This window comes from Hermetia illucens, chromosome 4 (genome assembly GCF_905115235.1).
Source record: "Hermetia illucens chromosome 4, iHerIll2.2.curated.20191125, whole genome shotgun sequence".
Lineage (NCBI taxonomy): Eukaryota > Metazoa > Arthropoda > Insecta > Diptera > Stratiomyidae > Hermetia > Hermetia illucens.
The window spans coordinates 136,622,975-136,695,063 of record NC_051852.1 but is presented as its reverse complement, the minus strand read 5'-3'; the positions used below and the strand labels follow the sequence as shown (position 1 = coordinate 136,695,063).

The 72,089-nt window shown below is 45.4% G+C and overlaps 2 protein-coding genes across 2 annotated transcripts; one reads left to right on the top strand and one right to left on the bottom strand.

Moving 5' to 3' along the window:
- The first annotated feature begins 12,872 nt into the window (after nucleotides 1-12,872).
- On the top strand, nucleotides 12,873-22,082 carry LOC119655422 (cathepsin L-like). Its single transcript, XM_038061311.1, has 4 exons — nucleotides 12,873-12,959; nucleotides 21,046-21,257; nucleotides 21,317-21,414; nucleotides 21,476-22,082. The coding sequence occupies exons 1-4, from the start codon at nucleotides 12,918-12,920 to the stop codon at nucleotides 22,075-22,077; spliced, it is 954 nt and encodes a 317-aa protein (XP_037917239.1). The 5' UTR covers nucleotides 12,873-12,917; the 3' UTR covers nucleotides 22,078-22,082.
- A 6,238-nt stretch (nucleotides 22,083-28,320) lies between these two features.
- Nucleotides 28,321-50,373, bottom strand: LOC119656079 (cathepsin L-like). Its single transcript, XM_038062366.1, has 5 exons — nucleotides 50,244-50,373; nucleotides 36,342-36,441; nucleotides 29,327-29,538; nucleotides 29,162-29,268; nucleotides 28,321-29,053 (listed from the first exon to the last, which is right to left on the bottom strand). Exons 2-5 carry the CDS (start codon nucleotides 36,432-36,434, stop codon nucleotides 28,452-28,454), a joined length of 1,014 nt encoding a protein of 337 aa, XP_037918294.1. The 5' UTR covers nucleotides 36,435-36,441; nucleotides 50,244-50,373; the 3' UTR covers nucleotides 28,321-28,451.
- Between the last annotated feature and the right edge of the window lie 21,716 nt (nucleotides 50,374-72,089).

The following is a 72,089-nucleotide window of genomic DNA, read 5'->3' as shown; positions in this document are numbered from 1 at the left end:
TTCACTTGAGTACGAAAGTCATCAGTTTTGCCCACACTGGATCTTTTCAGCTCGAACATGAGATCCCCTTTCTGGGTTCTTCCGATTCGGTCTACATTTCCGCTCAGATCTTTTAGGTTGGGATCCGCTTTGACCTTTTTGAGTATTTCCGCGTAGGACAGATTGCCCTTACTGGAGATAATAATTACATCTGGACGAGTTCGCACTTTTGCTTTTCGTTTCGCTTTTTTGTTGGTAACTTTAGTCCATCCATCGTATTCGCTGGTCTTGGGCTTCGCAACGCTGGTCGAGTTTCCTAGATTCGCTGTACGGTTTCCTCCTTCTGACCTGTTGGTGTTGGTTTTCAGGATGTCTAGTCCGCCTTTTTTTCTCTTAGGCGCCTGCTGAATATTTACAGGATTCCCCTCTTTTTCACGTACTCGCTTATTTCGCTGGAATTCGATGGTAGTACGGTTAGGCGTCACTTGGGTCGCTTGTGATACTGTTGGCACAGCGGGGTTCGGCGTGTCCTTATTATTCTTTTCCTCCATCTGTGATCTATTGTAGAGCACTCTAATAGCCCTCACCATATTCTTTATGGCTTGGTGCACGTTGTGCTTGTCCTTGATAAACTCGGACAGCTCAACTATTTTTGCCCCAAGCTGGGTGAAAGGTAATTCCTCCAGATGGGGACTCTGTTCCCTATAAGTCCCGGCTGGGTTACCCCTTTTACACGGTCCTTCACTTTTGGCGTTTATTGACCTTGCCTGTACTTTGTCCTTCATCGTCTTTGGCATTGGTGGAGATCTCAAAGTTGATGAACTTCTTCTGAATGGGTCTCTTCCTTGTTCCTGGAGCACCTCCTGCTGTCGAGCATCTTGAACATGTGCGCTGGGTGTTGTCATGGTTTTTGTTGTCCAAAAAGCTGCTTTTAGTTCATCTTTGTTTGGTCTTGTTATTGGTGTTCTCGGTAAAGTCGTACTTCGCTTGAATACCTCTTTCTCCAGATCCAAATCACTTGTAGCATTATATGCCAAGGTGGCCAAGTTGTCCACCACCCAGGCACTGTGGTCGAGGGATATCGACGACCGGGAGCCCGCTTGCTCACTCCCAAAAGCCGCCGGTACTGGGGTTCCGAGCCCCTGCACCGTAAGTTTCCTCCTTCTCTCGTCTTCCATGGTGGTTTTATGTTCTGGGTATCCTTCTCATAGCCATTTTGGTCCGTGCACCAGAGATAAGCAAACATTAGCCCATGCACAGTCAGAAAAGAAAAGTGCATGAACACATATTTACACATCAATAGGTATGCCCTAATCCGCCAGCTGGGGTCGCGCCTGATGGGAGATCTGGCCACTCCTCACAGGTCGGTCTGTCTGTCTGTCCGTCTGTCTGTCTGTCTGTCTGTCACACCCGATTTATTCGGAAACGGCTGGACCGATTGTCACGAAAATTGGTAAGGGTATGTGATCTGCCGTTCCCTTTACATGCAGCAACTGGCGCCATTTTGTGTTAAGTTTAAGAGGGGGCTCCCCATACAGGTGAAAGGAGGCTGCAAAATTTTTTTTCACAGAGTGTAGCCATGTGGGGTATCAAATGAAAGGTCTAAATTAGTACTTTTAGAGACTGGTTCAATATTTGATATTGGGGGAAACATAGGGGAGTGACGGCTCAAAATATGACCATCAAAAAGTGTAACAGGTCTCGTTCTCAGAACCTATCCAACCGAAACATCCGAAAAAAATCACAGTGGTGCATCTCTATGAAATCTAGGCCTCAAAATATATCCGGTTCCGATATCTGCACAAATAAATTTAATAATAGTATATTTCCACATTTTAGAAATTTACCCGGCACCCCCCTTATGTTCATCGTAGAAGTACAAAACTTAGCATAAGTGTAACGAAGAACATGGTGCACAATTCGGTCAAGTTTGAAGAAAATCCAACTATTATTAACAAAGTTATAGGGGCTAAAACAAAACAATTTTTTGTGAATTTCGTGCGCTCAACAACCTGCATGACGTCATCATCAGATATCAATTCGTCAATACCACAATGAAATGAGTTCTTATGAATTGGGTGGAAAAAGATTATTTTGTTTTAGTTTTTTAGACATTTGTATATGAATATTAATTATTCCAACGAGACATGTGTGTATGTAGGTATATAGTATATGCGTGCTAATGGACTTTGCCGGGTAGTGCCTAATTCAGATAGATATAAGAAGTAAATCGGAAATATGGGTACGATGTGTACAGTATTCGGAAATAGGCAGTGTGTTTGTTTAGGGTGAGGGTGAATAACTAATATGTAATATGTATGTATGTCCCGTAGTTTGGAAAAATATGAAGGATTATGTTGGATTTGTAGCTATATACGGATAGAAAAATGTCGGTTGAAATTTCTTAGATAAGATGAATACAAAACCTTTATACCCGAAGCGCGAGCTTCCGGTATTCCGACTTGTTTACCGTTTAGGTTTGAGGTCAAGGCGGTGAATTGTGATAAACTCAGAAAATGTTGCGAATCCGTTAGTTGTACCGAGGAGTTTGTTTGGGAGAATGTCACTAACTTATTTGAATGCCTAGAGACAGAGTCGGCGATAGTTGTTTCAACCATCGACATTATTGCCGGGTTACTTTGAGGCGGAGGGGTATTGAGCTGAGACTCAAATGATTCCGCAAGGACTTGCGCTTTTCTGGCGTCTCCGCAGATTGGTTCCTTGTTCCAGGTAAGAACGAAATTGTGGGACTTATTTTTCCCCGCTAGCCTATTTATATGTTGAAACATATCTGGCCCGGGCTTAATATCTGCGAGTTTACGGGTTAACTCTTTATTGCGGAATTGCGCCACCATTTCCCGGATATACAAACTCACCGACTTTGATCAGCCTGGTATTTCTGCGTGCAGCAGTATTGATGGCGTCCGTAGCCAAAATGATTGCTTCGTCGATTTCTTTCTCCGACAGATTGCGATCTGTAGCGAGTTTCTTCAAGTTCAGCCTTGGTGCTAAATCTGACTTGAATTTGTCCCAATCAGTGTGGCGAATGAACTGATGGTTACCTTAACTCGCTTCTGCAGTTGTGAAGTTGAGGCCATTTTGAGTTCAACTGCAAAATGGTCGGACATGCCTGGCAAGGTTTTACAGGAAGTTACCTGAAAACTTTGCTTGGTTTCATCAGACAGCAGGAAAAAGTCAATGATGGATTGACTAGCGGGTCTTGTCGGCGAATCCGACGAGACCATCTCAAGGTTGGCTGGCGTGAAAGGGTCGTGGATCCAGTTATACAGGGTTTTCCCATTTAAATTTTCTGCCTTATTGCCCCAGGATTTGTGCCGTGAGTTAAAGTCGCCACCGAAGATAAGATATTTTGATTTTAACTGGAGATCACCCAAGACCTTTAAGTCATGGCCCAGTTGCTCACTTGGGGAATTGTATTTGAAATAAACGGAAACTACCAAAATCCGTTTATTATCGATAGTTTTAACTATTGCCGCTGCAGCGGAACAGACTACTAAACCCTCGATGACGACTTCCTCAAAATGGTAGTCTTTTTTAACTAGAAGGGCAGCGCCCGTGTTGCTATTATGCCGAATAGTGGTATATCCGGTGAAATTGACATTATGTCTGTGGTTTAGGTGAGTCTCCGAAACGCAAAATATGTCTGCTTTCAGAGTGTCAACCAACGCTTGGGCAGTGGCACGTTGGGCGTGTGACCCCAGGGATGCGGAGTTAAATGTGACTATATTTAACTCCACAAATTCATTAGTAGTTGGATTGCGGCAATCTGCCGCTGTTCATTCGTCTGAGCGGAAGCAAGGCTTTCGACCAAGTTCCTGAAGGCCAGTTTGTTGCCTTGTGGAGCTTGAGGTGTAGCTCTAGGAAGAGCATTCCTAGCACTTCTTGAATTGGCTTGACTTTCTCAAGCGAAATCTTTCGGTGAAGTATATATTTAATTTTCAGTGCTTCACTGAGCTCTTGGGAGGGCTCGAAAGTGGCTATGAATAGTCCCGATTGTGACCTCATCGGGAGCGCCGGGTTCTGGCTGTGCAGAAGCTTGTCTGATCGCGTGACTAAGTTGGCCACAGTTTTCTATTTCAATTGCGGGTAATCCTCGTTGAGCTCCCGCAATATGTCCGCTGGATACTTTGTGGGCAGACTTCCGGCCATTTTATACTCCGCGGAACATTCCAGAAAGGCATGCAAACTACTTGGCGCATTTGGCGAGATCTCTTACTGGCACTAGAGTCATCATACTTAAATATTCGCCCTTGTGTTATACAATTTGGGTGTCCTGGCCAATTGTCAATACTATGATTTACATTGATTTTCGTCACAGTATCTTATCAATTAAGATTGGAGTTAAATTTTTAAAAAATCTTCACTCACATTGAAATAATCCCCATAATTTAAATCTGACTTTAAAGAAACTGGATTCCGTCGAACGATTGCGATCCATTTCTTCCCAAAATCTCTTTTCGAAGCACCCAAAAAAGCTATCTGTGGGGTTTTATGAAGTTATTTGTGCATTTCACATGGGAAATTAATATTGATACATAATAATGACAAATGCTATTAATGGAAGGGTTGTTACCGCGAGTATATTGAAGTTATTATTTCAGTTCAGTTATATCTATAAATGTATGTATATATAATATAACATACGCTCTTAATATGCTTTAAAAAATGGTTCATACAAGTTATTTGTTTACTGATTGTGGTTTTTAAAACTGAATATTTACTAAATGAAGAAATAAGAGTAATTAGATTGTAATAAGATATTTTTAGAATTTATACTTAAATAGGGTTCTCGATTCATTAAAAAATGTTTTTAAATGCCTTTCTTTAATATTCGTTAGCAAAATTTGTATAATTGGATCTTGTCTGTTTGACTAGAGTATATTCTCGTGGTTTTTAATTAACATGCACTTGTCGTGAGTTAATAAATCTGATCTCGCGAATTATAGTAAAACACCTTTTTAAGGTTTTCTTGAAAACAAAATCTTAAAATGATAACTTGGTTTACTGTTGTCTTTAATTTTAAAAACCATACGGTTATTTGAGGCTTTTACCTCCAAACTACTAAACCACCTTCTCCTTCGCACGGGACTGCCATTTCGGTATTACGTCGTTATGTGGAGGCACATCGGAGGCATGAACCCTACATTACCGCGGTGAATTCGTCTCCATTGGCGCACTGTACTGACGCCGCTCCGACTGGCGGGCTGTCACGAGGTCGAAAAGCAAAATGATAGTTTCGAAATATCTGGCGTACCAGGTTAATCCCGACCTGAGTTGCAAACGCAGAGTTGCAGGCGCGTGTCATGAGTTGCGGGTAATGACATGACCCACCGACTCAGCTACGAATATCGCAAGTAGCCGCAGACAAGCAAAACGTTTCCATTTATGTTTGGCTTGCTTAACCAATTCTTCCCTTTCTGGGGGAGTAAACCTACTTTAAAAATCCGTAATCCGGGGTGAAGGAGTCGACGGGCCTACCGGATGAATTGCAGTGCCGTTACACTATATTTCAGCGGCTCTCTTCGTTTGGAGGTAACCATGGACACTGTAGCATTGAGGTTCTGCTGCAGGGTTGACTCGTTCCCCATTACTGGTGGGAATAAAATTGGGGACTTTCGCATCCGTAGGTATCAAAAAAGCTTTCAGAGAAGGACTGACAACACCAATGAGGATTCTATAAAAAATTCACCAACTCAGGTAGGGAAAGTAAACTCGATCAGGATCAAGCAGAAGACTTCTGGAGAAGTATTTGGAGCGAATCCAGCTGTTGCAATTTAGAAGAGGCGTGGCTCCCACACCTTATGCGTTCAGGTGAGCCCCCCCCCCTGAAATGACCATGCCTGACGTAACTGAAGTCGACGTGGAAACAGCCGTTGAAAAGACAGACAATTGGAAGACGCCAGGAGTTGATAAGAACTTCTGGCTGTGGTTCAAGAGCACTCATAGGATATTGGCAAATCACTTTAATCAGATGATTGCCGATCCTAAATTAATTCCAGAATTTTTTCACCAAGGGGTAACTTCCCTCATCTCCGAGGAACAGGGCCCTTCAAAATGTCGACCAATTACTTGTCTTCCTACCATCGGCAATGTCTCCACTTCAGTTCTGTGCGCGAACATCTCAAAACATTTTCATCATCATCATCATCAACGGCGCAACAACCGGTATCCGGTCTAGGCCTGCCTTAATAAGGAACTCCAGACATTCCGGTTTTGCGCCGAGGTCCACCAATTCGATATCCCTAAAAGCTGTCTCGCGTCCTGACCCACGCCATCGCTCCATCTTAGGCAGGGTCTGCCTCGTCTTCTTTTTCTACCATAGATATTGCCCTTATAGACTTTCCGGGTGGGATCATCCTCATCCATACGGATGAGGTGACCCGCCCACCGTAACCTATTGAGCCGGATTTTATTCACAACCGGACAGTCCCTTTGCCCCACGGGACCACCATTTAGGTATTACTTCGTGGAGCGGATTTGCCTTCTACCTCTTTGCCTGCTTCAGCAGCTCAATTCTGCCTTTAGGGTACCGCCTCTCCATTTCTTTGCGGTCTTCTTGCGTGTGCTTCTCTTAGGAAGGAGGTATCCGCACAATTGTGTGGATCACCGAAGTCCGGTTTGCCTCCGAGTTGAGCATTTCCGCGATTAAGTTTTGAAGGCTCAGGCCGACTACTAGGGCCTCGCTCAGGATTCTTCTTTCCTCCACTCAAACAGCACAACCGGGTCCTTCGGGATTCCACGACATCTGTAACAATTCGGGGAATCATCCATACTGTTGTGATGCAAATACGTTCGGTAGTAACCACTGTGTCTACTGAGGAATTGCGTGAGGTGATAGTTCACCTTCCTGTATCGTCGATTAAGCCATTCCCTAATATCAAGAATAAGCTTGTACCGACCATTCGACGACTTATCCACCGTCGTTGCCAGAGTCTATGCGACTCCTCTCTTGCCGTTCGCCGATGATCTGCTTCTGTCCCTGATGGACCGGCCTGTCTCCGTCCTTAGGAGCATCGCATCAATCTCGTTAATAGGTCAATAGGGATCATCCCTGCAATTACGAACACCGCATCATCCGAACTAGTTCGGAATGCGCTGCATACTCTTAGCGCAATCAAACGATAGGCAAAATTCATCTTCCTCCAGTTCCTCCTTCTGCGAATATAGTCGCCCCTTAGAACAATATGGACCTCACGAGTGATGAGCAGCCTGTTACACTCTTTTGGCCCACCTACGTCCGGCATCAACCTGGCAAGGGCCGTGATTAAATTTTCAGTCGCGGTGTATTACTTTCCATTTATCACTCGATAATACTTCGCCATATTTTCCCCAAAACGTAATCTGGTCCCCGATGGACGACCCAGAAATTCGATGAGTTATATTTACAATACCCCAGCGAAATTCTACTTTTAGATTGCACTAGTCTCAACTATAAATCATATCAGAAACTGACGTCATTTGGGGAATCCCCGAAAAAACATCTACCGGAAAAATGAGAATGCGCTGCTGGTATAGCATTACGTGGTCGAAGGTCTCGCCACCCATCTACCGACGATACAAGAGATTCTGATGCAAAATTGATGTCAGGAATGCTTCCTTCACAGCCGCTAATTAGCACTAGATCAGCATTTACTTCTGCAGCGAACTGTACTAGAAAGTGGTGAGCGGTTGCACTCCGGTGCATGATAATTTGTAAAAGGCGGATGATGCCATTCGCATCCAAGCACTTTCCAGTTCCGCACTGAAGGTTGGAAATCGTCCCAAGCCCGCGGTGTGTGCGACGCTCTCACCACACGCATCTTTCGGTGTCATTGCAGGTCTTCGCTTGATGACCTATTTGGCCGCATCTCCGACATGCTTCCTCCTGTCCAGTCCCTTCCAAGTGGACGTGTGTCTATAGTCCAGACACCTACAATACTTGTGGGGTCTATCCGTAATCATACCCTGCAAACTACCCATCCAATTTTGATTCTCCCGGGTTTCCACACAAATTGCTCGAGGACTTCCACCACGGCGAGTTTTCGACCTCGAGCATTTACAGAGGTGATACCTATCTGGGTTGGTTACTTCTGGACATTCATGCTTTATTGCCTCCTCCACTTCGACCTTTTCTGTGAGGCAGTCAAGATCTCAGATTTCCAGGGATTTCCACATGGGCTCTAGGTTGGAAACAAGAGCCTTCTCCCCCAATAGCTCCTTGATGCTTCGCAGAATGTACTCTTGTTAATCGTCTTTGAGCCCAGTTCGACGAGGACTCCGCCACTCCTCGTTTTCCGTTGTCTTTGCGTTTCATCCGGTAGTGGATTTAACTAAGGACTTCCGGAAATGTCTTGTCTTCCGTCAGCTTAGTGGGCAGAGCCGACGGTCTAGTCCTTCTTCGTTTCCTCGTCTTTTCTGCTCTTGGCTTTTGTTTTGCAGCCTCTTTGTCTTTGGACAGACGTGTCTCTGGCGGTGTAATCAGTTGTTTCCTTTTTTCCTTCTTCGTCTTCTTTTTTTGGGCCTTGGAAACTACTTCCGTAAAGTCTCCTTCAGGCACGTCGTCCTCTTTCCGTTTTTCCCCAGTTTGCTTTGCAGTGGGCTATCTGCGGTCCGTTTGACGCAAGCAGCGTTTTCAGCGGAGAGTGCGGCTGTTTCTGTTCTCCAATCGTCTTCCGCTGCTCTCCACATTCGCCTATAGGAGGAGATGCGGTCCAATAATTCCTGCAGTTCTATCAGCCCGTTTTTGACGCCATTGCTGACGTTCCTCTGGAGGACCGTTGCTGATCGCATACGCTTCACCACTGCTGCGCATTTCCTCATTAGCCTTTCCTCTTCGGATCTAGCTAGGATGGTCGACTGTACTTGCACTCGGTTTGTGTCCGAATCCATCTGGACTAGCGATTCTGACTGGGGTTTTTTTCGGGACAGAGGCACTACAAGCTATTGGAGTTGCTATCTCCGCACTGTCAGTCACTTGATAAGGCTTGCTTTTTTTTGGGCGCCCCGGTATCACACTGGGTAAGTCAGCCCTCGCAGCCCCTTTCGCTGATTGCTGCGGTGAACGACACATTTTTGTGCTGCGCCCAAACGCACTTAGATCTTCCTCCTTCCCTGCTATTTTGTCGATTTTTTTATTAATTTATGTGTATTCTCCATGGAATACTCACCAGCGCATCGTGTGCAAGGGAGCGGGTTGCAATAGCCAGGAACGGATGTACCCTCGGGGACACAGCACCTATCCCAGTTCCTTGAGGCCTGACCTATGCTTAACTTATCCCCAAATTCGCGCACGAATCAGCGTTCACTCGGGGCAACGCGATATGCTAATACCACACTACCCGACCACGGTCTCGAAGAGGCTGACTCCCGATACACGTCACAACTACCACCTTGGCAAAGCTAGGCTCACATCACCCCATCGACGTTGACAGAGAGCTGCCGACGGCTTCGAAGACTCCCAGGGTGTTCCGACGTGTACAAGTCATTCGCGGTTCGTTCTTCACCGAGAAGCTTTCTCGAGGATACTACCTAGACAGGAGGTATACTGTCAGTTAGGGGGTCAGAACTACTAACTCGGGCACCTGCGGGACGTCACACCTCGTATCGTAAGCGACCCGTTAAAGGTTGCTGACAACCCCTGAGCCAATCATATATAATGGCAACCATATATGTGTATTTCTGGCACCGGAAGATCGAGGAAGGAGGATTCCTACATGCGAGGAGGATTAAAATGTGTTAAAGAAACTGAGAGAAGCAGAGCAGGCCATGAAAGGACAACATTTTATAGAGGAACTGAGGAGTTCTAATTTAGATCTGTTGCAGGCGGCTTGGGCCTGGATTTACTAGCGGATTTTGTCCTGAATTTAATTCATTATCACAGGCTAATGAATGTATCGTATATACAGTAAAACCCAAAGGTACCTATTATATACTAATTCGGCTTCGGGTTGAAATACCTTATGTTGATCCCGTTGGGTAAGAAAGGTGATTAAGAGGGGGTTACTGGAAAACATTTCATACCTCCTTAAGAAAGGATATACAGACTGACAATGAACTGATTTTAATAAAATTTTGGTACACAAAACCCTCAAAGTAATCACACGGTGAGCAAGTGATACCGCAATATGATAAATCATAATTTTAAATGTTGAGTTGTAATTCGTCTGATTAATTCGATTTTTCCAAATTTCCAGTTAATCACTTTTGCTTTTATCATTACTATGAATGTCGCTGATGCCTAAAAGAAATGGAATTTTGTATGGAGCTTGACATGGGTATAAAAAGCCTATGGCGAAAGAGTTTTCGTCAATTGTTTGGTGTTTGTTTAGGCGTGTAACTCGCATATAGTGTTAACTATTGAAGGAAAAGATACAAGTAAGTGAGTTCAGAAAAGTGCGCATATTATATGCAGTCCTTGCATTTTAATAAAAACGATAAATCTCTCAATTTCTGAAAGACAGTGATATGTGGACGAATATTTCATGCACAGCCAACACTGTGTATCCTTACAATCGTTTTATTTTATTTTACTTAAAGTGCTAGGCAGTGAGTCTTTTATCAGTGGCAACATTTTAAGTGGAAATGTTTAAGTAGAGATACTAACCAACCTATCAGACGGCTCAAAATCGCCTCTACGTGGTCACCTTCCAAAGTCGGTTCCTCTTGGCGAGAAAGTAAGCACTGTACCTGGACGGACTTCGGATAACATAATGTAGTCCCGCAAGAAGGGGATACAGCTTATATAGTTAGCTCCTTGAGTGAAAGAATAAACCATGTACAGGACGGACCAGTTGTCCTAATATTTAGTCGATGTACTACCTGGCTAAGACAACGTTTGCACCTCAGTAAGAAAATGAACCCATGGCTAAATAGAGGAACAAACGGCTGGGAGCGAATATGAACTTATCTGGCGCTCGCTACAAAGTTATTATGAAGAAGCCAAAAAAGTCCACTGACCTTGGTCGCACCAATAATGTAGTCATCCTAGTGGTACCCTTCCTAATCGCAACCAGCCGATGGTACATGTCGGCTACCAAATTGAACGTCCTCCATTTGATATCCACGATTTTGCAGCGGGATTTGATACTATAGCGAAAACCATCCTTCCTAAGTCTCCAACGCAAACCCAACATTCTAATAGCTCTTTTGATTTTTCAAGTTCTTTATATGACTTAATCCTTTGTTTCTATCAACATGCTTCAAACCCTCAGGACTACTGGCAACCCATTTTGTTAGCGGAAATTTCGCTTTTTATAAGTTTTCTCATTTCTCAAGCATTTAATGAGGAACTCGGGACACTGAATGTCTTCTGCAGGGAGGCCAACAAGTGTCTTGGAGACTTTGTCTACCTGGGGCGGCCAACTCCTACATCGTTGATCCACGAAGTCGCAATTTTCGGCATAATTTCCCAAGGGATCCCTAGATGGTCTACCACTCATTTCGCATCACCCCTCAGGTTACTTTAGAGCATCATCAAACACTCACCGTAACCAAATATCGGATTCATCATAAATCGACTTGAGACCACTCTTAAACGTCTCGTAGTGGCTAGTTCCTCTGCGAAATACAGTGAGTCATTGAGGGTTTAACGTGAGCACCTGTCTGGGCGACTTAATCCCACGGTTTTCTTACGACACGGGTTGATTTTGTGACCACAATCAGAGCCCCGCTGAAACAAGCAACAACGATACCAAGTACATGGCTTAGCATTCATACTGGTGGATGCAAGACCTATCTCGGTTCCCATGGTACCAGTATACCCCTGGGGAGGTTTCGTGACCAATTTGCCACTTCAGATGAGTCCTCGTGTAGACTCGGGTCTGATCGCCCTGATTAGGCCTTTGGAGCATTCGCCTACTGCATCACGGCCGGCAAGGCAAAGTGAGTACAGCGATTCCTGGTGCCACCACCATGGAGGTTCTCCTCGGCCACTTGGTTTTGGTTTGGCCGACAGGATTGCCGCCACCTCTGAGTACCCTCTGCGAAACACAGAAATTTCCGAAACTAGAGCCTAACCGATAGCCCTGACCTTAGGAAGGCTAATTTTCCATTTATGCTGAGGATTTAATGTTCATGGCCCGCATCACTAATTTCCAATGGAAAACTGCACTTAGTCCGGCACCTTTTGCACTGCTAGTCTTTGGTGACCCGTCATATATTTTGCAAAATTTTTCTTGGATTTGTAATCAGACTTCTTTAAATTTTTCATAGGCCCCCTTTTCGAGCCCCAACTTACAAAGGGACCCTCTTATCTCCTCTATCTGGAGTTCTGTGAATCTTTCAACACTAACCTGCAAGGAGTGTCTCAAGTATTGGAAATCAAGCCAAAGAAAAGTGAACCTTTTAGGAACATTGACTCACAAGGACTATCTCGAGCGTAGAAAACCAAGACGGGGAAGAGGTGGGATTCGATGATCTGATCACGGACGTTGACGGTAGTCTCTCAACTCCCTATTTCGAGCATGGTAAAAGTCAGAAATAATATTTCCTCAAGGCTCTCAATCGCATAATACCCGATGTAGCGCCACATGTGGAGGAAATGCCTAGTCACCTTAACATGCGAATGCATGCTGGTGTTAAAAAATAAGTGAATTCATTTTTGTTACCAATATACTGAATCAGCCGATGCCGCTGACCTCGACGACCTCCACGTGAAAACGCTCCTTACAGGTCATGCAGTTTCTGGATAGCCGCTATTTCCGTTCGTACGTAAATCCACAAAAACTAAAATTTTCCCTAGTGAGCGGAAAGAGGGAATTGTCAGAATTGTCCGATTCACCATTACCTTCATAATGAAGCGTTTTTATTGTGGCACAAACATATTCCTCATTTTAACAAATTAGGTCCTTCTATTGTTTCAATTATGCGTCTATAATTTCAGGCCAAACATGAATCCAGCTCTAGTTACCCTGATATTTATTGTTGCTGTGAATGCGGACATGTATTCAGACGTCATTCAGGAAGAATGGAAGGCGTTTAAGGTAAGCAAATTCCTCCAAAAACTAACATTTCCTTTTTAACATTTATTTCAGTCAATAGTAAGACCGATTAATCTGGATCGAGTTGCTACATCTTTGCGCCAGAGACTTGGTGATACCCTTACCAAAGAAGTGGTGCCAAAGGTCGAGGGATTTTGAAATCACCACCTGACGTATCAGACCGCCGGTGTGTTAGTCTCCTCTCTCCTTAATTTGGACATAATTGAGGATTTTTGAGTAGAGAGATGAAATGTATTTCCCCATAGAGAGCAAGACTCTTACTTTATGACAGGCAGCTGCGAAAAACGCTTTCTATTTCCTTTAGAACATCAACCTTTTTTTTTTTTTGGGTAGGGTAGGTGAATGCATTTACGCACACAGTGTTGGACTCCCGATTCGGTACGTCCTCGGACTACCAACTAAACACCTCCCCATCGTCAGAGAGCTAACCTGGAACCGTTTGTCACATTACTTCGGGCCAGCCCCCGAACTCTCCCGCCTTGCGGAGCCTTCAAATCAGGGAATTCCTTTCACCAACGGGAGGGGAGAGGAGGAAGGGAACTGTCAGTTCAAGGAACCCCCTACCATCCGGCTCCTCCACCGGTCGAGTTCTATCTTCTTAGCAACGAGAAGGGCCCGAACGTAATGGGCAGCACGGTTCCAGCTATCAGCAGTCCTCAGCATCTCTTCCACAATGTTGTCTGGAGAGAGATCCCCTGTGTTTAAATAGAGCTGCTGACGAACCCCATCCCACCTTCCACAAGAAAAAAAAGTGTGGTGGGCATCGTCCACAACTCCATTGCAAAACACACAATCCGGAGAACGCGCCTTTCCAATCTTGTGCAGGTACGACTGAAAATTTCCATGCCCACTTAAAAATTGGGTAAGGAAATAGTCAGTCTCACCATGCTTCCGATTCAGCCACGCACCTAAGTTGCCGATGAGCCGCGCAGTCCATCTGCCTCTAGTTTCATTTTGCCAAGAGAGCTGCCACTCGTCTAGAGTGTGTTGCCGTTCTTCGCGAGCAACCACCTCCCTTGGCTCATCTCCCTTGCGCTTGTATATGGCCTGACGCTCCCTAGCAAGAAGGGCAACGGGGATAAATCCCGCGATCACCATCACGGCCGGTTCAATGACTGTGCGGTACGCAGACGCCACCCGTAAAGCTCCCCGTCTCTGTACTTGCGCGAGGCGTCTACGATATACCTCCTTGGTAAGAGCGCCAGCCCATACCTCTGCGCCGTAGAGCAGGGCAGACTGCGTTGAGCTCATCAGGAGACGTCGCCTACTAGACGTAGGACCCCCAATGTTTGCCATTAGCCTACTTAACGCCGAAACTCCAACCGCAGCCTTGTTCGCTGCTGCTTGGATTTGCTCAGAAAAACTCATCTTTGAGTCAAGAGTCAACCCGAGGTACTTTACCGCCGATTTTGACTCGATTATCGACTCGCCGAACGATATGGGACGCAGGGTCGGAATTCTCTTCTTAGTCAGGATGACTACTTCGATTTTTTCCAGTACAAGGTTGAAACCATGAGTAGTCATCCATCCGCTTACCCGTCGCATCAATATGCCGAGTCTGCTTTGCGCCTGTTCGACAGTGCGTCCAGCAACAAGCGCTGCGACATCATCTGCGTAGCCGACCAGGCACGACTCTTCTGGCATGTCGAGTTTAAGCAGACTGTCATAGGTAGCGTTCCAGAGGTCCGGCCCTAAGATGGATCACTGTGCTACCCCCGATGTGACCTCCATCCATCTTTGACCCTCTAGTGTTTCATAGAGCACGGAGCGGTTCCTCAGATAGTCCCTCAAAATCCGTAAGAGATAGTTCGGCACGTTGAAGGTATTGTCTAGTGTGCCTAGAATGTCTTTCCATCTTACGGAATTGAAGGCGTTTCTGACGTCAAGCGTTACGAGGAGCACCACCCGTCGAGTTCGGCGGCTATGTGCCTCTGCTCGTCGAACGGCGTCCACGACCTGCATGACAGCATCAATTGTCGATCTCCCTGCTCTAAAACCAAACTGCCGGGGATATAAATCTCCGGCAGCGCGTATCGCTTCAGCGAGTCTACTTCTGATGAGCTTTTCGAGCACTTTCCCAGCAGTATCAAGCATACATAGTGGGCGGTATGAAGACGGTAGTTCGGGATCGCCTTTCCCTTTAGGGATCAGCGCAAGCCTCGCAGCTTTCCAACGAGCAGGGAAAATGCCCTCTTTCAGGCAAGCGTTGAATGCGTCGAGCAGTAGGTCTGGCCGGCGTTGGAATACCAGTTTGTACACCTCTGCTGGAATACCATCGGGTCCTGGCGCCTTCTTGTTTTTCATCGAGAGGACTGCCTGTTTCAATTCCTTTACAGAGAAAAGTGGACAGTCCTCTGCGCTCTCCGCACCGACGTCACCATCCCAAACGGGGTGTGCAGGGAAGAGTGCCCTCACAATGTGGTCCATCTGTTCGGCCTTAAGTGAACAGGGTTTCCGCAGAGCCCCGATTTTTCGGGTTACAAGTTTGTAACCGAGTCCCCACGGATCCCCATTCACCTCGTCGATCAGATCTTGCCAGCAGCGAGCTTTGCTCTTGTTTATTGCGCTGCGGAGTCTCCTTTTGGCTGATTTGTACTCCATCATTATGGTACATGCCGCTTCTCGGCCTTATGGCTAAGATCAAAGTGTAGGACACTAACCTTCGTCATACTATATATGGCTGGTCAATCTAATTTATAAGCACAGAATTCGTGTGTCGAGAAGCGTTACCTTACCATCTTCCCTATCCATACTTACCTTGTTCGCATTAAGAACGCCATGAGTGCTGCATGAAGATAATGTTTCTTTACTGGGAGCTAGGATAGGTGATCATCAATTTTGAAGTGACTTCGGCTGAAACACACAGCATGCCTTCTGTGAGTAGTGAAGTACATCTACCCTTGGTTTCGCTCTCATTTGTTTGCTGCTGTGCCATTAAAAATCATCTTTACACAAATGGTAATTTCCTTGCCTCCCCCCCTCCTGGAGGGATTGGAGACTCTAGAATTATGATTGACCCGTCGTGATTATCTTAACTAAGGTGTACTTGTCTCTACTATCTAGTCCAGTTTTACTCGGATTTCCGTATACGATTGCCAGGCACCCCTGACAGGGCGTTAACCGTACTTCCGCACAATCGTGCACGGTTCACTGAGATGCGCTTCAAGTCCTTTTTGGGGTTTCCCGAAACGTCTGAGCTTCTTCCCTGCTGTTCTTTGGCAAGGGCCCTTGAGGCGACTCACCCGTCGGCTATCTTGAGAGAGTAGGAAATGTTGCCCCTCTTTAAAGTGTGACTTACTCACCACCACTTCCGCCTTATGATAAAATCATCCACAGGTAACTGACCTGTGCGCCGGCCAAGTTTCTTGTTCCAAATAGTGTCAGACCAGTGTACTCCGATGACAGGTCGTAAACAAATATTGACGAAAGCTTGGAGCCTTTGGGTAACATTGTGGATTACTTTGTTGCTCCCATAAAGCAATACTGATATGCCCAATAGAAACAACGCTTCCTAGATATACAAACTGATCAACGCCTTCGATGTCTTGCTCATTAATGCAGATAGGGAGAGAGCGATGATTTGTCAGACTAACAATCTTGGTTTTAGACCTTCATCAGATCCCTTGGGGCTTTCCGCCATGTGTTTTCCAGAGTAGTTTTTGGATGGTTGACCTCTGTTACTAGTTTCACCTCCATGCCATGTAATCTAATGGCTCCCAGATAACCAAATTTGCTCTTCCTAGTGAATGGTACTATACTGGCCTTGGTGGGATTTATATGCAGCCGCGCTTTTCTACACCAGTCATTAGTAATTGGCAGTCCCGTTTAAATTCTGCTACATAGGGTATTCTCATATTTGGCCCTCTATATTAAAAAACATAACGGTAGATTAGTATTCCAGTGTTTGTTAGCTCCTGTAAGAACTCATCCGCTATCATACTCTACATTCACGGGGATAATACCCCACCTTGTAGACAATCTTCATTCATGACAATAGAATTTGTACCTGTCGGTACTTCTATTTGATACTCTCCAATATTCTGTCCATCCAGAAGCCTAGGCTGTTTCACTCCCTTACGGATGAGGGCATCTCGCACTATTTCCTTTGTTTCTATAGCATCCAGTAGTACATCCGTCATCTTATACAGAGCAGTTTGGATGCGTCTATGGTTTGTTCGATTGCTTCATAGACTCATCTGAAACTCCTTCGTTTCATTTTCCTGATCGGCGTATAACAAGCCGTCAGTTCCCTTTTGTACCTCTGCCAGTCCTCGGTTTGCTCCATCTGACCCAACAGTTTTCACACCTCTTTTCTCATGCTGGCATAGCTCCTGCTGCTGCAGGGTACGTCCCTTGAAGACTTGAGTTTCTGAAAAGGTCAGCTGGCCTGATATGCGTCAATGACTCTGTTGAACACTTCCATCAGTGTTTTTAACTCTATTTTACTCCTGATGTCACCGCTCACCTGCAGATGAGTCATGTTGTCACTTATATGTTTTGTGTAGAAGCCCAAATCTGTTCTCCTGAGATTCCTTATTATTCTGTTGCCCTAAATGTCGAATCTGATTATTTTGTGATGCGTCATAGAAGGCCCATCCGGCACCTTCCAATTTATGACCAAGCTGCTCATCAGAATGTCTCCTGGAGTTATGTCTGGTACCTTTTGTCTCGCACTAGGCACGGATGCTGGTGTGTTTCCTACATTATGTATTTCTAACTTATTACAGAGGATGAATTCCAGAAGGTACTCACCTCTTCGATTAATGTCGGTGTTTCCCCAGGCCTCCTCCACATCTCCTCTTCTGCGGGCAGCAGGTCCACTTCCTTATTCGACCCTGCCCTTTCATCTTCCAGGATCTCGGTAGGCTTACCACCCGATGTGACCTCCGAAGTATCCTTCCTTTGTTTCTCCCTGTGCACATGCGCAGGTATGCTACCAAATTTTTAACTGATAAAACAGTTGTAATAATAATAATCGTTGGCGCAACAGTCTATATTGGATCAGGGCATTGAAGTGTGTTAGAGTAGCTCATTCAAGACCGTAACACCGGTACACTACAGTACACTGTAGGAGGGAATGTGGTCAGCGTTGCTTTCGCTCGAGAGTATTACCCTGATTTGACTCAAGTACTCATTCACAGCTCAATCGACTGGTGTCTGACATCCAGTCACGATAGCAAATCCCTTTGCCACCTGTGAGATTTGAACCGCGACCTTCCCCTACGGCAACCCAGCGCTCTAGCTACTTAAGCCATCCGGACACACTGGATGAGACAGTTATGGCGCTTAATTACTTCCAAGGATCGGCCGTATACCCCGATCGTGAGGAGTTCATAATTGCGTGTGTAGATTCATAGTTTGAGCGATGAAGAGGTGTAGAAGCTTGGGCGTCCCAATCGCTGCGGCTTTTGGAAGGTATACCATCATGCATGCGCCTGGTATATCATCCCCAGCATATGTCGACAGTTTTTTTTCTTTCAATCCTGCCTGTTTAAGGACTATAGTCCTAAGCAAGTATGCCATGTCCTCCGTCGCGCAGTCTAGCATAAGACCTGGTCAAAAGTGCATGCCAGTAAACACACATAGATTCATGAAGATGAAGTACTCAATTACTTCCTGCTCCTCACGAGTGGTTAACCCCGCTGTGCCACATCACTCCGTCCCCAGATGAAACCTAGAGGTTTCAGGAACTGGCGAAGCGAACGCGACGTTGATTTGGGGTGCAAACGGGCTTCAACCTGGCTAAGGAGACAGCGATGATCACTGCAGGGACGCCAAAGCGAGGGATCCACTCTCGACACAGGGCTTCGGCACAAGATTGCCCCGTAATGTCCTTCAGAGGTATTGCCTTAGGCCACCGCGTAAAACTGTCGATTATTGTAAGGCAATACTTGTAACCGTGGGGGGGGGGGGGGGTCCCTTTTCCGAGTATTCACAGCAAAGAGAGAGGTTCGAGCCGAAGATGGGCAACGCCCGAAATTTATATTTGGGGTTGGATTTAAGGCTCTAAAGTACTGCGTCATCCTCCTGCGCCTTGCCGATAGCCGAGAAGTCGGAAGAGGGTTATAAAGCTCAGGTGTCGAAGCTGACGAGGGGACGTGGGAGAGAACGTGAGAATGTGAGCGTGTGAGAAGCTTATGGTTCGGGTACGCGGGGAGCAGTTCTCGATCGTAAATGCCGTAGTTCCGTTGAGCGGGGTTTAACTATCTGGAGAAGAAGCTCAACGGCTGCCAGACTTAGTTCACCTTTTGGTGAAGAGCAGCACCTACGGCGATGTCAGAGACATCAACAAAAACGGCTAGGGTGCATCTTGTCGAGGAAATGCCAATAGTGTAGTATCAGCCAGTTGTTGTCGGGATTTATCAAACGCGCGGATTGCCTCTTCAGACCACACAATCTCTCGTGTGTCCTTTGTTTTGGAGCCAGACAAGTGCGCGTTCAAAACGGACTGGTTTTGGGCGGCCTTGGACGGGAAACGACGATAGAAGTTTAGCATGCTCAAGAACCTCCGCAAATCCTTCATAGTTTTCGGACGCGGAAAGCTTGTAATTGCTTGCACCTTGTCTGGGTCGGACTGTATTCCGTCAGGGGAAGTGAAGTGGGCGAGGAATCTTACCTGTGTTTGGAGGAACTTGCATTTATCAACGTTTAGGACTAAACTGGCCTCAAGGAGACGTTGAAAAATGTACTCGAGATGGGCTAAATTCTCAGACTCTGAGGAAGAAGCGACCAAAACATGATCTGAATACACGAAACAGAAGCCGAGGTTTCGTAGGACCGAGTGAATAAACTTTTGAAAGGTTTGCGCCGCATTGCACAACCCGAAAGTCATCCGGGTGAACTCGAAGAGTCCAAAGGGTGAGCATATTGCCATCTTTGGAATGTCTTCTGGGGCGACAGGAACTTGGTGATAAGCCTTGGTTAAATCCAAAGTCAAAAAGATGCAGCAAAGTCGTGGATAAGCGGAATAGGATATCGGTCTGGAACAGTCTGCGCGTTTAGCCTTCTGTAATCCGCACAGGGGCGCTATTCGCCATTTGGTTTAAGGACCATATGGAGTGCGGAAAACCAACAGCTGTTTGAAGGTCTGCAGATACCCTGTTGCATAAATTGTTCAAACTCTTTCCGTGCAATAGCCAGCTTCCGGGATGGTAGAGGACGCATCTTTGAGAAGATAAGGGAACCAGTGGTGTTAATGGGCCACGAAAACTCTCCACGGTCTTCTCGCTGGATTAGTTTATCTCTGCTTCTGCGTACACAGAAGATCTTTCAATTCCGGCTTTGACTTTCCGAAGGATAATGGTGTGAGTCATATCTCCTTTCTTGGAAATAATGCTCCTTTCCGGACGGATTTCCCTTCTCTCCTTGTGCCGCTTTTTATGGGTGCCATTGTTTGGGGTTTACCCCTCTTGTCACAGTTGGGGCCGCAATCAAAGAACTACCCGAAAATTTTTTCGACGAAGACGCTTTTTCCTTCTTGGCCGCTTGCTGGACATCAAGGGGTTCACTTATTCCATTTCTACTCCGTTTGCCGCGTTCTCAGCTACCTTATGTTGAGGACGCGTCACCTGCGATTCGCACGTGACTTTGCTACCTGACGCCTGGGCGTTTTTTTCATCTACCGCCCTAATATAGGACAGCTTAGTGGCATGTACCAGAGCCCTGATATTTTGGTAGATATTCTGTCTCAACTTGATGAACTCGCAGGGTTCATTTATGCGTTTCCCGAATGATATAAAGGCTGTTGCAGTTTGCTGCCTTCCACGCTCTTCTCTTGCAGCATCAATAATTAATTTATTCCGGGGACTACCCAAGTTACTTTCCAAGTCCCGCGACTGTCTAGGGGTAACATTGCCCTCAGTTGTGACTTCCCAATTTTTGAGCTCTTTGGAAAAGGGATCCAGTGAAGATCTCATTTGCACTCCACTAGAATCTGACTTTTAGTGGTTGATCTATCTCTTTAGAATGCTACTCCTTAAAACGTTCAAAACGTTTCGAAAATATTTGAAACTTTTCAAATGTTTCCTTCTTCACGTTAAATACAAGAACATCTAAAATTCTATTCCAGATGGAGCATGAAAAACTTTATCAGGATGAAACGGAAGAGCAGCTCCGAATGAAGATATTCATTGAAAACCGTGAGTGGATAGCGAAACATAACCAACTGTACGCCCTGGGGTTGGTGTCCTATAAATTGGGTGTTACCCCTTTTGCTGATATGTCGCAGCAAGAATTCATGGAAATCTTCAATGGATACCAGGCATCAGCTGAAAGCGAGGAGTGAGCTATGGTTGTATTATCTCCTAACCACTATTAATGAGAATACCTTCTCTTTGCAGCAACAATACGCTACCTTACCTTAGCCCAGCAAACGTCGATATCGCAACGAGTGTTGACTGGAGGAAAGCTGGCGCTGTTACTCCAATCAAAAATCAAGGTGAATATTATCGCCATTTGACAAGATGCAAGTATATATTGTAAAACATAAATCTTTCCAGGATACTGTGGCGCATGTTGGGCCTTTTCAACCACTGGAGCTCTCGAGGGACAACATTTTCGAAAAAATGGGTCTCTAGTTTCACTTTCTGAGCAGAACCTTATTGATTGTAGTTATGGGTTTGGAAATTATGGTTGCCGTGGTGGCACTGAAACTAGAGCTCTCAACTACGTCATCAGAAACCATGGAATTGACACGGAGCAATCATATTCGTATGTAGGAAAGGATAACGAGGATTGTCGCTTCAATCCGAAAACCGTAGGTGCCACAGCCCAAGCTACAATAAGGATTCCGTCAGGAAATGATAAGGCCTTACTCAGTGCAGTTGCTACCGTGGGACCAATATCGGTTGCAATTGATGCTTCATCGTTCACTTTTAAGCACTACAGTGGCGGAATTTACCAGGACTGGCGCTGTAATCGAAACAGACTAACGCATTCAGTTCTTCTTGTAGGCTATGGTACCGACTCTAAAAACCGTGATTATTGGTTGGTGAAAAATTCATGGGGAACCAAGTGGGGAGAGGAAGGTTACGTAAGAATGTCTAGGCGAGTAACAAATAACTGTGGCATTTCCACAGACGCTACCTATCCACTAGTTTAACATAGTGAAACATGTAGCTACGTCAACTGAAATTGTCATCTGACGATGGTCTCAAATATATTCCTAATTAATAAAATAAAATTTCAAACAAATCAAATCGTGTACACCATTTTAAAGATCTAATTCTCCTTTAAACTAGTGACCACGAATTAAGCCCCTTTCCTGGAAATTCTCACTATTGACGACTCCCAACCTGTTCTAATGGAGGTAATCCCTTCCAGACATTTACCTAGGGTAACGGTGGCGGGAACTGCTTGAATTTATTTAATTATCTTACTTTTCTACCCAAGTGAACTATTCCCCAAAAGTTCTCTAATTGCTAAAGGGCCATGTAAAGCAATCACCTAGTAGGAAGGTTGTTGGCAATTAGTGGCCGCACCGAGGACCCCAATTAGCGCAGCAGTGCGCTGTTTTAATGCCACAAACTCCTAGGACTGTGACTGCTGTTATGATAGCAGGGAGGCACAGTCAAGCCGGCTCGGATCTTCAAAGCCAGCCTGTAGCATTCACGAAGGAGAGCAGCTCCCGCACCCTGTAGCTAGAAATCTCTCTGAGGTCCCCAAAGAATGGTTTACCCAGTGTCCGTAGCCTGACTCTAGTAAGAGCTGAGTAACTGCAGAGAAAAGTAGTGAGAAGCAGGATCGACTTTGCATTTAAGTAAACAAAATAAATATATAAACACGGCTTTTATTGAATTTCTGCTATCAGCCATCAACTTCAAATGGTAATTCCTAAAGTGGTGACCCCGAGTTTAAAAAGGAGACTTCCGGGTTCACCGTAAACGTAAACGTAAAAGCAGTGATAAATGAGGCTCTGTCACTGGTCATTGTGAGTTTTTGTGAACAGACTTAGCCAATACTACTGATACTCCAATTGCTGGTTCCGGTCCCGGCATAGGGAAGATTCACCCGTCTTTCGCTACAGCATCCAAAATTTCATTTTCCTTTACGCCACAGTGACCAGGTACCCAGAGTAGTTCTACCGTATTGAATCTAGACATAGAGTTCAAACGGTTTCTGCATTCCTGAACGATTTTCGAGGTGATCAAAGGACTATTCAACGTCCTCAATGCAGCTTGACTATCACTGCAGATTGCGATGCGCCTGCCCTTCAACCACTCGGCAATCACCCAGTCTGCCGCCCTTAGGACCGCATAAACTTTGGCTTGAAAACCCGTTCCATATTGTCCCAAAGGAAAAGCCCACTTCTCATTTTTATTCGAGAGGTAGACTCTGGCTCCAGAACCCTGTTCTGTTTTTTACCCATCGATGTAAAAGACTTCCGTATATCCTGCCACGCATTCCTCTGGGACTTCCCAGTTTTTTCTACGCTTCAGGATAACTTCATATCTTCTACCAAATGGGAGGCATTGTAAGAACTGGATTCAGTCCTCCCAGTAACTCTTCCAATGCTCTGTGCGCCCCACATCCGTTCTTTCCCCATAGATCTAATTGAATTAGTCTATGAGCTGGCGAAGGTCCGTCCCCACAGCCCATAGCTGTGAGAGCTCGTTTCATCTTTACCTCAACATGTTTGTTCCAAACAAGTTTTTTATCTAGAATGACTCCAAAATATTTTACTTCTTCGGAGAGTTGAAGGGTAGTACCCCTCAGCTCAGGGAGACAAAGTTCATCCAGTTTTCTCCTTTTCGTGAATAATACCATTGTGGTTTTATTTGGATTAACTGAAGGGCTATGTCTGAGGCACCAACTGTCTATCAAATCAACGGAAGGTTGTATATTTCTACACACCGTGCCAAGATCCCGATCAACAGCAAGCACAGCCACGTCATCTGCATAAGCTTGAGCGTATGTTAGCAAATTTTGCAGTTCGCATAATAGTGAGTCGACCAGCATACTCCACAGAAGTTGCGAAAGTACACCTCCTTGGGGGCAGCCCTTCGTTGCTTCTGCAGTCAGATAGCGATTGACACCCACCTCAGCGCACAACAATCTCTGCGTTAGCATAGCATGGATCCATTTAATTAAAATATTATCAACACCATGCGCCCTGGCGGCATCACAAAGTTTTTAAAAGGCGCACAGTCAAAAGCCCCTTCAATGTCAAGGAACACCCCCATCGGTGTTTGCTGTGTTATGAAATAAATTATAATATTGGCTTTGGAGCGTTTTCACGATGCAGTAGCACCGACCTAAGGCTCCTTTATTAGTATGATATAGATGCCGTATGGAGGAAGACAAACAGATTAGCCGAGGCGCACTTCGACTGCTGCAGATTTACCTGCGTTGTTCTCCCGTCGTTGCTCATCTCCTCCAATAGCTCGTTGACGGCGTCGATTGGATCCAGGTGGTCGCCCGGTTTTGCACAGCGGAACACTTTCACTTTTGCGCTCCTAATTCCGAACTGCACTTTATAGTTTACCTTTCCCAGGTTGGCTGTTTGTCTTAGGCTCCTCCTTCGTAACATCTACCTAGTTGTCCATGGAAATCCTGGAGTTTGGAAACCGCGAGGATTGGATGAGCTTGTCCTTATCCATGCGAATCTTCGACAACCAGATGCGCACGGCAAGTCTCCTGGGAATCTCGTCCTAGGGGATGACTTTGAGTTCTAGCGATCTTACCGACGCACGAACTAAGAAAGTCCCTGGAGAATGAGTCCCCGCAAGCTATAACGTTGAACCCACGGACCACCAGAGAGCAATCAAAGCAGTGGATGGATTCCATGTGTTCGTCTTTGAGGTCCAAGAGATGCTCGATGACCTTTTCATTTTGCTCGTCGACACTACCGGCCTCCTTATTCTTAGCAATCTTGCTGAGAATATTCATGGCCTTGTCGTACTGGCTTCTGAGCAAAACACCAGTGGACCTTTGCTTCTTAGCGGTTTCCGGTGAACTTTAACTTTTAGGGATCCGCGACGTCGTCGGTTTCGGGTTAGGAGCACTATATCCTGTGCTCACTACACCCAGCTTAACGAGAGTGGATTCTAGGCTGGAAACTACTAGTCCGTCTACCGTCTGAATTGGTGGACTCCGCCCCTGCATGGTAGTCTCAAAAGACTTCCAGGCTAATTTGGTTAACGGCTTGTGTGATGGCGGCACCACATCAACAGGGAGATAAAGAGAGTGAAAAGTATCAAACGATATCACACTCTTGGATCACAGACGCATTGATTTGGTAATGGCCATGGATCCACCTCCATCCATTCCATTTCGGAATCCGCGGAAGGCAGATTGGTTGACGTATAAAATAGAATTGAGCGCCCGAGTCACGATTCTCGGCAAGCGCATCAAATCCATTTCTGAAATTGAGAACCCTTATGATCACAACTAGCATGAGAGAAGCTTTGGAAGAAAGCTGTCCAGTCAAGATACCAAAGAATTAATAAAACATCATGGTGGAACTCGGATTTGGCAAAATAGATTAGAATGGCAAGGATGCTCTTCAATTGTGCTCTGAAGTGGCACAGAAAGCTCCAAAGAAGAGACGCTTTTGCGAAGACACTAACTCTCTTGAGGCAACCTCAAAGCTGAAGCGGATTCTGGTTAAAGAACGTAGTCAGAAGCTGCGTTATTTACGTTTGTAGAACGGGAGTTACACAATGAGCGATGAAGGAATCGCAAACCATTAGCTTGAAGCGCACTTCCCAGCCAGCATCCAAAATCTAATTGCGGGGCCGATAGGTGCATACAACCCTCAACCGAGACTCTGGAATCTGGCATGTAAAATAGTATCGCTGGTGGGCATTTAACTCGTTCCATAGATACAAGTCTACAGGTCCGAATGGCATCATTCCTGCGCTAATAATAGAGGGAATGGATATCCTGGCTCTTCATATTCGGAGTATGTATCGTGCATGCCAATTAACTAGCGTGACGTGAAGGTGTTATTTAATCCCAAACCAGAGAAACCCATCTTCATATACGCTAAAAGCTTCCGACCGATCAGCCTAACGTCCCTCCTACTAAAAAGACTAGTCAATCGGTTCATAAGGGATACACACCTAAGTGAGCACTTCACCATAGGCAACACGCCTACCAGAAAGCCAAAGAAAGCACTCCATTTACTCACGGCAAAAAGTGAAAAGGCGATATCTGAAAAAGAACATGCCTAAGGCGCATTCATTGACATTGAAGGTGTCTTCAATTATGCCTCATTCGCGGCAATTTGCGATGTGGCAAGACAGCATGGAATCGAACCGCTGTCAATCAGTTGGATTCATCACATGCTGGAGTGGAAAAAAATCCATAAATTGGTCGACCAGAAGTCTATTGAAGCAGGATATCTTAAGGACTGCCCACAGCGAGGGGTTCTCTCACCGCTGTTATGGCTCTTGGTAATGGATACCCTGCTGCGACTCATGAAGGACAAAAAAGTCTTCGCACAAGTATTTGCGGACGACCTTACCATAATAGTTACCGGGAAGTTTGCGGACACAGTATGTAACGGCTTGAATGCAACTCTGCATGAAATTCACAGTTGCTGCCTCCGCAATGGACTCACGGTGAACGTTAGGAAGACTGAACTAGTTATGCAAATCCAGCTGGCACAAACAGTCAAGTATTTAGGAGTACATTTTGACTCCAACGTAGAAGCACCATATCCAGGAAAAATATCAGGAATCCTCTGGTGCTGTAGGAATACAATAGGTAAGACCTGGGGCCTTTCACCAAAATGGATATACTGGATGTATACATCCGTAATAAAACCCATTTTGATGTATGCATGCCGTCTGGTGGCCAAGACTGAACTTTGCTAACAGCAGGGAGCTGCTAACGCACATTCGGAGACTTGGTTGCCTAAGTATTAGAAGCTATCCTAAATTTACCCTCTATTCACTTGGAGGTGAAACAGAAAGCAGCCAACGACGCATATAGGCTCGAAACCATTGAGGAGTGGAAAGGCGACCAATCACACGATCATGCATCTGTCTGGAAATTCCTTGAAAAACACCTGGTCGCCTTGATGCCGACCGATCATATGGTTTCTAGAGTCGTCTTTGAAAAGACATACACTGTCGTAATCACTGAAAGAGAAGAATGGCCGACAAATGGCCATGAGTCTTTTCAGATTACAGACTCAATAATCTTCACCGACGGGTCAGTCAGGGTGCTCTCAGGGAATCCGATTATGGAACTCGCCCGACCCCTCGAAAAAATGACGACCATGTTCTAGGCGGAGATATATGCCATTTTATTGATAGCAGAGGAATGTCTGCGACAAAAATGGAGGGGTCGCACTATTCGAATCTGTTCCGACAGTCAGGAGGCATTATCAACACTAAACAGTAACGACATATCAAGCCAGTTGGTGTGGAGTCGTCATCAGGTGCTGCTGAAATTTGACCGACTGAACGAAACATTCCTGATTCCTGATGTGAGGCCGGGGCACTCAAACATCTCTGGTAATGAGGATGCTGACAGACTGGCTCGCCGAGGATCTGGATCCACAATGGTGGGACCGGAAACATCTTTTGCAATTCGGTCATCCACTGTCAAGTCTACTCTGAATGGTGAAATTGCAAGGATTTACGCAGCCGAGTGGAGAAATTTGAACTCTTGCCGGCAGGCGAAAATCCTTGTGAAAGAGCCTAGGGCCATTAGAGTGGCATTTTTGTTGTCCCTTAAGAAGTGGGACATGAAAACCCTAGTGGGGCTTTTAACGGAACACTCCTCCTTAAACTACCATATGAAAAAGTTTGGGGTGGTGCTTTCGACTATGTGCAACCAATATGAGGAGGAGGAGGAGACGCCCATGCACTTTTTATGCAGCTGCTCGGCCTCCTCAAATCTCAGAGGAAGACACCTTGGTAAGGTTTTCTTTAATGAAGAATCTGCACACTCCCCGGTTCTGGAGAATGTGCTCAAATTTGCTAAAACCTCCGAATGCTGTAGACGAGAAGCCACTGAATAGGCGATTTACGGGGATAGTACAATGGGCCTAACAATGGCCTGAGTGCTCGGAGCTGCGGCTCCTCCTAGTAAACTAAACTAAAATAAACCATCTGCCATCCTCGTTAGTTGGATGAGCCTACTCCCAGCCCCGCCCTGGACACTCTTGACCCGTCCGAAGACGGTTTCAAGCAGCCACCGCGAGGAGGTCGTGTGACGACTTGTCAAATTATGCAACTTCAACCTGAAGCATAATCAGACCAGGCCGCCTACATAGCTGCGGATATCTTTCACTTCCAGATTAATGGCAAAAAGAAAAAAGTCATAATTGATTCGGTGTATTCCTTTTCTTTAACTCAGTAGACCATATTCAACAGTCAAAACAATTTACGCGGAAAGGGCAAAAAAAACCTTATCTTGCAGGCATTTTATTTGCTCTTAATTGAACACTTTTCGCTATGAACTACAATAACTAAAACCTACTGGAGAGAAAAATTATGAATGACACACACAAATATCATTAAGTTATACCACTGGGAAAACCGCTTCCGTAGAAATACCACAATTGTTGAGTACCCGTCTAGACATTCTTACATAACCGCCCTCACCCCATCCAGTTCCCCACGAATTCTTCACCAACCAATAATCGTGATTATTCGAGTCAGTTCCATAGCCAACAACAAGAACAGCGTGATTCAGTCTGTTCCGATCACAACGAGGATCCGAGTAAATTCCACCCCTGTAGAACATAAAAGTATCTGGCGAAGCGTCGATTCCAACCGATACTGGTCCAACTGTAGCAACTGCGTTAAGTAAGGCCTGATCGTTCCCGGGTTGGACCTTCATAACCACTTTGGCTCTTGCGCCCACGTTCCCTGGGTTGAAGCGACAGGGCTGGTCATCTCTTGCTTCATATGGATATGACTGTTCTGTGTCGATTCCCTGGTTTTGAATGATGTAGAAGAAAGCTCGAATCTCATTACCACCATGGCAGCCATTATTTCCAAATCGACGACTGCAATCAATCAAGTTTTGCTCGGATAGCGATACTAGAGATCCTGATTTTCGAAAGTGTTGGGCCTCTAAAGATCCAGTGGTTGAGAAGGCCCAACATGAGCCACATTGACCTGGAAAGATTTGTATTTATCAATGCTTGTTACCATGGAAGAAGTCCTCAATGGATTTCAAATTTATTCCAAAAGCAGAAGTATCTTTTTTAACTCCACAATTCTCACCTTGATTCTTAACTTCTGTAACGGCACCAGCCTTTCTCCAGTCGACACTCGAAGGAATTTTTACATTTGCTGGGGTAATGAAATGAGCGTAAGGAGACGTACTATTGCTGCAATACAAAAGATTTTGGTTATGACGTTTCAAGATACAATTTCATCTTTAAATACTCGTTATTTTCGATGGACAGCTGGAGTCCATTAAATCGTTCCATAAATTCCTGGTGTAGCATGTCTGCAAATTGGGTTATCCCCAATTTGTAAGGTACTAATCCAATTGCGTACAACTGATTGTGTCTTGCTATTTTCTCACGATTTTCAATGAAGATTTTCATTCGGAAATACTCTTCAGTTTCATCTTGGTAGACTTTTTTATGTTCTAACTGTAAAAGAATTTATAAGAAAAGATATAAGTAATTCAATGAATAAGTCTGAGTGAAAAAAAAACTTTTTGCGGTTTCGTCTAGCGCGGAGACTGTTAGTCAGAGGCTGTGTCACCTCTGCCCTGAGAGCGGAATCATCCAAGTGGTTCAGATGTTGATCGCTTCACAATATACATTTGAGGGTACAATATGGGTACGAATTATAATCAGGGTGAAAACTGCTTTGATCAGGCCCAAACCCTGGCCGAAGCAGGTTTCTGTTCAAAGATTGAGGAGTCCTGAGTATACACTCATGTGGTGATCGACCGAAAATATTCAGTGCTTAACCCAAAACGAGGGGTCCGTTTTTCTGCATTTGGTTCGGACCATCATCAAATGGATGCAAATTCGAGACCCCTCAACGTTACCGACAGGCTTTCTTTACTCCGTGTCTCTGTATTATTGTTTTCCTATCAGACTGGTGAAAGTCATAACTTTAACACATCGGCGGTCCTCAACTCTCCTCTGGTCCAAATAGCCGTAATGCAGGTTATTCTGACACCATATTTGGGTATTTTGTATTCACCACCCAAAAACCCTCTTCTTGGTATCAAATCAAAGACTGTCAGCCCCCCCCCCCCCCTCCCCGTATATCCTACTTCTCGGAGGGTAAGACTACTGCACAATATAATATATTTTATATAGAAGTCGATTGAAAGCGGGTGAAGGAATAATTTAAGGGCGTCTGGGCGTCTTGACGCAGAAAAGTAGAGGAGAATTTTCTGTTGAGGATGCTGGGAGTCCTGAGTCTGCACCCACTTGGTGATGGATAGTACCTATTACGTGTTTGCGATTATATTTAAGAGGAGTGATTACCATCTGTCCTTACCTTCATTCACGCTGCAAAGGTGAGCCAGCGTCTGATGAGTTGCCTCTGCCCTGGATGAAACCGTCAGTCAGCTTTTTCGTTCTTTTCAGTAGAGGGGAAATTCGAGTGTCTCGGCAAATCGCATTTCGGGTAACCGCCAGTGATGGCGCGTGGGTGTGGTTGACGCGCTATACCCCACCAAGGTGTGAATGGCAACCATATATACAGTTGGTAGTACATTCGTGTAAATCTTTTCAAAATTAAACAAGTCGAAAACCCGAAAGCTGGACGCTTCATGTATGGGAGGTTCTGTGTATTTCCTTTATAAAAACATTTGGGTCGACAATTGTCCCATTAGAACTTAGCACGCAATACATACATATATTTTATATAGATTAAATTATGTCACTCACTCTATGCGCGAACGTTCACTGATTTCACCTTTGCAACAAATTTGGTGTCAATCGCTTCAACCGTTTCCGAAAAAAATGCATGTGACAGACAGACAGACAGACAGACCTGCGAGGAGTTACCAGATCTCCCATCAGGTGCGGCCCCAAGTGCCATACGTATTGATGCGTTCATGCACTTTTCTTTTCTGACTGTGCATGGGCCAGTGTATGCTCACCTCTGGTGCGTAGACCAAAATTGGCATGGGATGGATACCCAGAAAATAAAACCAGCATGGACGAATCGAGAAGGATTAGTGCAAGGGCTTGGAACCCCAGTACCGGCGGCCTCTAGGAGTGAGCAAGCGGGCTCCCGACAAAGCATCTAATGCCACAACTCTGCCAAGAACACCAATTGTATAGGCAAACAATGATGGGCTAAAAGAAGATAGCTGGCCCAAAAAGGCGATTTCGACACCCATCGCATATGATCAAGAGGTACTGCAGCAGCAGCAAATAGATCCATTCCGGAAAAGCTCATCAATTTTACGATCTCCTTCAATAGCCAAAACGGCAAAAGAGAAATCTCATGTCAATTCAGCATTTGAAAAAGGTGAAGGAGACATAGAAAAAGAGTAATCTGGCCAAGACTCACCGAGAACAGAGTCCTGATCTAGAAGAACTTGCTTGTATGCAGCTTAGGGCTAAAATAGTTGAGCTGTCCGAATTCATCAAGGACAAGCACAACGTGCATCAAGACATTAGGAACATGGTGATAGCCATCAGGGAGTTTTACAATAGTTCGCAAGAAGAAGAGAGAAAACCTAAGGAAAAGTCAAACAACCCTGCCCCAACCGTGTCATAGGCAACCCAAGTGCCACTAAAGCACAAAATCATCGACTTTTGTTCAAGTAAAAGACTGCGAGGCAAGGAGGAGGAAGCCCGGCAAATCAATAGGCATCAAAGTGGGAAAAGGGCATCTTCACCAATTCAGCGAACGGAACTAAAAGTTGCGGAGGGGGAAAACATGCGCCCAAAGTGGGAATACCGGCTAACGAATAATTTCATAAACAAAAAAAGAAACAAGAGACCAAAGGTGCATACCCAGAAAGGGTATCCCATGTTTGAGCTGAGAGAATCCAGCGTGGGAAAAACTGACGGCTTTCGTAAAGTTATAAACATGAGATCTATATACACACTGTGCAAGGATCTCGATGAGGTAACATCCAGAGAAGAGATCTGCACTGCCTTGAAGCAACAATTCAAGTTGGACGAATTCCGGGAAGAATCTATCATGAGCCTAAGAAAAGCTTATGGTGGTACTCAAACGGCCACAATGCTACTGCTAGTGGAAGTAGCGCAGAAGTTGTTGGCCGTGGGGAAGGTTCTAAAGAGATGCTTCAAATGCCTCATGTTTGGATACTTCACGAAGGCCTGCACCAGCGGCATCGACCGGTCCGACCGATTTCGAACGTGTGGAGAGAAAGGATATGTTGCCTAAGAGTGCAATGGGGACCCCAAATGCATTTTGTGCGAAGGAGAGGATGGACGGGATAACCGGAAGTGAAAAAGGTTAATATAAGTAATAATGCTATCATAAGTGAACCATACGGAAACCTTGATGGTGGTGTATGAGTCAAAGATTCCACTGGTGGAGCGCGATATGGACGTGCGGTCGTCAAGCCATACAAGATAGCATGAATCACGCGGCTAGTCGCTTTGCGCCTGCCTGAGTTTGTAGGCTTGTTAGACGATCTTGTTTGTGACGCAAGGGAACGAGGTCAAAAAGTGGTAGCCGTTGACTTTAATGCGTGAGCAATCGAATGAAGCAGCAAAGAAACTAACGCGAGGTGCGGCTCTTATTAGAAGCATTCGCGCTGTTGGATGTAGTTCTGGTCAACGAAGGTGATGTAAACACTTACCGGAAAGGGGGATCTGGTTCACTTGCGGATCCAACTTTTGTCAGCGCTGCGCAGGCACGTGATATGTCCCTGGCAAGTTAAAGAGGAATCCACGTACAGCGACCACCAGGCAATTACCAGGACGGATCCACAGGGCAAGAGACTTTCACCCCGGAGCTGAAATTCAGAAAAAGACGCGGAACATTCACGGGGATGTGGCCATACCTTCCTAGGAAAGCCGATTAAGAGGGGATGTTTAAGGAGCTCTGTTCGGAAGCGGACATAAATCCAATCAAATCGTGACAGGAGAATTCAGAAGTCGTTCATCTTCGCAGATCACGCCTTCTATGCTCTTGTTGTAAATAATCCAGGGGCTATTTCCTCAGCAAGATGGGGGGTACTGACACCCTCCATCGCCCCCGAATATGATACCGATTCCACTAGCTACGAGAGACCAGATCTACAGTCGAATAGGCGACAATAAAGCCCCAGGTCTTAACAGCATATCGTGTTGATAGACGGAAAACTTAAGTTTAAGCAGCACATAGAGCGTATTTGCGTAAAAGCATGAGTATGGCTTTGGCAAGGATGAAGCAGGCTGCTCAGAGGCAGGGTGGTGAATTCTATCTTGCTGTATGCAGTCCCAGTTTGAGGAAAAGCGCTGTTTTAGACAATGCGCACAAGCTGAGTGTGGTCTTCAAAGGAACAGCCTTAAGGAAGTGTTCTGCCTTCAAGACCGTCTCAGATGATGCAGCGTCCGTCATCTCGGGAAGAATGTCAGTTGAGATTTTGGCAACCAAGATGATGAACATGTATAACACCAGATTCATCTCCCCTTTACCGCAAGTGAAAAAAAACCTAAGGGGCGCAGACACAGTTTAAAGAAGGTCTCAAACAAAGTATTTGCGGACTTTCAGATAGCTGGTGGTGTTTCCTATATCCAGTCGTGAACGGTGACCTTGTAGCGATTATAGACATCCACATAGCCAGACGATTTAAGACAGATATTCGCATCGATTTATTCATAGCTTCGCGTACGTGATCTTAGTTAATGTATATCATCAAATCCCTGTAGCTCAAGTCATTTCTAAAATTGCAACTCACACATTTCGGGCTCGTTGAGTTCATTAGGGTGACTTTTGGACTGTGCAATGCGGCAATGACCTTTCATTCATTCTACCACTTTTGATTCGTTTATATGGATGTCCTTTGGCGTCTTTCTCTGAGTCCGTGCATTTACAGCACCTCAGGAATAATTTTTAATTCCTCCTTGAGGCCGGTCTAGTACTTCACGTTGTTAAATGTAAACTCGTTCAATCGTATGTGCGATTCCTCGGCGACTTGATTACCATGTAGGCATCCAACCGGACCCTGTCAAAGTGTCAAGGATTTTGAATTTCCCGCTTCTGAAAACTGTTAAGGATTTGGGAAGGTTCTTGGGTATGTTAAACTTCTACCGTTGTTGCTTGCGCACGGCCGCCCACAATTAGTTGGCCTTTAACGCAGAGGCTGTCCAGGCAGCTTTTGCTTGATGGATGCTATACTTCTGGCATTCCCTCAGTAAAAAGCATCATTAGTCGTATTCGCCAATGCCTTAAATATTTCCATAGGTCCTGCACTTCACTAAAAGACGAACTAAATCTGACAGCCGTTGAGCTTCTTTTCCAAACAGCTTAATCCTGCTCAACGAAACTAAATCATTTATGATCGTGAGTTATTAGCCGCGTACCTCGCAAATAAATACTTTCGGCATTCCTTTCAAGGCACACTGTTCATAGTGTTCACGGACCATTAACCACTCACTTTTGCTTTGAAACAGAAGCCCGACAAAGCGTTTCCTCGCCAACTTCGTCACTTGAGATTTATCAGCCAGTTCAGTTGTTGCCAGTTGTTGACGCTTTCTCACGTATTGCAGAGATTAAGATCCCGGCCACAGTCGATTTTTCGATTAATGCGGTTGTTCAGAGCCTGAGGACCAACTCCAAATACACATTAAGAAAATTTCCTAACTTCGGCCCAACATCCGGTATATATTGCGAGACCCAAGACAACGGACCAAGGCCATATATACCGGTCGATTTCCGGTAAGAAAGTATTTGCCTCGTTCACGATATACCACACCCAGCGATCCTGACAACGAATCGTTTAGTCACCGCAAAGCATTTCTTGCCGTTCATCAAGAAGAACACTTTTGGACCAACCAGTGCATTGCGTGCCAGAAGTGCAAAGCGAAACATGTGACGAAAAAGGCGTGCATGCTCGCTTCACCAAGCGCTTGTACATAATCGATTTCGATTTAATGTTTTTTTTTGCGAAATTAGCGACAGGCTTACGAGGTGGGCTGGGGCGATATCTCTGAAAGCCATTTGTGCACAATCTTATGTCAAGGCCCTTTGTCGAGAGTGGATTCCACACTTCAGTGTGCCATCAATTATAACCACCGACCAGGAATCACAGGTTGAATCCCACCTTACTTGGAGTTAGGCAAACTCCTCGGCAATTAACGCCATTGGACAAGCACGGACCACGCGCAGTCAAATGGGATGTTTGAAAGATGGTTCAGTACGCTGATGACCGGGCGAGAAATTTTCTGCAGTTCAGACGGAACTGGTCTAAGGGGTTAACCTGGGACTCTCCAGCTACCCTATACTCAACATTAAGTCAAGGTTTCACAGTGCGAAAACTGAAGCACGTCAAAAGGGGGCCAACGTGCTCAGTGATTTCAACCCCTGTAAGCATGTTCTAATTTGGACGAGCGACTCCTGGAGACCGACATTTGAGGCACCGTCAAGAGGGTTTTCCTTGCTAAAGCCTTTGTTCCAGAAAGAAAGCGTAGCTAGGAAGAGAGGTGCGCGACGGATCCATTTTGACTTACAGCACCCGAGCTAAGAGACCCATGCGTCTGATTCCTCGCAGAAACCCCCTTTGGTTTCAGTTGTGGGTGGAGCTCTGTAGCAGAGGAGGTAATGTGGATGACAAACGCAGGTAATTGTGAACTCCCTGGAAAGAGCTGGGCTGGGAATTGAAGATGATTAATCTGCGGGGATTAACGATCCACAAGATTTCTGGTCACTTCGTATTCCCATCACCAGGACCAAATCTTGTTACAATTCAAGCAAATTCCATGCCATTAAATACCGCATTCTGCATCAAATGCAATAAACATGAACCCTCTGCTTACGTTGATCCCAGGTTGACCAGGATTAAATCATTATAACTTAGGTCGGAATTTCCGGGAGAGGACACAGGCTTTGAGCTTGCGCTCTCCCAAACGTCGCTGATGTTAACAACGGCGGGGAAATCTTAGCAAAATTGGTTCTCCCATGATCCTTACAGACTAACTAGGAAAAGTCAAAACATTGGATAGGTCTTTCTGCCCCGTCGCAACTGAGTATAAGGAATATGATCGATTACATCCTCGCCTCCTTCCATCGGTCGAGCGCGGGAATTATGTTACTCTGCCGCGGTTAAAAACGGTCATCAAAACAAAAACCGAAAGAAAGTAAATATCTTTTTTCAGGCACCAAATCCAAAAATCATTTCAAAATTACTTAGACTCAGTTCGTCTAGTAGACTAAGAATTCAGATTATTAGTTAGGCTTTTGCTCCTCTTCTCATATAAACCTGCATTTGGACCAAAATAGCGTATTTATAATAATCGCTTACCTTAAACTCCTTCCATTCTTGCTCAACAACGCTCGAATAAATGTCAGCCTTCACAGCGATAGCAATCGCCAAGATAATTAGTGCTGAGTTCATTTTGAGGCTGAAAGAATAAAAATACGTTTGAAATGTTTGAATAATAAGAAAGAGAAAATAACTAATTAAAATAGCAACCTCAGGTGTTGATTTGTAGTCCACAATGAGGGACCTGCTGTGGATGCCACTGGTTTATACTGAACGCAGGCTCGGCATTTAAATCAATGAATGCGAGGCCTACCTAAAGCCTCTACTACAATTAACGGGTACGGCCCCGAGTTATATAGTGTAACTCCACGCTTGAGTTCACAGGGGGCTATGCCCGCGATCTAGGCACAGTCATAAAACTCCCACCAGAGGGCCAACCGCACATAACCGGACCAAAAGCAAATCCCGCTGGAACTCTCCTGAATCATATGAACTCGGAAGGTGGTTCTGGTTCTCGCGGTAGAAGATAACCTTTTGTTCCCATGCAAACTAGGGTTTGATCACCACTACTTGGTCTCAGAGCATTCGCCTGCTGCATCAAGACTACCAAGTCATTGGAGGTTCACGTTTAGCTATTTGGTATTGGACCCAGCCGTGCTCCCCAGGGGTTGCCTGCAATGTTAAACGGGTCGTTTATTGTGGCATGGCCGAGTTGCCCGAGCAAGTTATCCTCAACTCCTTAGTTAGCATTATACCTGCATCTTATTAGGTAGCCTTAAAAAAGTTTTGGGGATCCACCAGAGACAGTTCTCTGACAAAGCTTAGGGGGTGATGAAACAAAGCTTCGCTGTTCATGATGATGATTTTGGACGTAAATTGAGTGGAAGTCTAATCGATTACTAGAACTTGTCAAGTGCATACACCCTCTTCCTTCACAAAAACGCCAACAAAGGCGTGAAAAAATAGACTAGCTATTAGCAAACGTGATTCACGTCAGTGCCATGCGCTTCAAATGAAAATAAGAAAAAGCGAATAGAGGGGAACGCTCCTAGAGAAGATTTAATCCCGGTAATCTACAGTGTTCGGATAGCTGAGTGGTTACAGCACAAGGCTGTCGTACGGAAGGTTGCGGTTTAAATCTCACTGGTGGCAATGGGATTTGTATTGTGCTTTAACGTCGGACACCAGTCAACTTAGCTGTAAATGAGTACCTGAGTCAAATCAAGGTAATAATCTGGGGCGAGCGCAATGCTGGCCACATTGCCTTCTATAGGGTATCTTGTAGTGTACCGTTACGGTCTTGAATGAAGTGCTCTAATACAATTCAAGGCTCTGATTCAATATGGATTTTTTGTTGAGGATGCTGGGAGTCCTTAATCCGCACCACTTGGGAAGCAACGTAATTCGTACCCATTACGTGTTTGCTATTATATTTGAGTGGAGCGATTTCCATCTGTCATTACTTTCGGTCACACAGCTCCCAGGGCGGAGGTGAGGCAGCGTCTGATGAGTTACCTTTGCCCGGACGAAACTGTCAGTTAGCTTTTTCGTTCTTTTTTTGAAAACTTGGGTTTAACTCAAAGTAGAGGAGTCCGTGGACTACAAAAGAGGAAGTAAGTTGCTGCACAAGTGGCCCGGCCCGTCATCAAGTGGGTGCAGACTCAGGACCCCCAGCATGCTCAACAAAAAATTTTACTTCGGCCTAGTTTAGGTGTGTATGTATGTTCAGAATAAGAATTATGCAAGATGACACATGCCCCTCCTGTAATGAGGAAGCGGAATCCACGGAGCATTTTCTATGTGAATACCCCGTCCATGGACGCATCAGGAATTAGATCGCTGGTGCCGATGTTCTCCAGTTGTGACGGGTAGCGTCACATCCTCTAACGGAAATCCTGCGATACGTTAACGAATCCGGAATATTCCGTTAGATGGGAGTGGCGAGTGTAATGGGCCAACACGGTCTGAGTGCTCAGAAGCTATAACTTCTTCCCCACCACAGGCACACGCCAGTGCTGAGTTCAAGGAAAGAGATAAATAAAGTGAGTGAGGGAGTTCTTCCACTATGTTAAATCCTACCTGATCTCTCTTGGTGACAGGTCCCGCGACAGGCTGACTAAACAAATGCATTCAATTTCCTTAAAAACGAAATGATCGGCTTATGACTGACATAAACCTCGGAAAATGCTAGGGTATTCAACTCAATCCACGCGGCAGGATGGGCCTATCGAGAATTGGGCAAGGGCTCTTGACGCATGGTCGGCGAGAGAACGTAAGTAAATTAATCTGAGCAAATCAAATGCGTGTTTGCACCCTAAATATTGACACCATCAAATGAAAGACGGAAGAACTCGCAGGAGCCCCTAGAAAAGACGCATTGATATATGCGCTTTACAAAAAGCCGGATAGTCGAACGTGGTCAAAATGGCTATAAACTTCTCCATTTTGGTAGGTTTCACACTCAATACCATGCCATCTCAGAGGGTCTTCGTGACTCCATTAAAGAAGTCGAGCGATTTTATGACCGAATGATGAAGCTCACCTTTATATCAGCAGATCACACTATTCAATTCTTTACTGTATATGCGCCACAGAGAGGTCGACTTGATGCTGAGAAAAATGCCTTTTGGCAACTTCTCGATGCAAAGTCCTGTAACGTTCCTGATGATGACTATATCATCATGGCGGGCAACCTTAAAGGTCATGCGGATGAAAAGACAGACGGTAACAGATGCTATGGTGGAAAAGTGGTAACGGAGACGAGTATGTTGCGGTGGAATAGTCGCGTAACACGTGTTGATCACATCCGAAATGAGAATATCCACGATCAATAAGGGGGCGTATCGATTGTTAAAAAATTGCGAGACAGGCGTCTTCAGTGGTCCGGTCGCCACCCAGTCAAAACAACGGTGGCTTATTACGCTAGATGGTGATTTGAAGGCCTCATGACTACATTCGGATCCAGCCTCCCATAAAATGGCGCAACCGATGACGACGAGCTCACCGCGTTTGTAAACGGTATAAAGGCTAAAGAAAAAGAAGTTGCTTTTTGAGGGGGTTGGTTACCGGAGCAACTTTTCAACAAACTTCTAGAAAGAGAATTTCGTGTTGCTTGTTCCATGGGTATGAAGTAAAAAATTAGATTATACTGTTTTGGCACAGTAACTGTCATACTTTAAGGGTCAATACGTTTTTAAGGGAAGTGAAGGTACAGGGACAGGAAAAATTGAAGCTGACCAGAAGCTGGAGCTAATACCGCAAATGACGCACAAAAAGACCCTTTTACAAAGTTGAGTATAATAATGTTCATAATGATGAAGTATGTATTTCGAGTCCCGGAATGTGGTGAGCTCTTCCAAAACAGGAAGCCAATAGCAGAAACAGTAACAAAAACGTCTCCAAAGTCAATACCTTCGATTGGAGCCCGAACGAGGGACGTTAAGAAATCAGTGTATCGCTTTGAAATAGATGAAAATTAAATACTAAATACTAGTTCCCAGAGCGAACTCCAAAACCACTGACACAGCCGAAGAAATTACCAAGCGAAAGTTTACCCGAGTGCCGGGAGGAACATACCACCCTACTTTGACTAAAATAGAAATGAGAAGAAGGTTGCAAGAGAGATGGGGACCAGATGCACTAATCCCTACATAATTAAGCAAGCTTATGCGGAAATCCCTGCGGAAGTTCAAGGCAGATACTCTCTATTGGACCTGGGCAAAAGCGCCAATCAAATGAAACACATTCAAAAGGACGACTTATTACCTACGCTCAGACCTGGTGAGAGTGGGTGTCACCTGTGGGACCTGAAACTCATAGCCGGTTCACATTCGGCAGGAAACTGTAAGTATGATAGGATTCAAACTGTACCTAAGAGGTGGGGAATCCTGGCCTGTTAATAGATAGGGGATATGGACTTGTTAATAGACCTCACGTTTGTAAGCAACGCTTTATCAAAGACCTCTAATGTAAGGTAAACGAAGGATATGTATATGCACGTTGAAAATCAGGCTATCATCTTCCCGGTGAAGCGTAGGATGAAAGCTAAACGTACCAAAAAGACTGAAGTAGCGGGCTGGGTATCCAAGAGACCTGACAAACAAATGTTTGAAAAAACACTATTGCAGGAGGCGATCCCGATGGGAAAAACAGAAAAAGAAATGCCCGAGGTTGTTGAGGAGATGTGGAAAGCACGTGCTACCTCCATGACACATCGTAGTGTATTCAAGAAACGACGGCTGATAGAATTGCGAAACAGAAGAGTGTCGCAAAATCTGCCTTAGAACCCCGAGACGCAGCAAGAATCGACCTGAGTTTAAAGAGTTACACAACCAGCAGAAAGAAGAGAAGATGAAAACGCGACACTTCCAAAGGTTATACAAGGAAAAGCACTCCGACCTATGAGGAGGTACATACAGGGGATTAATGTCAACGATCAACAGTAAACGCTCGCCACCGACAACCAACCTTCATTGGCTGCGGCCATCATTTCTTTTTCCACAAGTTCGAAGTGAATAGAACTTACTCGTCCGGAACCGCGAAGTTCTGACGCCGCGAAGGCGATTGCCGAAAATAAAGTTCAGGCATAAGCAGCATGCAGAATAAAGTTCTGTCAGTGGCCATCAGTGGGTAGGGCTGACAACCCTACACGGAAAACAACTTGTTACGAAGCCACAACCGGAGCCTCGGATAGGACGGACTTTAAAACGACGGACCCGGCAACGACAACGGATGAACGATTTGCGCATTTTCTCATGGAACGTGCGCTCCCTGTACAGAGATGAAGCTGAGAAGCAGCTAGCCGATACCCTGTCCCAATATAGGGCTGATATAACAGCGTTGCAAGAGATGCGATGGACAGGGACCGGTTTCCTGGAGAAGAACCACTACACCATATATTATAGCGGTCATCCAGTAAACCATGTGCTCGGAGTAGGTTTCTTAGTCAGCCAAAAAATTAAACCTGCTGTTATCGGCTTTGAAAACATAAGCGAACGGCTATGCACTCTGCGCTTGCGAGGCAAGTTTAGAAATATAAGCCTCATAAACGTTCACGCCCCTACAGAGGAGACTGCAGAGTCGGAGAAGGATACCTTCTACGAGGCAGTAGAACGAACCCTCGAAGTCTGTCCCAGATATGATATCAAAATCATACTTGGGGATTTTAACAGCCAAGTAGGGAAGGAGCCCGTATTCAGGCGATACGTTGGCTCCCATAGCTTACACGAAAAAACAAATGATAACGGACTGCGGACTATTCAATTAGCAGGGTCACACGAAATGGTGGTTGGAAGTACCTGGTTTGCGCGGAAAGCGGTCCACAAACATACGTGGGCCTCTCCAGACGGGGCCACTTTCAACCAAATTGACCACGTGTTGATCGAACGCCGCCACCTCTCAGCCTTGATGAATGTCAGAACATATAGGGGGGCCAATATAGACTCGGATCACTATCTCGTTGGCATGGTGCTCCGAGCTCGAATAACAATACCACCTAGAATCCCCTCTGACAATCAGGTGAGAGTGAACACTGAAGCCATCCACAACACAACCCTCCGCGACACCTATAAGAGGGAAATGGATGCCGCAATAACCGCAGTCAACAGAGGATCTGGAGATGGAGCATCAACAAATGATCTTCTCAACCACCTGAAGAACGTTATCATGGATACGGTCACAAATATACTTGGCCCCAGCCGCAAAAAAATGTCAGAACGGCTGGTTTGACGATGAATGTAAGCTAGCAACGGAACGGAAGAATGCCGCATACCGAGTAATGTTGCATTCTCAAAGAACGCGGGCACGCGCAGAGACTTATCACGAACTCCGTCGAGCGGAGAAGCGACTTCACAGACGGAAAAAGGAAGCCTGGGAGAACCAACAAGTCTGTGAACTCGAAAAGTGCAGGGAGCAACCGCACCAGGCGCGGAAGTTTTACCAACAAGTCAGCAGGATGAAGCCTTATACACCTCGATGGTCATCCTGCCGAAACAAAGAGGGAAATCTGATTTCCGACAGAATGGGCATATTAGAGTGATGGGTTGAGTACTTTGATGAGCTACTGAACAATCAGAACATCGGCGAGTTGGAGGTCCCGCCAACTGAAGACGACGGACAAATACTGCCACCACCAAGTTTAGGAGAAACAGTCCGTGCAATTCATCGGCTAAAAAATCATAAGTCGCTAGGAGCCGATGGAATTACAGCCGAATTGGTTAAATATGGAGGCGACCAGTTACACCAAGTTGTTCGTCAACTTGTGCTCAAGGCGTGGGATAGCGAATCAATGCCTGACGATTGGCAACGAGGCATAATCTGTCTCATACATAAAAAGGGAGATATCACACAGTGCAGCAATTATAGAGGTATCACGTTGCTGAGTACCATCTATAAGATATTCTCCACTATCTTGCTAGGACGGATAGCCCCATACGCCCAGAACATCATTGGCCCATACCAAAGAGGCTTCACTCCAGGCAAATCGGCAACAGATCAGATTTTCTCTCTGCGGCAAGCGATGGAAAAACTGTTGGAATATGGACAACAGTTGCACCATCTGTTCATCGACTTTAAAGCCGCCTATGATAGCCTAGCCAGGGTAGAAAACTGTACACGGCCATGGGAGAATTCGGTATCCCGACAGAATTAATAAGACTGACTAGGCTGACCCTGACCAATGTGCGAGGCCAGATAAAAGCAGCAGGATCACTCTCAATACCATTCGACATCAACAACGGTCTACGACAAGGGGATGCGCTATCATGCGTCCTCTTTAACCTGGCCCTCGAGAAAGTGATCCGTGATGCTGAGGTGAATGCAAGAGGTACGATCCTCTTCAAGTCCACCCAACTACTGGCCTATGCTGACGATATCGACATCATGCGAAGAACCACCCGAGACGTACAAACTGCCTTGATCCAGATCGAGCAGGCTGTAATTGGCGCGAGATCTTGGGCTCACATCAATGAAGGCAAGACAAAATATATGGTGGCAACGTCAGCACTGAAGACGAATCAACCAACAACATCAAACCGCACTGGTCAAACACAATGAAGAATAAGGATAGGAGAATACAACTTTGAGACCGTTGACAATTTCTCCTATCTAGGGTCGAAAATCACAACCGATAACAACTACAATGATGAAATCCGCGCACGGTTGTTATCAGCCAACAGAGCCTATTTCAGCTTACAAAGACTGTTCCGCTCGAAACGTCTCACCATAGGGTCAAAGCTCTTACTGTACAAGACTATGATGTTGCCAGTCCTCATGTATTCCTCGGAAACTTGGGTTCTTAGCAAGAAAAATTGCGAACTCTTGGCTGCGTTCGAGAGAAGAATCCTCCGAAGAATTTTTGGCTCCCTACATGAGGATGGACGATTCCGTAGCCTACACAATGACGAAATCTATGAGCGATACCATGACCATGACCGTTGTGGATAAGATCCGGCTCAATAGGTGACTGTGGGTGGGTCACTTAATCCGTATGGATGAGGATGATCCCACCCGGAGAGTCTATAAGGGCAGTATCTATGGTAGAAAAAGAAGACGAGGCAGACCCTGCCTAAGATGGAGCGATGGCGTAGGCCAGGACGCCAGACAGCTTTTAGGGATATCGAATTGGTGAACCTCGGCGCAAAACCGAGATGTCTGGAGTTCCTTATTAAAGCAGGCCTAGACCGGATATCGGTTGTTGCGCCGTTGATGATGATGATGAGTGGCCATCAAGGTAGTTTCAAGTTGTTTCGCTTAAAGAAGGGCTCCCGTCCAAGTGACAGCGGCAGAAGCTATAGTCAAATTCGGACTCCAAATAAAGCCTTGTGCGATCCTTCGTTTTCGTGTGAAAGTGATCGGAGCGCATCTATTGAACGTGGAGAAGATGTTAAGGCTCAATTCCAGACTATTGGTACCCATAAACCATGACCTGAACGATCTCAGTGCGCTAACGCCTAGACATTTCCCTACTGGCGGAAAGTTTTCGGAAGAGACATGCATACCACAATTCTCACAACGATGGAGACTAGAATATCTGGCTCAGCTGCAATAACGAATGCTTCAGTGAAATTCGAACGATGAAAATATATTAAACCACCCAATGCTAAAAATGGCTAACTTCGCATCATGTGATTTTTAAAAAAAATTTTGACACTGGTTTCTACAGCGTCTGACGAGTTGCCTCTGCCCTGAACAATATGGATCGTTGCTCAAAGGATTATTATTATTATTATAGTCATCAGGGCACAGCAAAAGGTGAGAAAAGACAATACTAAGTTCGCGTGCCGATATGAAACCATTTGCTTCGAGTCAAGGCGGATACGGATGACTAAAGATGAGAAAAAGCGAAAGAGGGCTGCCGGGCCCATTAAATACACGAAGGACGAAGCCTTTGCGGACTTTCCTGGCAAATCCATTATCAAATCATCCCCGAAGACAATCAAGAGGAATCGCCTTTTATATGGAAAGTGAATGATAGCTGAAAATGTACTGAATTAGTTTCAAGGACAGCCAAGAAGGGTGGGTTCTGCGAGACGATAAAAGTGCTCCAGGGACAGAGGGCTTCTAATCTGAAGTCTACGTGCTTTTTGGAAATCTGAAGGCACATTCAAGAATGAAAGGCCGGGCGTAAATAATGCAGCATTACAACTACGAAATTACGAACTAAAGAGCTCTCCGTAGTCGAAGCTGCTGGACGCCAGGAAATTTCTTAACAGCAGAAAAATCAAAATTGGTTGAGTGACATACCGAATAATAATACGACCAGCCTTGCTTCTTCTTCTTCTTAAGCCTTTGTCCAGCATAAAAGCGGATTTGTCTTGATGGCTTGCGCTGATCGGGATACAGTCGCGAGGCTCTCAAATCATCGAGTTCATCTATCACTAGGTGTTGCCGCATAGCATGTCAGATGAGTTCATGTGGGATACAGCCTTCTCTAAACCAGAAATGAAATGAAAAAAGGGCCATGATTCTCACTCTTCAACCTGCTGAGGATCTGGAAGGAGGATAGTATTCCGCGAATGTGGGGAAGTAGGTCATAAAGCGAAAACTTATAACAAAAGTGAGAGTTACGCTCTCTGCAGGGATGGTGGCACTTTTGGTGAGAATGTGCTACTCTCTCTACTACTCATGGGTAAAAGAAGGAAGGGCTAAGATGTCACTAACTTAATCCGTACCCTACAAGTCAATATGCATCGCAATGCAACCGCTCACGCATTATTTCGCAATTCACGGAGGTGATAGCTATTAATAAGCGAACAGTACCAGAAAATGTACTTGACTTCAGAGTTTCTGGACTTATCAGATATTACTGTCACCTAGGTTTGGGGTTTACGCTTAACCTACTCCGAGCTCGGATTCCATCCTACGACGTTGGAGATGGTTTGTTTGTACTCAGGGTTTAGAAATAGTGCCGGACTTCCAATACAAGCTCGAACTCCGGAGGACTCCATCCAATGCACGATGAGGCCAATCTTCCAAGGCATTAAAGCATTCGCGACTCTAGAGGGAAGCAAATTCTGGCATGGCAGTGAGGGTCGGACTAATGATTTTGAACATTTGGTTTATGCCAACATCTTGGCCTCCATGCTGCGAAGGAAATATTCGCGATCTAAATTTTGAGTCACCACTGGTAACCACTGGTATCGTCACTAGAGGTGCGATAGAACCAGTAACACCATCAATTTGACTCATTCGAACAAGCCGGTGCCATCTTTAGACCAGACTAGTGTTCTCCCTGCCCATGGAACATAGCGAAGCTCAATATTGGGATATTTGTCGAAACTCTTGAAATTAACAAAGCAACGCCAGAGCTTAATGCAGGGTGTTGGGGGCTGCGATGATAACCTGGAGACTTCCATGTCTCTGAAAGCCCCACTTCTATATATTGGTGGACAAAGGGAATTTTCAAACTGTGGAAGGAGCGTCATATGGTATGCTCCGCCGTTTGATGCAGCATTCATGCGCTAGAACGATGGACTAAAGATCAGCTGGAAGGAGACTCCACAGTGCGATATATAAAAGCTAAGTTCACTTCCGACTCGTGTCAAACTGCAAGGTAGGTAGGAATCCGTAGGCACTTGACTACAAATTGTTGTGTTGGTTTTTAACAGGTGTTTCCCAGGTTTTATCCTTTGTGATTATCAATCCACATTTTCGCCCTGGCACTTATACCGACGCATTTACATTATTAAATGAGATTTGCAATGCTTTTCCCCAACTGGGAAGATCAAGTCCTTCAGCCCCACTATAAGCGGCCCCCCAGTACTTCACCTACATGAGTCGGAGGGAGCAACGTTGATTCATCATCATCATCAACGGCGCAACAACCGGTATCCGCTCTAGGCCTGCCTTAATAAGGAACTCCTGACATCCCGGTTTTGCGCCGAGGTCCACCAATTCGATATCCCTAAGAGTTGTCTGGCGTCCTGACCTACGCCATCACTCCATTTTAGGCAGAGTCTGCCTCGTCTTCTTTTCCTACCATAGATATTGCCTTTATAGACTTTCCGGGCGGGATCATCCTCATCCATACGGATTAAGTGACCCGCCTACTGTAACCTATTGAGCCGGATTTTATCCACAACCGGACGGTCATGGTATCGCTCATAGATTTCGTCATTGTGTAGGCTACGGAATCGTCCATCCTCATGTAGGGGGCCAAAAATTCTTCGGAGGATTCTTCTCTCGAACGCAGCCAAGAGTTCGCAATTTTTCTTGCTAAGAACCCAAGTTTCCGAGGAATACATGAGGACTGGCAAGATCATAGTCTTGTACAGTAAGAGCTTTGACCCTATGGTGAGACGTTTCGAGCGGAATAGTCTTTGTAAGCTGAAATAGGCTCTGTTGGCTGATAACAACCGTGCGCGGATTTCATCATCGTAGCTGTTATCGGTTGTGATTTTCGGAGAAATTGTCAACGGTCTCAAAGTTGTATTCTCCTATCCTTATTCTTCTTCGTGTTTGACCAGTGCGGTTTGATGTTGTTGGTTGATTCGTCTTCGGTGCTGACGTTACCACCATATATTTTGTCTTGCCTTCATTGATGTGCAGCCCAAGATCTCGCGCTAATCAACGCCTGCTCGATCTGGATCAAGGCAGTTTGTACGTCTCGGGTGGTTCTTTCCATGATGTCGATATCGTCAGCATAGGCCAGTAGTTGGGTGGACTTGAAGAGGATCGAACCTCTTGCATTTACCTCAGCATCACGGATCACTTTTACGAGGGCCAGGTTAAAGAGGACGCATGATAGCGCATCCCCTTGTCGTAGACCGTTGTTGATGTCGAATGGTCTTGAGAGTGATCCTGCTGCTTTTATCTGGCCTCGCACATTGGTGAGGGTCGGCCTAGTCAGTCTTATTAATTTCGTTGGGATACCGAATTCCCTCATGGCCGTGTACAGTTTTACCCTGGCTATGCTATCATAGGCGGCTTTAAAGTCGATGAACAGATGGTGCAACTGTTGTCCATATTCCAACAGTTTTTCCATCCATATTTAACCAATTCGGCTGTAATCCCATCGGCTCCTGGCCACTTATGATTTTTTAGCCGGTGAATTGCACGGAATGTTTCTCCTGAACTTGGTGGTGGCAGTATTTTTCCGTCGTCTTCAGTTGGCGGGACCTCCAACTCGCCGATGTTCTGGTTGTTCAGTAGCTCATCAAAGTACTCAACCCATCGCTCCAATATACCCCTTCTGTCGGAAATCAGATTTCCCTCTTCGTCTCGGCAGGATGAGCATCGAGGTGTATAAGGCTTCATCCTGCTGACTTGTTGGTAAAACTTCTGTGCCTGGTGCGGTTGCTCCCTGTACTTTTCTAGTTCACAGACTTATTGGTTCTCCCAGACTTCCTTTTTCCGTTTGTGAAGTCGCTTCTCCGCTCGACAGAGTTCGTGATAAGTCTCTGCGCGTGCCCGCGTTCTTTGAGAATGCAACATTACTCGGTATGTGGCATTCTTCCGTTGTGTTGCTAGCTTACATTCATCGTCAAACCAGCCGTTCCGACTCTTTTTGGGGTTGGGGCCAAGTATGTTTGTGGCCGTATTAATGATAACGTTCTTCAGGTGATTGTGAAGATCATGTGTTGATGCTTCATCTCCATATCCTCTGTTGACTGCAGTTATTGCGGCATCCATTTCCCTCTTATAGGTGTCGCGGAGGGTTGTGCTGTGGATGGCTTCAGTGTTCACTCTCACCTGATTGTCAGAGGGGATTCTAGGTGGTATTGTTATTCGAGCTCGGAGCACCATTCCAACTAGATAGTGATCCGAGCCTATATTGGCCCCCCTATATGTTCTGACATTCATCTAGGCTGGGAGGTGGCGGCGTTCGATCAGCACGTGGCCAATTTAGTTAACAGTGGCCCCATCTGGAAAGGCCCACGTATGTTTGTGGACCGCTTTCCGCGCAAACCAGGTACTTCCAACAACCATTTCGCGTGACCCTGCTAATTGAATAATCCGCAGTCCGTTATCATTTGTTTTTTCGTGTAAGCTATGGGAGCCAACGTATCGCCTGAATACGAACTCCTTCCCTACTTGGCTGTTAAAATCCCTAAGTATGATTTTGATATCATATCTGGGACAGGCTTCGAGGGTTCGTTCTACTGCCTGGTAGAAGGTATCCTTCTCCGACTCTGCAGTCTCCTCTGTAGGGGTGTGGACGTTAATGAGGCTTACATTTCTAAACTTGCCTCGCAAGCGCAGAGTGCATAGCCATTCGCTTATGTTTTCAAAGCCGATGACAGCAGATTTCATGTTTTGGCTGACTAAGAAACCTACTCCGAGCACATGGTTTACTGGATGACCGCTATAATATATGGTGTAGTGGCACTTCTCCAGGAAACCGGTCCCTGTCCATCGTATCTCTTGTAACGCTGTTACGTCAGCCCTATATTGGGACAGGGTATCGGCTAGCTGCTCATCAGCTTCATCTCTGTACAGGGAGCGCACGTTCCATGAGAAAATGCGCAAATCGTTCATCCGTTGTCGTTGCCGGGTCCGTCGTTTCAAAGTCCGTCCTGTCCGAGGCTCCTGTTGTGGCTTCGTAACAAGTTGTTTTCCGTGTAGGGTTATCAGCCATGCCCAACCCCCCAACCTGGAGGACCAGTTAGTACGATTTTTCCCGTTTTTAGGCGCTGGAGACTCGCCTCCATCCTTCTCCGTCTGCAGCTTTTCGTTAAGAAAGAGCTCCCAGCGGTCACCACGTGGACGTGGAGATAGGGTTCGGCAGTAGAGCTGTTGGTGTTGGTTCAGCAGGCATTTCTCAGGTTTTATGCTCCATCGTGGGTACCAATCCACGTTTCGCCCTTGGACCTTTGCAACGTTGATTGGTCTTCGAAATATAAAGCAAGCCGAGGACATAAACCTGACGAACAAAAAACAATGGCTGGAAAGTTAATACTAGTGGCACCCAATTTAGTAATGACAAGATTGGTTGTTAAATACCTGGGGAATTATTAGCCCCAGGTGTGTCCCCCCTATGGTAAGCGGGGTGTGGGCTATGCGCGAAAGAAGGTAGCAGAGTGAAGGACAAAATGTAGTCACAGGCTACTTATCGCAAGGATGGTAAACCTTACCTGCTATAAGCAGTTCTCCAGGCAGGAACTACAAGCCACTTTGTAACATAATCATACACTATTTACTTACAATAAACACAGATATTGACTTGAACTTAGTGTACACTCATAACCGAGATAAAGTACGGCGGTTTATTCTATCTCTCTGCAACAACATAAGATAAGATAAATAAATAAATAAGAAGCTCAGCGTTCTAGGAAAACATACGCTTTAAGAATGGGATCTTGAGTTCTTGTCGTACGGGGAGTTGATTTAATCGATGAATATAAAGCATAAAAAGTATTGCACATATCACTGTATAATCACTGTCCCTCAGGGGTTAAATCTATTTGATATTAAATAAGAAACGAAGGAATTTTCTGAACTCACTTTAAGGTACACTTTTCGCTGACTAACTAACTGAACTAATAACTTAAATGTTAATACTGTAAACTCCTTTAAGCTATACTTTCAAATGGGTAGAGCCATTTCTGATCCACCCTTTTATACCCACAAAAATCGTCATATAACTTCCATTTCTTTCAGACTTTGGTTCATTACCGGAATTGATAAAAGTGAAACTGATAAAATATTGCAGAAAACGAAAAGAAATTCAGGGAAATTTGCTATTTGCAAGCGTCGTCAACGAATAGTATGTACACATCATAAATGGAAAAGGAAATGCCTTAATCAGATGAATTCATTGAATTTGAATATTGCAATCTGCATCTACAAACGGACGTTGATTATCCGTTAATAATGTTCTATTTTCTGGATACTTTCTGACCACTGTACTCTACGTATCTTATTCGATGAGGATCACCTGAATTAAGATACTCTCCTAAGATACCCTGAATGGCCGGAAAAACTTGAAGCGTTTTTGCGGGATGGGGTGAATATCTGTTGGTAATAATCAGTCGTGGATTGATACCCACAATGAAGCGTAAAACCTGGGAAACGCCTGCTCAGCCGACACCAACAGCTCTACTACCAAACCCTATTTCCACCTCCACGTGGTGACCGCTGGGAGCTCTTTCTTAACGAAAATCTGTAGACGAAGAAGGATGAAGGCGAGTCTCCCGCGCCTAAAAACATGACAGATTGGGGGTTGGGTTGGACTGACAATTCTACCTGGAAAACAACTTGTTACGAAGCCACAAGAGGAGTCTCGGACTCGACGGATAACACAACGACGAACCGGGCAACGACAAAGGAATAACGATTTGCGTATTGTCTCATGGAAGGTGCGCTCCCTTCACAAACAGAATGAAGATGCTGAGCAGCTAGTCGATACCCTGTCGCAATATAGGGCTGATGTAACAGCGTTACAGGAGATGCGTTGGACAGGGACCGGTTTTCTGGAGAAGAGTCGCTACACCATATATTATAGTGACCATCCAGTAAACCATGTGCTCGGAGTAGGTTTCTTAGTTAGCTAAAACATGAAATCTGCTGTTATCGGCTTTGAAAACATAAGCGAACGACTATGCACAAATATAATCCTCATTCACGCCCCCACAGAGGAAACTGCAGAGTCGGAGAAGGATACCTTCTACGAGGCAGTAGAATGAACCCTCGAAGCCTGTCCCAGATATGATATCAAAATCATACTTGGGGATTTTAACAGCCAAGTAGGGAAGGAGCCTGTATTCAGGCGATACGTCGGCTCCCATAGCTTACACCAAAATACAAATGATAACGGACTGCGAATCATTCAATTAGCAGTGTCACACGAAATGGTTGTTGGAAGTACCAGGTTTGCACGGAAAGCGGTCCATAACCCACCACCCCCACCACTCTCAACCAAATTGACCACGTGTTAATCGAACGCCGCCACCTCTCAGCCTTGATGAATGTCAGAAAATATAAGGGGCCAATATAGACTCGGATCACTATCTCATTGGTATGGTGCTCCGAGTTCGAATAACAACACCACCCCCTCTGACAATTCCCTCTGACAATCTGGTGAGAGTTAAAACTGAAGCCATTCACAACATAGCCCTGGCCAACACCTATGAGAGTGAAATGGATGTCGCAATAACCGCAGTCAACAGAGATGCTGAAGATGAAGTATCAACAAATGATCTTCACAATCACCGGAAGAACGTTGTCATAGATATGGCCACAAACATACTTGGCCCCAGCCGTGAAAAGAGTCGGAACGGTTGGTTTGACGATGAATGTAAGCTAGCAACGGAACGGAAGAATGCCGCATACCGAGCAATTTTGCATTCTTAAAGGACGCGGAGATGGAAAAAGGAAGCCTGGGAGAAACAACAGGTCTGTGAACTCACAAAGTACAGGGAGCAACCGCATCCGGCGCGGAAGTTTTACCAACAAGTCAGCAGGATGAAGCCTTACACACCTCGATGCTCATTGTGCCGAAACAAAAAGGGAAATCTGATTTCCGACTGAATGGGCATATTGGAGCGATGGGTTGTGTACTTTGATGAGCTACTGAACAGGAACAGGAGGTCCTGCCAACTGAAGACGACGGGCAAACACTGCCACCACCAAGTATAGAAGAAACAGTCCGTGCAATTCATCGGCTTAAAAATCATAAGTCGCCAGGAGCCGATGGAATTACGGCCGAATTGGTTAAATATGGAGGCGACCAGTTACACCAAGTGGTTCATCAACTTGTGCTGGAGGTATGGGACATCGAATCAATGCCTGACGATCGGAAACGAGACATTATCTGTATCATACATAAAAAGGGAGATATCACACAGTGCAGCAATTATAGAGGTATCACGTTGCTGAGTAACATCTATAAGATATTCTCCTCTATTTTGCTAGGCCGGATAGCCCCATACGCCCAGAACATCATTGGGCTATAACAAGGAGGCTTCACTCCATGTAAATCAGCAACAGATCAGATTTTCTCGCTGCGGCAAGCGATGGGAAAACTATTGGAATATGGACATCAGTTGCACCATCTTTTCATCGGCTTTAAAGCCGCCTATGATACCAAAGCCAGGGTAAAACCGTACACGGTCATGAGAGAATTCGGTATCCCGACGAAATTAATAAGACTGACTAGGCTGGCTCTGACTAATGTGTGAATCCAGATAAAAGACACCCTATCATACGTCCTCTTTAACCTGGCCCTTGAGAATGTGATCCGTGATGCTGAGGTAAACGCGAGGGGTACGATCCTCTTCAAGTCCACCCAACTACTGGCCTATGCTGACGACATCGACATCATGGGAAGAACCACCCGGGACGTACAAACTGCCTTCATCCAGATCGAGAAGGTGGTAATTGACGCGAGATCTTGGGCTACACATCAATGAAGGCAAGACAAAGTATATGGTGGCAACGTTAGCACCGAAAACTAACCAACCAACAACATCAAACCACACTGGTCAAACGGTAAGAATAAAGATAGGAGACTACAGCTTTGAGACCGTTGATAATTTCTCCTATCTAGGGTCGAAAATCACAACCGATAACAGCTACGATGGTAAAATCTGCGCACGGTTATTGGAAGCCAACAGAACTTATTTCAGCTTACAAAAACTGTTCCGCTCGAAACGTCTCACCATAGGGTCAAAGCTCTTACTGTACAAGACAATGGTCTTAACAGTCCTCATGTATTCCTCGGAAACTTGGGTTCTTAGCAAGAATAATTACGAAATCTTGGCCGCGTTCGAGAGAAGAATCCTCCGAAGAATTGTTGAATTCCGTAGCCTACATAACGAGGAAAACTATGAGCGATACCATGACCGTCAAGTTGTGGATAAAATCCGGCTCAATAGGTTACGGTGAGCGGGTCACTTAGTACGTATGGATGAGGATGACTCAGCTCGAAAAGTCTATAAGGGCAATATCTAAGGTAGAAAAAGAAGATGAGGCAGAACCTGCCTGAAATGGAGCGATGGCGTAGGTCAGGACGCCAAACATCTTTTAGGGATATCGAATTGGTGGACCTCGGCGCAAAACCGGGATGTCTGGAGTTCCTTGTTAAGGCAGGCCTCGATCGGATACCAGTTGTTGCGCCATTGATTATCAGGATGATGAATGTTGCCCGAGCACAATGCCCGGATGAATCAAGTGGTTAGAGCGCTGAGCTCTCGTAGCGGAATGTCGCGGCTCAAATCTCATTGGTGGTAGAGGGATTTGTTATCGTGACTAGACATTCCTCTGCTGCCAATGAAATAGCATATATTTCCGTTTGAAATATGGTCGTAATTCTTATGAGGAGGCGGGCCAGATCAATAACGTTTGATGATTGCAACAGAGCCCATCTTTTCAAAGACGAATCTCCAAACCGAGAGAGAGCTACTAGATATTTGTCGGTCATGCATGCCTTCCCACGTTCCAATGGTTTTGAGTTTATATACGCGGTTAAATGCTTTCCGCTTCATCTCCAAATGAATAGGAGTTAAATTCAGGATAGCTTCGAGTGCCTCAGTCGGCGTAGTACTCATTGCTCCAGTAATACTTAGGCAACCAGTCTTCTGAATCTACGTCAGCAGTTTCCTGCTGTTAGTAAAGATCAGTCTCAGCCATACACATGTGGCGCAGCAGGATTAACAATATTCGAAATTTATTTCAGCAGTTTCATTTCGATGAATTTCTCCTCCGAGTGCTCCATTATTTCCTCAAAGACAAGTTCTACACAAGTACATAACAACAAATGTGACAACCGTGATTTTGATATAGCTAACTATATATCGCCACGTTGGTATCTTTCTCTCATATGGTTTTGCAACCCTCTTTGTCCATCTTATCCGCTGTTCTTCCCTACAAACAGAAACATTGGCGACGGGCAGGTATAACTCCTCGCTACAATCTTTGGTTTCCGACTTAATGGGCATTCTCTCTGCTTCCTCGATTCGACACGAAAGTAAAACTGTTTTATTTTTCACCGTTCCTCCTTACTTGGATTCAGAAAGCTAATCGAATGTAAAATATTGGGGATGGTTGGACATAGCCTCTTGCTACAGTGCCGTTTTTTCAACCAAATATCCGCAGATTACCAGCCTCATTCCGCGGTAGAAGACCCAACTACTGGTAGAACTTTGAACTGGCAAGCATTCGATCAGCTTGCCAACGAGACAAAAAAAAACAGCTGAAGTTGGCACTGCTGCCTAAGGCTGATAAGCCTCTAGGCAACCCATCCTCCTATAGACCTGAATATCTTCTAGAGGCTAGACTAATAAATTGCTGCCGTTGTTTGTTGAGAGCTAATGAGGCCTTTCGGATTGGAAGTACGGGTTCCGAAACTGTAACCAAGATCAACCATTGATGCCGTTAAGTTGGTTGCAGGTTTGGTTGAAAATACAATTCATGGAAGCCTAAGTCCGTGGCGCCGGTTGGTCTATTCAACTATCTCGCTGCCGTTGTCGATAGCTACTTGCATGAACGGAGTTTCTGTCATAACACCAATGATGAACCCAAGGAGCATGTTGTTATCTCACGTATCATGCAATATCCATAAACTGAGTGCGCTTTATAGGAAGATAGTCCAAAGGAAGTGTTCTGCCTTCAGAAGCATCTCAGATAAGGCAGATGAAATGACGGGCATATACAATCTGAAGTCAATCTCTTCTTTACCGAAGATGAAGAACGCCGAAAGGTAGAGATCTGTAGATAAATGAAGGAGCTTTGGAAGCGCTCAGGAAAGGGCCAGTAGACACAAAGGATGATTCCCGCTATCAAGGGCTGGGGAGACATCATCTCCAGCAGTTCATCACAGAGCATGGAGCAGTACATCTGTAGGTTTAAATTGGACAGTTCACCCAATTGCCCAAACTGTGAGGAGGTCCCCGATGGCTTAAAGTACATATTTTTCCCTGCCTGATATTTATGGAAAAGAGGGGAAACCCAGAGGAGACTCTGTGGTAATGACAATGCTAGAATCCCAGGAGGATTGGAATGCGATCAACTTAATATTCGGATCGATTCAAGATAAACTGCGACAAACGAAAGAGGTGAGGTGCCTTCCTGCGCAAGTTACGCATAAAGGAAAAGAGACCTAAGTAAAATGAACTAACTCCGCCGGGCAATATAATACCTTGTTTACACGGGACAGGCGAGGATGTCGGGGATAGTTTTAATGAGTAAAAATCCCATAGACTGACGTTTTCATGGCAGTGTTTCCTGAAACCCTTTTCTCCTTAAAAAAGGGGGTCGTGTGTTTGAGGCGTCTCTTCGAGGTTCTTGTTGAAAATAGTAGAGGGAGGAGGGAGAAGGACAGATCAGTTTTAAGCAAAATGAGGTTTGCAAGACTCTCGTAACCATGACCGACATTGGCGTCAAGTTTGCCAATGGGGTACTCGACAAGGAGAGGGTCAAGGGGGGAATAGTAGGAAATACGACATAGGCTAGTGGAACAGAAGAAGAAAGCAAACACAGACTGAGAAAAAGTAGCGACAAAATTAATCAGACGATAGTTGGGGGGAGTTAGCAGAAAAGCTGGAGAATTTAATGGAATGAGTAGATAGCTGGGTGAGACTGCGGGACTTCCACACTCCAGTGAGTCTTCAACACTGGCTAGATACTCCTTTCTAGACTTAATTATCAAGGATTTGACGGAGAAGTTAGCATAGATTCCAGAAGACAGTAACTTCTTACTAGCAGTGAGTTTTTGATGAAGGTTTTGTGGACTTCAGTGGTAAACCAGACAGAGAACGTAGGGACTTAGTAGAGGAGGGGAGGTAACAGGGAAGAAGATCTGATAAAATGGTATAGAAGGCGGTTAATGCTTGGTCAAACGTTATTAGACAGTTGACTAGGCGCCAGTGTCAAGCTCAGATCTCCGAAGTTTGCTTTACGAAAGTTAAAATTTGGCAGGATCGCGCACGTTACGATGGAAGTGAGAGTAGAATGATGGGTGCCGCGGAAAGGCAATGCACAGGAAGGTTAGAAACAAAAAGAACACGAGAACGATTTCAGTGATTTCTGGAGAGGTTAAACTGAAGGTGGCACAGGTATTCATGAAAGTGGATAAAGGTAGGCGGTTGTGACTACTGCCGAGAAATAGTCATGCAAAGTAAGGGGCCGAGTCCGGGAAAATATACAGAAGATTTGAAAAGGGCTCATATCAGGGTGCGTACGGTATTTGAGGACAACTTGAGAGTAAAACTAATTAGCTTTTAGTTTGAACATGAATGAATGAAACTTGACGAATTTTTTACAAAACATTAACTTATTACATAGCGATAAACTCATTCAATTAAATTTCCATTACCTGCAATAACCTCCTCGATTCGGGTCCGGAAACGATTGCATGCCCGAATCAAATGCTCCTTGTTCATATTGATCATAACGATCAGCGAAGAAATAGTGTTATGAGGATGTTTGTTGGTTTCACGCTCAACTACGCCCCACACGTAATAATTCAAAGGATTAAGGTGTGAGGAGCTAGGCGGCCATAAATTCGGCGTTATGTGGTCATGGAAATTTTCAGCCATCCAATCTAGTGCTGCCATCGTTTTGTGTGAAGGAGCAGAGTCTTCTTGAAAGATGTATGGGCCGTCACCGCGAACACTACCAATCCAGGCTTTCGCTACTTTCTCTAGAACCTCGATGTATGCAGTAGAATTCAGTCGAAGTCCTTGAGTGAACAAGTGAGTTGGCATGACATGTCCTTTGTTGCTCACAACACACAAAACCATGACGGTAACTGGGAACTTCGCGTGCATGACAATAGGAACTTCTGTAGGATCGTAACATTGTGTTATTTCTGCGGTTGGTTTTTGGTCTTGGTCAAAATTTTTTTCAAAACTATAATATCTCAGGCGCTTAAGGGTGTTTAATTTTGTTTAGAAGGCATTTTGATCGGATAACCCGCTGTTCCCTTGTTTGCTCTTGACATAAACTGTCGTCTGTGCAAGTCGACGGATAAGACGGTCAGAAACATTAAGCTCCCTCGCAAGGGCCCTCATTGATTTTGAAGGGTTCTCGTCAATGATCATTTGCACTATTTGAATAAAATCTGCAGATCGGACAGTGTCAGAACCTCGCACGTGTTTTTTGCGTTTTGCAACAGATTCTGTATCGCCGTCTAATGTTTCCAATTCACGGCGAACCTTATGAACGAATCAACAGACTGATTTGACTCAGGTACTTATTCATAGCTGAGTCGACTGGTATCCGACGTCAAATCACGATACAAATCCCACTGCCACCAGTGAGATTCGAACCGCGACCTTCCGTACGATAGCTTTGTGCTCTAACCACTCAGCTATCCGGACAAGAAAAATAATGGTTTCGGGAAATTATAGCGACATATATGTATGTCCTCAAATACCGTACGCATCCTGTATTTGGCGGAATGAAAAGTACGGTGAGAGAACCGTAGGTGGAGGAGGCGGAAAGGATGACTTCGGCACGGAGTAGGGACTTAACCGCTATAAGGCCACCTCCGCCGGTTGTCTTGCCAACTGCAGCGCTGCCTCTGTTACAGACAAAGTAACCTTCGTTACGGGAAGGTAGACGCAGTTGGAAGGCTAAGACAGATAACTTGAAACTCAACAGGTTGGTCCTTAGACCCCTTACATTTCCGTAAAAAAGTCTTCAATTATGGAAATCATTCAAGTTCCGTGTGGCAGAAGAGCGGGTCCAAATTTTTCTTGGAGTTTGGTTCTCTGATAAGGCTTGATGAAAACCGCTGGAGGCCAAAGAGAAAATTGGGCGATAACGTCGAAGTCGTTGGGATATGAAACTTTGAAGGAAGCTATCATTCTGTCCTGAGTAAATCACAAGGCGATTGGAGGGAGTTAACACAGAAACTAGAGAATTTAATGGAATAAGTAGATAGCTGGGCGGGACTTCGGGACTTGCAAATATAGGAAAGAAATGTCTGAGAATTCCGCACTCTAGTGAGTCTTCAACACTGCCCGTATACTCCTTTCTGGACTTAAGTATCAAGGATTTGACCGAAAAATGCAGAGTTTTGAAAAAAGCGCAGTCAGCATAGTTTTCAGAAGACAGTAACTTCTTCCTAGCAGTGAGTTTTTGACGAAGGTTTTGTGGACTTCAGTGGTGAACCAGATAAGGTAAGAGCGGATGAGAACCATTCTTCATCAGCTTCATACGCGAGAGAGGTGACAGAGTGGAGTTGGTCTTGCTTCTGATGTAAGCCAGAATATCGCGAAAGCTAGCCTCAACACGAATAGTTGTTTCGGTGAAGAGGTAACGATCCGCTGGATATCGGGATCATGGCAGATGTGCCCTGGGGTTCAGCGGTGGCGAGCACACGGAAGCGCCGGTGCAGCGACTGTAAGACAATCGTCGGAGCTGCATAACGCGGCCAACGCGGTAGTGAACCTGTCCCTCGGGTGGGAAGCAATTGCTAGGGATAATTTGCCTTGGAGGCGCCGTCGACCTGGTGTGATCTTAAATAATTGGACTTCAATAGCGCATGGGAGACAAAAGTGGGGGATTAGTCGGTCAGGGTAGCTTAGGTATGGCACCAGTATTGTTAGTCGCAGTCTCCGGCAAGCTATATGTAGAGGCAGGCAGGCATGACACAGCAACTTCAGGAAGCAGATTAAATGGTAACTCAAAAGTTGTATGATGAATCGATGTTAAAGTGAGTATCCGTGTGTCAATGCAGAGATTACTTAAACACGTAATCGATTTCCAGTTTGCACTTTATTTTTTATTTCAATGCTTTTTCGGATTTTTATCAAATTAAACAATTTTGAGTATTAAATTACTCTGATTAAAACCCGGCGCCTGTTGTTGTTTACAGGGACGATCCGCACTCGCTGTCGACGAACAGGGATTAGCCGCACCAAACGACGGCCACCGTTGTTATTGTTTTGTCCTGCGTTGTTGTTTCCTCCTCCGCCCCGCCTTCGAATTTTAATGCGAAGGTTCTTGAATTTCATATTTCGAATTATGAACCGCTTTTTACCGGGCGCAGCCGTTGATGAACCGCCCGGAGATGCGGTTGTGCTATCATCAGGAGCAGTGGTGGTTGTGCCAGTAGGATCGTCAGTAACAGGATCATTTGTAGCGGGGTCCGTAGTGGTGTCTGTAGGTGGATCGGTGGCTTGACGAGCTTCCCTCTCTTCTAGATTGCTATCCGCATCATGTAGGAGTTCATCTAATTTGAAACTCCTCGCTGCGCTTGCAATAGCGAAAAGCACAAAAAGCAACGTTGTTGACTTCATCTTGTCTGAAATTAAATGGGAAAGGGTAAGTTCATGAACCCTGAGAATTTCAGAAATTATGTGAATTGAAAAGAAAAATAAATCAGAAGCTGGATACTGTGTGTATGAAAAAGTTGTCGTGCAATTTAACATCAGCTTTTGATATACATATGTCAAAGCTGTGATTGGAGACGAGACAACCTGTCGGACACTACCTTATTCTGGCGTAGGAACAGGAGCCTACAGTGTCCAAAAGTAACAGTTTAATTAACTTGGGATAACGCAAGATTTCCGCTAGTTAGACTCCACTTATCGGTTAAAGGCAATATTTAGTGAGACGATATTCAGCACCTTTTTAATCGATTCCATTCAGAGGGTGGGTCCAGAAAGACAACACACGGGAACCGCAAATGAAGCTTACAGAGGCTCTAAGTGGCATTGCGTGTTCGCAGGTTAGGTACGAGGTAGCCAATTGGCCCGTTGCCACGGGGCTGTGGCCGCACTCCAATGCTCTCACATACATACCACCAACACCAAAGTAAATGTGCGAAATTTTTCATACGCAAGTGATCGAAGAATGTCAAAGATGTGCACTACTTTTCTTCCATCATACAAATTCAAGCAATGGGCCAGAAGACGAATCACCCGGATACTATCTTGAAGAAAAGAACAACACAACCGGTGAGAAATATATTCTTCTCAGTGATAAGGCCGCGCCTCATTCAGCGAATGTCACCGAGGAAAAATTAGATAGGTTAGAATGGGAAACGCTGGAATATACATACTTCCAAACATATAGTCGAGGTCTAGCTATCTGTAGTGTAGAAATTATTAATAAAACAACCAAAACAAAATTTAAATACGAAAGTGGTCACGGCCTCGAAATAGGATCATAACTACAATTGTTCAAAAATAAGTAGCGACTGTTTCGCCAAAAGGAAAAGTAACTTATCTCTGCCCCAGTGGTGTTTACTCGATTGAATGAATATATTCTCAAAGGAGTGAATTATATTCAGGTTAACGGAGACGTGAGTCCGTATCCATTGAACGATGAGGCAGTCAGTTCTTATTTTTGAAAAATTGGGTGCTTTGCCAAAAAATAGAGGCCCGCAGACCAAAAAGTGGGTAACAATTTTTCCCCAATTGGTCTCGGCTTTCACTATCTGGATGCGGGCTCAGGACTTCTTCGAACATAAAAGAAAGTTAATTATCTCCTGGACCACTTAGACATGAGCCAGGCCGTTTTTTATCCTGAATGTAATTAACGCATACATCCTTTTTGTGAGCATGTATAAGCGTCCCCCAATTTCGGTCACGTTATTCCCATGGCGGAGGTGGACGAAACCGTCGATCGTCGTTTGTAAGGATTCGAACACTTTGCTCAAAACGAGGGCCCTTAAGTGGAAACACAACAAGAGACAGTTTCTCCCAATTGGTCTTGTCAAGTAAATGGCCTTCTCAGGAATCTCGCAATCCTAGAACTCGAATATACTATTTTTTTTTTTAATTTTTAATTCCTTATAGAAAAATTTATTCTAATTCACTCACTTTTCGCTGTTAACTTTCGACTGAAAGTTCGTTTAAAATTTCTCCTTTTATACTATGGAAAAGAGTAAACAATTCTTTCTCATCCAGTTAAAATTCAGTTGACATTTACCCAGTTGCTTTTCGGCCATTTCTTGCTACTTTTGCTGATAAATATTTGTGCGTAACCCTGTAATTTCCAATGAATATTGCATAACTAATGGAATGTGAAATAATGGCAAAGAAAAGATGGTGTTGTGAATTGGAAGTGACTGTTTACAATTTATAAAGCAAATTAAAAATACACCTAAGCAAGTAACTTTCTATTGAATCCTTGTTTTAAGCTCTTTTAGTTTTTGAGCGAAATTTGTCTTTCTGGAATGAAGCAAAATGGGTTGCAAAAATTGGAAAACACTTCACATTGGAAGAGTGGTCTTCTCACTTTTAAATGCATTTGCTGTCCTATGTGAGATATAGTGCCTTAATGGAGCTTATGCGCTTTGAAAATCAGATGTAGTTTAGTTCACGTCACGATCTTCGGAGAAGCTTGTACTTCTTCTCTACTGGTCTGTGCCATGTAGCTCTAAGGCGACTCATTTGCCAACTATTGCCGTTGTTATCATAGCGTTAAGATTTGCGGTTTTCGTTCAAAACAGCGAAGGCGAATTTAGTCATCATCATCATCAACGGCGCAACAACCGGTATCCGGTCTAGGCCTGCCTTAATAAGGAACTCCAGACATCCCGGTTTTGCGCCGAGGTCCACCAATTCGATATCCCTAAAAGCTGTCTGGCGTCCTGACCTACGCCATCGCTCCATCTTCTTCTACCATACATATTGCCCTTATAGACTTTCCGGGTGGGATCATCCTCATCCATACGGATTAAGTGACCCGCCCACCGTAACCTATTGAGCCGGATTTTATCCACAACCGGACGGTCATGGTATCGCTCATAGATTTCGTCATTGTGTAGGCTACGGAATCGTCCATCCTCATTTAGGGGGCCAAAAATTCTTCGGGGGATTTTTCTCTCGAACGCGGCCAAGAGTTCGCAATTTTTCTTGCTAAGAACCCAAGTTTCCGAGGAATATATGGGGACTGGCAAGATCATAGTCTTGTACAGTAAGAGCTTTGACCCTTTGGGGAGACGTTTCGAGCGGAACAGTCTTTGTAAGCTGAAATAGGCTTTGTTGGCTGACAACAACCGTGCGCGGATTTCATCATCGTAGCTGTTATCGGTTGTGGTTTTCAACCCTAGATAGGAGAAATTGTCAACGGTCTCAAAGTTGTATTCTTCTATCCTTATTCTTGTTCGTGTTTGACCAGTGCAGTTTGATGTTGTTGGTTGATTCGTCTTCGGTGCTGACGTTGCCACCATATATTTTGTCTTGCGTTCATTGATGTGCAGCCCAAGATCTCGCGCCACCTGCTCAATCTGGATGAAGGCAGTTTGTACGTCTCGGGTGGTTCTTCCCATGATGTCCACATCGTCAGCATAGGCCAGTAGTTGGGTGGACTTGAAGAGGATCGTACCTCTTGCATTTACCTCAGCATCACGGATCACTTTCTCGAGGGCCAGGTTAAAGAGGACGCATGATAGCGCATCCCCTTGTCGTAGACCGTTGTTGATGTCGAATGGTCTTGAGAGTGATCCTGCTGCTTTTATCTGGCCTCGCACATTGGTCAGGGTCAGCCTAGTCAGTTTTATTAATTTCGTCGGGATACCGAATTCCCTCATGGCCGTGTACAGTTTTACCCTGGCTATGCTATCATAGGTGGCTTTAAAGTCGATGAACAGATGGTGCAACTGTTGTCCATATTCCAACAGTTTTTCCATCGCTTGCCGCAGAGAGAAAATCTGATCTGTTGCTGATTTGCCTGGAGTGAAGCCTCTTTGGTATGGGTCAATGATGTTCTGGGCGTATGGGGCTATCCGTCCTAGCAAGATAGTGGAGAGTATCTTATAGATGGTACTCAGCAACGTGATACCTCTATAATTGCTGCACTGTGTGATATCTCCCTTTTTATGTATGATACAGATAATGCCTCGTTGCCAATCGTCAGGCATTGATTCGCTGTCCCATACCTTGAGCACAAGTTGATGAACCACTTGATGTAACTGGTCGCCTCCATATTTAACCAATTCGGCTGTAATTCCATCGGCTCCTGGCGACTTATGATTTTTTAGCCGATGATTTGCACGGACTGTTTCTCCTAAACTTGGTGCTGGCAGTATTTGTCCGTCGTCTTCAGTTGGCGGGATCTCCAAGTCGCCGATGTTCTGGTTGTTCAGTAACTCATCAAAGTACTCAACCCATCGCTCTAATGTGCCCATTCTGTCGAAAATCAGATTTCCCTCTTTGTCTCGGCAGGATGAGCATTGAGGTGTATAAGGCTTCATCCTGCTGACTTGTTGGTGAAACTTCCGCGCCTGGTGCGGTTGCTCCCAGTACTTTTCTAGTTCACAGACTTGTCGGTTCTCCCAGGCTTCCTTTTCCGTCTGTGAAGTCGCTTCTCCGCTCGACGGAGTTCATGATAAGTCTCTGCGCGTGCCTGCGTTCTTTGAGAATGCAACATTACTCGGTATGTGGCATTCTTCCGTTCCGTTGCTAGCTTACATTCATCGTCAAACCAGCCGTTCCGACTCCTTTTGCGGCTGGGGCCAAGTATGTTTGTGGCCGTACCCATGATAACGTTCTCCAGGTCCTCTGTTGACTGCGGTTATTGCGGCATCCATTTCCCTCTTATAGGTGTCACGGAGGGTTGTGTTATGGATGGCTTCAGTGTTCACTCTCACCTGATTGTCAGAGGGGATTCTGGGTGGTGTTGTTATTCGAGCTCGGAGCATCATGCCAACGAGATAGTGATCCGAGTCTATATTGGCCCCCCTATATGTTCTGACATTCATCAAGGCTGAGAGGTGGCGGCGTTCGATCAACACGTGGTCAATTTGGTTGAAAGTGGCCCCGTTTGGAGAGGCCCACGTATGTTTGTGGACCGCTTTCCGCGCAAACCAGGTACTTCCAACAACCATTTCGTGTGACCCTGCTAATTGAATAGTCCGCAGTCCGTTATCATTTGTTTTTTCGTGTAAGCTATGGGAGCCAACGTATCGCCTGAATACGGGCTCCTTCCCTACTTGGCTATTAAAATCCCCAAGAATGATTTTGATATCATATCTGGGACAGGCTTCGAGGGTTCGTTCTGCCTCGTAGAAGGTATCCTTCTCCGACTGTGCAGTCTCCTCTGTAGGGGCGTCAGCGTTTATGAGGATTATATTTCTAAATTTACCTCGCAAGCGCAGGGTGAATAGCCGTTCGCTTATGTTTTCAAAGCCGATAACAGCAGGTTTCATTTTTTGGCTGACTATGAAACCTACTCCGAGCACATGGTTTACTGGATGACCGCTATAATATATGGTGTAGTGGCTCTTCTCCAGGAAACCGGTGCCTGTCCATCGCATCTCTTGTAACGCTGTTATATCAGCCCTATATTGGGACAGGGTATCGGCTAGCTGCTCATCAGCTTCATCTCTGTACAGGGAGCGCACGTTCCATGAGAAAATGCGCAAATCGTTATTCCTTTATCGTTGCCGGGTCTGTCGTTTTAAAATCCGTCCTGTCCGAGGCTCCTGTTGTGGCTTTGTAACAAGTTGTTTTCCGTGTAGGGTTGTCAGCACTACCCAGACCCCAAGCTAGAGGACCAGTTGGTACAATTTGTCCCGTTTTTAGGTGCGGGAGACTCGCCTTCATCCTTCTCCGTCTGCAGCTTTTCGTTAAGAAAGACCTCCCAGCGGTAACCACGTGGAGGTGGAGATAGGGTTTGGTAGTAGAGCTGTTGGTGTTCAGAAGGCATTTCCCAGGTCTTATACTCCATCGTGGGTATCAATCCACGTTTCGCCGTGGCACCTACACTACCCATTGATCACCTTTGGCGAATTTAGTGCTATTAATATATCGAACGTTAGCAAGTATGGTGCCACCCTCGGTAGAAACAGGATACCGGGATATGCAAACTGATCAACATTTTTGTCATTTGTTGTTGTTGTAGGAAGCTAAATATCTTAATTTTGTTGGTATTTGTCTTCAATGTGCAATGTTCTGCCCCCTATAGTTCGTTTGGAGATGGCGTGAAAGTGAAACCTCGTTGTCATGTTATCCCTTGGTATCGGTAATTCGGGATACCGCCTAGAAAGAATATCAATCTTCCTTCGGTTTAGGCAGCTCGTCACTGATACTCCCGGCCGTCCTGAATATTGCCTCCTTGCCTGCGCGGATTTCCGACAATTGCTTCTGATATTGGTCTTCCAGAGTAATTTTTGGTCTAGCGTAATTCCCAAATATTTGAATTCTGTTTTTTCGTTTCACCTCCTTACCATGTAACCTTATGGCTCGCAAGTGATCAAGCTAACGTCTCCCAGCGAATGGTACTATGGTGATTTTGGCTCGATTGATCCGCAGTCCCACCTTCCTGCACCAGGCACTAGTCTTAGTCCAGTTTGGATTTTTTCACATACCCTACAGATTAAAACAATGTCGTCCGCCCAACCCTGCATGTGTATTCCAGTATTTGTTAACACGTCCAGGAGTTCATCCACGACCATATTCAAGCGGCGATAGTACCCTCACCCCGCGCTTGGACAACCTTGAGTAGTATTCACGACAATAGAATTTGTACCTGTCGGTACTTCTATTTGCCTACTCCCTAGCATTTCGCTCATCCAGAATGCCAGGGTGTTACCCATGCCCTTGCGGCTCAGGCTACCTGGTATCTCTGCGTGCGATGTATTCGATATCCATAAACGCACACAATACTATTTCTTTTGTTTCTATGGTAACCCGTAGTACATCTGCCAGCTGATACAGAGCAGTTCCAGTTGACCGTCCTGCCCGGTAAGCGTGTTGACAGTGATGTAGGGGATTATGCTTTAGAACGTTAGTTCTAATATATTTGTCTATGACCTTCTCACCGTTTTGAGTAAGAACGATGTTAGGCAAATTTGTCTGAAAGATTTAGGGGGAAAAAGATCCTTTTATCCGCTTTCGGAATAAAGACCACTTTTGCCTGTCTCCATGCCCTTGGTATATATCCCAGTGCTATGCTCCCCCTTACCACCCTCAGAAGAGGTTCTAAGATGATTCCTGGGCTTCTCTAGATTAGTACTAAATGCCACCCGTTGCCGCTTTCAGTTACGTTGCTCCGCAGGGTGGAGGCGCTGAGGCAGCGTTTGATGAGATCGCCTCTGCCCTGCGATCGAAACCGTCAAAGCCAAAATTATAATTTTTAAAAGTACTGGGCGCTCGCCGACGAACAGAGTAGTCCGCGCACGCAGTCAAGTAGATGGTGGGCTCAGGACAACTCATCTCAAACAAAAAATACATCCCAGTACTATCCTCCTCCTTACCACCCTGAGAAAACGCTCTAAGATGATTCCTGGGCCTCTCTGGATTATTGCAGAAAAAATGCTTTCAACCGCGGGTGATTTGAGTGGTTTAAAAGTTTCCTTACCCTAGCTTCCAAGCAAACGTCTTTTGCTAGTTTCCAGTTCTCCTTTAATAATAATAGTCGTTGGCACAACAATCCATATTGGATGAGGGCCTTGAAGTGTGTTAGAGCAATTTATTCAATACCGTAACTGTACACTACAGGATTATAGTACACTGTAGGAGGCAATGTGGTTAGTATCGCGCCCCAGATTATTACCCTGATTTGACTCAGGTACTCATTCACAGCTGGATCGACTGGTATCCGACGTCAAATCACGATACTGCCACCAGTGAGATTTGAACCGCGACCTTCCGTACGATAGCCTTGCGCTCTAACTGCTCAGTTATTCGGATACACCGAATGCAGTTCTCCTTTCTTCCCCTTTTATCCGTTGTTGGGGTGTCAGGCAGAATGTTGTCGCCTGCCGCCATGGGGTAGGACCCCGGGAAATGAGTTCTGAGAAGCAGGTGTACCCTGTCCTCCTCATTTTCGGCAAATGTCCCATCTTTCTTCTTCAAACAGAGAGAGGATGTTGCCCTGTCTTTGGTTATGATGTGTTGAAGTTTACCAACACTGTCGCTATTCCCAATGCGTTCCTGATGTCAGGTGAGCCATATTGTTGCTCAGGTGCATTACATAGGATTCTCAATCCGTTCTTCTGCTTGATTCCGTATTATTCTCTTTATTTCAGAGTTACCCTCAATGTAGTATCCGATTATTCTGTGATCAGACATAGATGGCTCATCCGACACCCTCCAATTCCTGACAAGTGTTTCCTAGAGTGATGTCTAGCACTGGTCACAAATGTTAGAGTGTTCCCTAAGTTATATATTTCTAACTTATTGCTAACAATAAATTCAAGAAGGTATTCACCCCTTTGATTGGTGTCGCTGCTTCCCCAGACGTTGGCATCGCAGCCGAGGAAAAGTGGTAACGCCATCTTCTCACAGTACTTCACCATTTTAGCGACTTTTTGCAATGGAACCCGGATGTCGTCTCCTGTTAAGTATCCTGATGCCACAACTGCCTCTCGAGTTCTCCCGGCTTTCAATGAGACTTGGATAGCTACAAGGTCCCCAGTCAGGAACTCTAAAAGACATATATATTTTAAATTACGTTTAAGAATTATGCAAGCTCTTGGTTTTTCACAAGAGGAGTCCCAAATTACCTGCATGCTCCCAGTGCTCCTGAACCAGCACTACTCCAATGTTCTCCTTGGAGCTTGCCCTTTCAATTACCGCAGATACAGCTTTCGCATAGTGGAGATTTATCGGGGCTATCTTAGTTCTGGCCATTAGCTCCGTTATTGTTTCGAGCTCTTCCCCACTGTCGGAGTATCGCCCTCCTCCTTCAACATGGCGCTTTCCTGCGCGTCGCTATCCACCTTGAGCTTTAGAAGTCCTAGGTCTAGGTCGTCCAGCTTCTGCTGTTCACTGAGCAGCGGGTTACCCTCCTAGTTGATCCAGTCCTTTCCGCCTCTATGGCTTTCGAGACTTCTTCGGGGACCTCGGAATGTTTTTCACCCGGTGTATTCTCCGAGGTGTCTTTCCTCGGCTTTTCATTGTGGGTATGTTACCAAATCGATAGTTTATATTACAAAACCGACATTTGATTGCCTCCAGGAATGGGTCATCTGTCCCGATCGTGGAGAGTTTACCCTTGCCGTCCACCTGTTTCTGAAACCCTCCACAATCGCGTATGGAAATCCTCATTCTGAACAATTAGGAGGTCCATGAGATCTTCCGCCTCTATTGTCGCGGCTTTTGGGAGAAAAACTGTCCATGTGTGCTCCTGGTATATCATCCCCAGCATATGTTGACAGTTCTGCTCCTTACCAGCCTGGCAATTTACGAACTATGGTCCTAAGGCACTCAGCAGTGTCTTCCGTCGCGCAGTTCACTAGTATATGACCTGGTCGAAAGGGTATCCCGGTGAACATAAGTTTCGCAGTCCATCCCTTACACATCTGCCTGACGACAAGGTCTTCGATGGTTTCCTGTTCCTCACGAGTTAGTGTTTGCTCGGGAAACATTTTTGGCAGGATGGCCAGTCGAAAGTCCTTGACCGCACTAGCATAGTTAATGGCGGGCTTCCCGATTCCTGCCTTCACCCTTGACCTGCCCGGGTTTTCTCCCCCGCTTGAGTTCAGGTTTAGATTTGTTGGGAGCATTCCCTGCATGTGGGCTAATCTCTGCTACTCCTCGCTTCTTGGCCCCGATAAAGATAGCATAGGTCTATCCTGAGCCTTCTTAAGGGCCTATTCTGGTTTCAGGTAGCGGAAGTACAACTTAGCAGCTGCACCACTGAGACCTGTCTCCTTCCTTACCTATGATATATTTATCTTAGACGTGCTTTTGCTTTTCCTTGCTTCTCGAGCAGTGGCGTTTGTTGGTTGTTGTCCTCGTAAAATTCAAATGTTGATCTTGGACCTACTGCTTGCTGCTCAGTATTTCGGAGATGTGCCCCCGCCTGGTTAACCAGTTTATATGCGGTACGGGGTCCCGTTTTATTGGATGTAGTTTTGGGAGTTGGGAGGTCCGCCATGCCATAACCCGCCGTAACACGGTAAGGTCTAACTTACTCACCGACACCACCAGGTATCAGTGAGGCTCCGTTCGAACACAGTCAGTTACCCCCGACTGCAAACTATCCAATGGGCATGGTTTGCATGACCCCCGGGGTTGGAGGAGGTGTTCTTCATTTCGCCAATCTAGATCCCTAGCGTTCTGTTAATAGTAGGGTCACCTCGTACAGGGTGTGGCTATCACCAGTTACTAACGGTCTTGGTAGACGAGTGGCTTGGCCCCTGAAAAACCACACATCGCCCTAGAGGACACGCAGCTCACCCTTGGAGAGAGATATTTCGTGTCAGCCTATCTATCCCCCCACTGGGACTTAACAAAGTTCCATAGCTCGGAGAGGGACGCAGCAAATGACATAAGATATCTTAGGTGGAGATGAGCCATCGCAAAACTTTTTTTTCTGCTTTTGCGTTTTGTACCTTCACCATATTGGTCTTTTTTTCCGTGGATCTCCTAAAAGTTCTCGCTTAATAGGCTCTAAGACATACCCTTGTCCTGTTGCTCCTTGTGAATGTGCCTGTAAGGTCCCGCCATTAAAAACAATCATGAACAATTATATCTTTCACTTCCTCTTCCTCTTCCTCTTCCTTTTCCTCTTCCTCTTCCTCTTCCTCTTCCTCTTCCTCTTCCTCTTCCTCTTCCTCTTCCTCTTCCTCTTCCTCTTCCTCTTCCTCTTCCTCTTCCTCTTCCTCTTCCTCTTCCTCTTCCTCTTCCTCTTCCTCTTCCTCTTCCTCTTCCTCTTCCTCTTCCTCTTCCTCTTCCTCTTCCTCTTCCTCTTCCTCTTCCTCTTCCTCTTCCTCTTCCTCTTCCTCTTCCTCTTCCTCTTCCTCTTCCTCTTCCTCTTCCTCTTCCTCTTCCTCTTCCTCTTCCTCTTCCTCTTCCTCTTCCTCTTCCTCTTCCTCTTCCTCTTCCTCTTCCTCTTCCTCTTCCTCTTCCTCTTCCTCTTCCTCTTCCTCTTCCTCTTCCTCTTCCTCTTCCTCTTCCTCTTCCTCTTCCTCTTCCTCTTCCTCTTCCTCTTCCTCTTCCTCTTCTCCTTCCTCTTCTTCTTCCTCTTCCTCTTCCTCTCCCTTTTCCTCTTCCTATACCAGAGAGTCTTTGGCATGCTATAGTCTTATATGTATATGTAACTGAAAAGTCTTATGTGGAAACCTCAGCTAACTGGGAAGTCTGGATCTCTCTGAGGTTACCAGCTTGTCCTCACTTTTCCCGAAATATTCCACTTTTTGCGCCCGATTTCTTTGGATACCGCAACATTTGGTGGTGTTACAACACCCATGTCCTCATTCTCAAGAAACTTTGATTTCTTTCATTGTCGTCTGTCGGAAGCCTTCCTGGGTTCACGGTGTCCGGGCTGCATGAACCTGTTTCCCCATACCGAAATTGGATCAGTTGCGTCCACATCATCACCTTCTATTTCTTCCGCTTTTTCTGATGGAGGCAGAGGAGAAAATTCATACAGGCAAGCCTGTAGTCCCCTCTTTTGTCCGGCTAAAGTTTCCTTCTGTCAAGCTTTTCTCTCCCGTTTTTTGGAAGAGTTTGACAACAGTATCATGGATAGCCAGTCAAGTTTTCAGTTCTCATTAAGGGCGTTGCTGTACTATCCTTTCTGGCTGACTGCGTAGTAGACACGGGTGCAGGTTTTCCAACGAAATGGAGAGCCTGTCTTATCTTTAATAGAGTTGGCGCCAGGACCTGATGGTATAACAGCAGAGGTTAACTGAACTGGTGTTCCAACATCGGGCTGATCTACGCCTCGTGCATTCAACGTTTGCCTGAAAGGGGGCATTTTTCCTTCTCGTTGGGAGGTGGTGAGGCTTGCGCAGTAAGCAACAAGCGAAGGGAAAAGCGAGCCTGAGTTGCCGTCTTAATACCGTCCACTTTGTATACTTTACACTACCGGGAAAGTGCTCAAAAAGCTCATCACAAGGAGACTCGTTGAAGCAATATGTGCTGCTGGAGACTTATCTCCAGGACGGTTTGACTATGGATCAGGAAGATCCGCAGTTTATGCTGTCATGCAAGTCGTAGATACCGTTCGCCTAGCGGAGGTACAAAGTCGCCGAGCTCGACGGGTGGTACTTCTCGTAACACTTGACGTCAGAAACCCTCTTAATTTTAAAAGATAAAAAGACACTCTAGGGATAATAGGCAGTTCTTTTCATATGCCGATTTATCTCTTACGGATATTGAGGGAGTTTCTGAGGAACCACTCCCTGCTCTATGAGACGCTAGAAGGTCAGAGGAGGTTGCAGGGCACGTCGGGGGTAGCGCAGGAATCCATCTTTCAGACCTTTGTAACGATTCCTATGATATGTCGTGACGGTTATTGCTGGATCCATTGTCGAACAGGCGCCAAGCAGACTTGGCATATTGATTCGGCGGGTATGAGGATATATGACTTCAAATGTTTTCAGTCTGCATTGGAAAAAACCGAAGTAGTCATCTTGACTAAAACGAGAATTCAAACTCTGCGTCCTATATCGATCGGCGAGTCGAGTCAAAACTTACGGTAAAGTACTTTGGAATGACTCTG

What these genes read in the sequence shown, in the direction of transcription:
- LOC119655422 (XM_038061311.1), top strand. Translation starts at nt 12,918, where the DNA reads ATGTATTCAGACGTCATTCAGGAAGAATGGAAGGCGTTTAAG. An exon ending in AAGAATGGAAGGCGTTTAAG is followed by an intron (nt 12,960 to 21,045) that starts GTAAGCAAATTC and finishes ATTCTATTCCAG; the next exon opens with ATGGAGCATGAAAAACTTTA. An exon ending in GCATCAGCTGAAAGCGAGGA is followed by an intron (nt 21,258 to 21,316) that starts GTGAGCTATGGT and finishes TTCTCTTTGCAG; the next exon opens with CAACAATACGCTACCTTACC.
- LOC119656079 (XM_038062366.1), bottom strand. Translation starts at nt 36,434, where the DNA reads ATGAACTCAGCACTAATTATCTTGGCGATTGCTATCGCTGTGAAGGCT. An exon ending in CTGTCCATCGAAAATAACGA is followed by an intron (nt 29,269 to 29,326) that starts GTATTTAAAGAT and finishes TTTGTATTGCAG; the next exon opens with CAATAGTACGTCTCCTTACG. An exon ending in TACAGAAGTTAAGAATCAAG is followed by an intron (nt 29,054 to 29,161) that starts GTGAGAATTGTG and finishes AAATCTTTCCAG; the next exon opens with GTCAATGTGGCTCATGTTGG.